At 41.4% G+C, this 60948-nt stretch overlaps 2 protein-coding genes and 2 long non-coding RNA genes across 4 annotated transcripts; 1 reads left to right on the top strand and 3 right to left on the bottom strand.

Annotated features, from left to right (window-relative positions):
- Positions 1-2582: 2582 nt before the first annotated feature.
- On the bottom strand, positions 2583-3626 carry LOC120438150. Its single transcript, XR_005611704.1, has 2 exons — positions 3547-3626; positions 2583-2695 (listed from the first exon to the last, which is right to left on the bottom strand). It is a non-coding gene; the product is annotated as an uncharacterized LOC120438150 (long non-coding RNA).
- Positions 3627-7667: 4041 nt separating this feature from the next.
- Positions 7668-9699, bottom strand: LOC120438945. Its single transcript, XR_005612270.1, has 3 exons — positions 9570-9699; positions 8969-9262; positions 7668-8150 (listed from the first exon to the last, which is right to left on the bottom strand). It is a non-coding gene; the product is annotated as an uncharacterized LOC120438945 (long non-coding RNA).
- A 6194-nt stretch (positions 9700-15893) lies between these two features.
- LOC120434387 lies at positions 15894-19628 on the bottom strand. Its single transcript, XM_039602422.1, has 7 exons — positions 19547-19628; positions 19236-19428; positions 18204-18305; positions 17298-17369; positions 17042-17143; positions 16129-16200; positions 15894-15974 (listed from the first exon to the last, which is right to left on the bottom strand). The coding sequence occupies exons 1-7, from the start codon at positions 19579-19581 to the stop codon at positions 15894-15896; spliced, it is 657 nt and encodes a 218-aa protein (XP_039458356.1). The 5' UTR covers positions 19582-19628.
- A 4438-nt stretch (positions 19629-24066) lies between these two features.
- Positions 24067-30171, top strand: LOC120437674 (programmed cell death 1 ligand 1-like). Its single transcript, XM_039608194.1, has 3 exons — positions 24067-24285; positions 25462-25797; positions 28025-30171. Exons 1-3 carry the CDS (start codon positions 24225-24227, stop codon positions 28189-28191), a joined length of 564 nt encoding a protein of 187 aa, XP_039464128.1. The 5' UTR covers positions 24067-24224; the 3' UTR covers positions 28192-30171.
- Positions 30172-60948: the final 30777 nt, after the last annotated feature.

Genomic DNA, 60948 nt, shown 5'->3' with positions numbered 1-60948 from the left:
CAGTTTACTCTTCGGCCGCTCCGCTTCTGCCGCTCATGGCAAAATTATCCACAGTGACTGCCGCGCTATGAATTGTGGGATATGTTGGGCCACGAAGTCTACATCACCACAGCCTTAAAATTCAGGGAAATGAAGGCCGCATTTCAGGGCCGCATTTCGAGCAGCCTTTGAATTGGGACAGCCTTCGGCACGCCGCTGTGACCTAATCGACCTTAAAATGCAGCCTTTAAGGCTGCAGACCCTGAATTGGCATACAGTCATTGACCTTCAAAGTAAAACAGGAACTAGACTACAGACACAGAGATCCAGACTGGACACTGAACTTAACAGACAGACTCCCGAGCAGATACTATGATACCATGGACAGACAGAGGAAACACAGAAAAGTGGGACCAGGGCAGGCACACAAAAGACATAACCAGAATAAACAAGAACATAGAATATTATAAGGAAACAAACCACTGAGTTGTCAAACTCAGGACCATGACAGTTACAGTCTGGCCTCTTTGACCTCTGGACTGGACTTTTTTTTTGGATGTTAATTAACTGGTATCACAGTCTGTATGAAGCTCCTGTACCATCTTTTGATGCAGCTTGATAATCGAGCTAACTAGCTTTAGCTGATAACTTAACACTTAATCGTGGTCACTATGGTCACCCTCCACCAGTTTCAAATATCCTGAACTCGTCTCCGCTCTGCTCTCTGTTCAAATCACATTCTAGTTCAGAGTGAATCAGTGCAGGACGAGTAACATCATTTCATTTAACAGCAGCTTCAGAGCAGATTTCCACTCTGTGAACGATCCTCCATCCATGTGACAGGAAAAGACTCAAATCTCAGGTTCATCTCTGCTGCAGGGAGGCGGTCTCAGTGAGCACCTCGACAGTCAGGGTTTATTGGACTGAGTGCAGCTGCATGAGTAAAATCAATGAATTTTTACTTCAATAACTGGTTCAACATGTCAAACAGCACTAAAAACAGCTTTTACAGCATCACAAAACAAAAAAAAATTATTAAGAAAGTAGCAGAACCACCAGTTCGCACTCTTTCCCTTGCAGAGAGATTTCTTCATATTGGTGAAATCTTTGATGATATTGTGTACTATAGATAAGCTGTTGAAAGTCTTCACAATTTCTTCACAATATGATGACTTCACAAAACTGTTTCTCCATTTCTCAAATATGTCAGATTTAAGAGGTTAAAGTGTTGTGATTTATAAAGCAGCTGCTCTACTGTAGCACCCAGTTTCACCAGTAGATGGCAGCAGATGTTAAACATGATTCGTGGCCATTTGAATCATCACAGAGGTGTTTAACAGGAGGAGCTCTGTGCTGGTTCAGGAGATGTGATCTAGATGGAAGTCCAGTCAAGTCACACGTTCATAAGTTTGTAGTACATTTTGACTTTGTAATCACCAACAACTAATTAAATTAGCAAATATTTATGTTTGCTGCTACCAGAGAATATTCAGTATTTTTGCTTAAAATTGCAACAATAAAACTAAACAAACAAATAAAAAAACAAAAATAAAACTCTTCAGCATCAAACAGATGCATCCTGTGCTGCAGCCACTGACTGATCTTTCTGCTGTTTTTGGTCTGTGGTTTAATGTTTATTACTGGTTTTCAGTACAGAGTACAGATGTGTATTTGTTAGTCACCACCAAACCACAATCATCTGACACCTCTGTGAAACCCACAGACTCACACCAGAAAAAAAAATGTGAGAACAAAAGTTTATGTGACCTGTAGAGAAACTAAACTGCTGCTGTGGAAACAAGAGCTAAAAAACATGAAGCGATGATGTTACTGAGGACACAGAACAACTGGAACTTTAACTGGATTCTGTAAATTGAAAGTATGTAGAAAATAAGCAGTATTGTGATCTGAGCCCAAGAAAAAACTTGGATTTAGGTCCATAATTGGTTGAATGAGGACACTTTCTTTAAATGTAGCTTCTGTGTAACCATCTCCTGAACCAGCACAGTGGTTTGCACCTTGTTGAAAGCATTTGATTATAGAGTTTGACAATGACACGCCTGCATCCTCTTGCTGTTCTCGACTTTGAATCACGTTGTGTAGTTGTTTTTCTTAAACATGACAATAATTCTGTCATCATGCACTTTCCTGGGCCTTTTAATGTGGCTCAGCTGGTCAGTGGATTCATTCTGTTTAATGATGCATCATATTATTGATTTGGTCACTCCTACAGTTTTGCTCTCTCTGATGGTCTTATTGTCACTTGCACTGACATCTCTTGAGACCTCACACTGAACATAGTAAAAACAGTTAAAAGTTATAAATTATACATTCAACATGGATCGATGGAACAAGGGAGCAGACTTTACCTGGCCATGAAACTCCTATCAGTAAGTTGTTCCATTACTTTTTTGCCTCTGTGAATGCAGGACTATCTATAAAATTGCTGTAATTCCTAACAGGTAACACAGTACTTTACATATATGTCTTTAATTAAGGACTGAAGTCTACACTACAGTCACATCCTGATTGTTCAAGATTGTTCAAGCCCCCACAATCTGGCCATGGATACACATAAGAAGATGGATGGATGGTCAGAGGGACTCTGGTCTGAGGTGCTGGGGGGACCAGTTAGAGACCAGCAGCTGGACATCAGTGGTTGGACTGGTGGACTACTTCAGTGAAGAGTAGACGACGTCTGGCTCTGGTTTAAAGTCTGAACACAAACACACACAGTTCAAACAACAGGAAACATGATTACAAGCTTTGTAGTTTAATCAAGACCTCCAATCTCCACCTCTCTGCGTCACACACAGTCCCAGTTCAGACTTTACTGGGAACCAGCTCAGATACAAATCACAGAGCTTTCTATATGGCTCACACTTTGAATGTTGAAATTGCATTTTTTTCCAGTTTGAAATCACATCAGGTGTAATTCAGAGTTCAGTTTTCCTGAACAAGGTGTTTTATTTTGAAAATCAACTGGATTCATTGTAAATGTTCTCTTCCTGTCCTCCTGCTCTGCTCTGTGCAGTTTGAAGTGACTTTAGTCCACAATAGACGTTAATATAATCCATCCTCTATTTGAAATAAGGTGTTTTAGCTCCTCCCCCTTTAAGACAACTCTCTTCTGATTGGGTGCCCCACATCAACAGACCTTTTGAACAACAGGTGGGTGGAGCTTCTGTGCCAGAGATGAACATATTAGGGATCTGTTTACTGCTCACAGGGGGCACTGTGACACTGAACGGTAATATGAACATCTGCCATTTGAACAGGAGAGGGGGCAGGAAATGAGAGAAAACCTAATGGAAACAAGAATCATTTGTTTCCTTTGTTTGTTTTTAATTTAAATGTAGCCCAAATAAAAAAGCTGTTCTACCAGTGTGGAGCTTATTGTGTGTTTGTTGTTCTCTCATCAGGCAAAACTGGCTTTTTAGTAAGTAAACTGACTTAGTTTGAGCTCTGAGCTTGAGTCATGGTGTGGTTAGCTTAGCTTAGCATGATGGCTGTAAACAGGGTGAGCGCAGCTAGCTTGTCTCAGTCAAAGATAAAGAGCAGCTGTACCTGGGCCTCCTTGTTCTGATGGTTGTTTGTCCATAACAGACGTCTTCAGTTCTCACTGCTGAGTAGACCACAGCTGAATCAGTTTCTGTGCAATAAACACATTAAAATTACTGCAGGTACAACTGCAACAGTACTGTGATGTTATTAGACTACAGTGAAAGAAATATTTGTTGTTTTTTAATGCAGCTTTTGAAGATATTAAGTGTTGCGTTTTTATAAACCACAGTTTTTTTCCATCCTAACACGTCTGCTGTGAAACTCAGAGTGAGCACAAAGAACTGGGTTTAGTTTCAGAGAAAAAGGCAGGTGGACGAGCACAAAGCTGCATCTTCTTCCAGTGCACACTGACACTCTTCACCACAGAGCTCAAAGCAATCATGTTCTCACAGCATGAAGACGATTATTAACCAAACCAGAACACACTGCAGTGAGAAGCTCATCAGCTTCACACTAACATGAGTCTAAATGAAGCTGCTGTGGTTTTACCTGCAGAAACACTTTAAACTGTCCTTTTTTGTGTCTCACGTTAACAAATTCAACCTCTGAACTTGTGTTTGTACTAAAACCAGATATCAGACACGTCTGTGCTGTTTTAGCTCAGTGACAGCTGAGAGTTCACTGGAACAGATGTGGTCCAACAGAAATGAAGACGAGCATCATTTGGACCAAAAAAACCTCTAAATCACATCAGCATGAAAACACAGTGCGGGTAACCGACTCACACAGCATCCTGCAAACACTCAGTACAGAAGAAAAACAAAGTCTGTGTTCAATATTTTCTGTCTGAGAAAACTTTGATCAGCTGTTTTACAAAGAGAATAAAATCGTCTGATTATGACTGAGGAACAAGTTTTCTGTGTTCAGCAGGAGGAACAGAGACAGCAGAGAAGCCAGGAAGTCCTCTTGGTTTAATAAACGTATGAAACTGAGGAGGAAGTGAAAAGATTCATTCCTTTTAAAATGGGAGTTTTTTCTTTTCACTGTCACCAATCACAGAGAGCCATTTGATTGTTGGAAATTACTAAGATTAGTGGCAGGAAACTTGACTAAAGCATGACTGTGATCATTGCTGCTATGACTGGAAAGCATCAGTTAAACAGTTAAAAATCTACCTCTGGTTCGTTTGAATGGATGTTGTTGTTGATTTGATGATGTATCATAACTGTCTGTGGTGTCACTGGTGATGTCATCGTCTCCATCTTTATCTGCTCAGATAAACCAAAGTAAACAAATAATATTATGTAAGAATCTAAAAGGAGCAAATGATGACATGTCCACAGGATCAAAACAAAATATTACAAATTGTAAAAATCCGTTGGGCATCTTTCTTCGCCTTTAGACAATAATTCTGAAGAGCCAAATGGGACAGGCAAAAAAAACCAAACAAACAAACATAAAAAAAACGTAAAAACCTTCAAGTTTCCCGTGAACACATCCTCTCACCAGCAGAACCAGTAACACCAGTAGGACCACAACACAGACTGATCCAACAAAGGGCAACACAGAAAGAACAGGTGTGGATGTAGGTGGAGGTGTGGATGTAGGTGGAGGTGTGGTGGTGTGTTTGTCTAAAATAAAGCAAACACAGTCATTAAGTTGTCGTCACATTGTGAATGTTGAAAGCTGCAGAAACACAGACAGGTGAGTGTGTCACCTGTGACAGTGATCCAGCTGGATGGAGACTCTCCATGACCGCTGATGTCACACTTGTAGAGGCCTTCATCAGACCTGGAAACATGCTGCATGGTCATGTGACCTGTAGGCTGCTTCCTGATGAGGGAGCCATCTTTATAGAAAGCAGCTGGGAGGTTGGAGGGAGTGGTCTTTGTTTTACAGAGCAGAGTGACGTCATCTCCCTCCATCACAGGGAGGACAGGACTCTGCAGGATCACTGATCCACCTCAACACAGAGACAAACTACAGCATTTCATCCATTTACACACAGCTTCATCAACACTAACTCCACACACTCAGCTTACCAGTGACTGTCAGGTTAACCATGTTACTGATGGGACCCTCTCTGGACTCACACCAGTAAACTCCACTGTCCAATGTGAAGATGTAGCTGATGTTACAGGTAGAACCAGCTGGTTTTCCCCACCCATCTCCACACTGAGTCCTCTGTCCTTCAGTTGTGTTTCTCCTCAGAGTCCATCCAGCAGAGCTGTCGTCCTCCTCACAGCTCAGAGACACAAAGTCTCCTTCAAAGAACTGAGAGCTGCTGGGACTCACAGTCAGACGAGCTGTGAGGGTTAAAATGAAAAACTGATGATCCGTTAAACTTTTTCTAAAACTTCTACAAATAATCAAAATGTTGTTTTGTTGATTGCACTATGAAAAGATCAACCCAATCAGGTCATATCAGTGAGTATTTATCAGGTTTAAACTGTGACAGAAGAAGGTTACTGACCTTGGTTTGTTGTGCAGCTCAGCAGTGAGATCAGAACTAAAGAGAAATGACACTCAGGTTGATTTGAGGTCAGTGTTGGGGAGTAACAGAGTACATGTACCAACGTTACGTATTTAAAATACAAAATATGAGTAACTGTATACCGTTACAGTTACCATTTAAATTGGTGGTATTCAGAATACAGTTACTTTGTTGTATTGTATTTTAACTGTATTCCATTACTGTCGGGGTTCCAGGATCGTTGACCCAGTATTTTCAGTTTATGTTCACTGTCTTTTTTCTGTATGTTCCACTTCCTGTTTTATTGTGTTAGCCCTAGTCTGTGTGCATTATGTTCGAGTCATCTTCCCAGCTGGATTAAGTCCAGCTGTTTACTGCCCCTAATCGCTCATTATTCAGCCTGAGTATTTACATCCTTCAGTTTCATCAGTTCATGTCTTGTCATTAATATAATGTCATTGCGTGTGTTCAGTTCTGTCAGCAGCCATCTCCTGTTCTCGTCATTTGTCCCGTACAATAAACACCCTGAATCTTCACCGTGAGGCCTGCGTTTGAGTCCTCTTCTCCACTTCTACACAGCAACCCCTGACAGTTACAGTTACCATATAAATAGGTGGTATTCAGAATACAGTTACTTTGTTGAAATAAATGGATTACACGGCGGTATTTTCCAGTTTCATATGTTAGGCTATACCCTCTCTATTTTATGTAATTTCACACTGGTGGAAACCCAAACAAAACATCCAATAAGAGGCTCTAATGCCTGTGTCTCAATCTCACAGCTCATGTCACCCCTACTTGAGGCCCAGATTGTTACGCCTGGGGCAGCAGTCGTGTTGTGGAGTAAAAGGAGGACCCAAATTGCAGGCAGCCGACTGATGATATGAGTAAGAGTATATTTACAGGAGTGGCAGGGTGGCAAACAGGCAGTGAGGCATGACAATTAACTGAAGGAGACCTAAACTGGGATAAACTAAATCACAAACCTGAAGTCATATGAAACGGAGAATGCGGAGAGACACAGATTAACGCAGAGCTACACAGACGAGCTGACCACAGGCACAGACTCACACCCACTAGATATATATACAGAGATATATATAGAGATATATATATATATATACACACACACACACACACACACACACACACACACACACACATACGGGTCTATGTGGTATGGAGGGACTATACTACGTCAATCGGCCCGGTGGTGGTTTAAGGGGACTACCGTTTCCAGAGGACTTAGAGCCAAGGGAGCGAGGTTAAAGTGTTCGAAAAAATCTGAAAAAAATTTGGGTCACTTCAGACCTCATACACTCCCTATAGAAGTCTAGATACACTGATACACACCAACCAGACTCTATTGTGTTTTCTGGAGACATTGTCCACTTGACAACGATGTGATTTATGAGGTCCAAAAAAAACAATATCGGGTCTTTAAAGGGACAATGATGTCATTATTAAATAGCTCATCATTACCATGAATACACATCTGACAGGACACAGGATTACTGGGACATCATTTTATTAGTGTTCTTGGATCTGAACATTAATTTTAACCATAAATAAAAAAAGAAATCTATGGACAAAAATGCCCACGCTAACCACAGAAATATAAAAATATAGAAAACAGAAAAATTAAAAACATTTAAAATGAATTTTAATAGTTTAAAGGTAAATATTAAGGGGAGAAAATATGCATTTATAATTTTTATTTTAAATATAACCTGTCAAAAAAATATATTAAAATAAGAACCTGTCAAAAAAAACTAAATAAATTAAATTTAAAAATTATGAAATACAAACTACTTCTGTAATTAACAAGAACTTTTTTTTCTTTAAACAGAACATCAGTGAGGCAGCCTGCTGCACAATAAGTCAGTTTTAACAACAGTTCGGCAATCTGACCAAGATGTAAAACCACATCTGGCTAAACAGTTATTTTAGTTCATTTTTTTCTGCCTTTTTGCAGTTAATCCTCTGTTTCTTACAAAATCTCTTATGTTTTGAACTGTTCTTCCTGCCAACACCGGATCTTCTACCAATTTGCAATGACTGCATTCATTTTTGGTGGCCAGTTTCCCTTCGTTTATGTGGTCTTTAAAATGCCTCATCACTGCAGCAACCTCAGCCTTGGACCACATGTTTTTGGGAGCTCTTCGGGAATTGTGGGATTGAGCAGCATTTTTATCTGGAAGATATATAAAGTAGTAGTAGTTAAAACAAACAAACCAAACAAAAAAAAACCCCAAAATCATTTGCTTTTTAAAAGAATGGATGTTACCCTGTCCTAACTTCTGAAATGTGTTGGTACCATCAATATCAAAACGAGCTAAAATTCTCTTTGAAAATTTATCAAATTTCTAAAATGAGACATTTAGTGTTCCACTGTGAATAAAAGACTGAATAAAAAATTGAATAAAAGTCTCTTGATGCATGCTCAATCATCCAGGTAAGTAAATCCCAAAACGTTGATTCTGTTAATCTGGACGTAGCGTTTTCAGTGGGAGAAACATTTTGTCACTCATCCAAGTGACTTTTTGCCACCACTCTGCAGTTTGCCATATGTTGCAAAGTGATGAAACAATAGATGATGAACAATTCAAGAACCTTAAAGCACAAACATCTAAGTGACGAAACATTTCTCCCACTGAAAAAACTACGTTCAGATGAACAGAATCAACCTTGTTACTTAATTGGATAATGAGAATGCATCATGCAAGCACCATAGTATGTCACATGAAGTAGTCTGTAGACAGGCCTCACCCAGTCATTAAATTGTTTGTCAGCTATACAATTACCCTTGAGCTTCTGAGAATAATAGACTATGCATAATGGTTGTGATGTGATGATTCCGTCAAATCCCTAGAATTAAAGCAGGAAGTCTACTTTAACACATATGGATATTGTTTGATTTTAAAATCCATTGTGGTGGTGTAGAGAGACAGAATTGCAATGCAATTACAAAGAACGTGTCCATAAGTTTAGAGAACCAACTGCACCCCTTACCTTCAGAGGGAGCAGCAGTCTCACTTGCTGCAGGCATTATGAGTGGTTCTTCATCTGCTGATTACACAATTTGATTAAGTTTTAATATTTGTAACAAACATTTTATCCACAGAAACCAAGCTAGTGGTAACTTACCATAATCTACAGTGTCTTGGAGCTGCGCTGTGTTTGTGGAATCAGCTACTGCATGTACAGCCTCACTGGTGCCACACGCTGACATTGTGAGTGCTGTGTCATCATCATCTGATTCACTCTCACTGTCCTTTGTTTCAGCATCACTTAATGCAATTTCATCTGAGAAATTGTGGGGAAAAAAACAAAAAAAACAACACAAACCCCCCAAAAACCTCACATTAACAACGAGATATGACAAAATACAGAACAAATACTGGAAATTACACTTTTTCCACAGTACATAGTTTTACTATTTAAGGCCACCACTCTGCAGTTTGCCAAATGTTGCAAAGTGATGAAACAACAGACTTCAAGAACCTTAAATCATGGACATTTAACAGAATGGTCTGTGCTTTTAGGTTTTAATTCTGTTGATAAAGCATAACATTCAACTACTGCCCTAATATTTGCTCCTTTCAATACAAACCTTCAATTTCGATCTCATCCAGTGATTTCCCCTGGATCTGGGAAAGATGTCCTTTTTCCAGTGTTAAAAGCAGTTTGGAAATCTTGGCCAGCTGTGTTGTGGGAACTGGTAATCTGTAGAATTCGCGGTGAACGCGGGATATCATGACCCAGGAAATCTGCAACCTGATCAAGTTCATTGTTTTTCAAATTAAGGACTTGTGAGAGTGTGGCAACATGTTTTCTGAGCTGTGTCGATCTTAGATACTCAGGGTGCTTTGCTCCACACTGGTGTGCATGAACACGCAAGGAGTCCATTCCTCTGTAATGACTCATTGATCGGGGTCTTGCAAAGAGGTAGATATTAGTGGCACAAATACCACAGTCAGGCCTCCTACTAACCAGTAGTGACAGAGCATCCAGCATGCTTGGTGTTAGCAGAACTGGAACATTTCTGTCCCTTTTTCCCATTATTTCTATTCTACAGAAATAGTTACAGAGTCTCTGTTCCATTTCTGAGAGCCCCATGGCAACATCTGTGTGGAGTGCTGTTTTGTCTCTTTCAAGAAAACTTTTGAGGCGCATCTTTGAAACCTCTCCAGAACGTCTTCGATTGAACACAATGATTTGTGAGAGTGTAACTTGTGCAAGTTGGGCATAATTCTGAGCTGTGGCTTCGTTCTCCAAGCTGCAAAAGGCACTTTCTGCAGATTTTTTGAAGGTAGTGATGGAGAATCCGAACATCTTCTGTAAAGGGCAAGGTTGATGGCTTGTTAAACTTTGCCTCACTCAATGTGTTCAAGGCACGGTGAGACACCATCTCAGACCATTTGGAGACATACAACTTCTTGAACGCATCAGTGGACTTGATTAGGGCTTCATCCTCTGTCATGAGGGCACGACAATGGATAATGTCAGACATTTTATGCAGTGTATGTCCCAGTTTCAGTGCAAGGCTTGGAGTTTTGTATGACAGTGTCTCTTCATCAAAACCTGAAACTTTCTTTACTGCTTGCACAACTCTCTGGAAGTTAGCAGGCTTAATAGCTTCTTCCATGTTATGCACTGAGAATTCTGTACGCAGACACAACAACAAACGTCCCGCTTCACGAAGCTTCTGTCGTATATAATCATACTTTGTAGGGTCTTGTCCATGTTTATTGTAGAGGGACTGGGCAAACTGAATAACAGTAAAGTCATTTCGCACAGCTGAGGCAATCTCATCTTGTTTCATAACAGCAAGAACCTTCCACACTCCACTTGACACCTGCGGATAACACTGAGACTCCAGAGTTAAAGCCAGGCCGAGTACTTTGGTTCTTCCAGGTTCTTTATCAGTGTCATCTTTTGGTTTGTTAGGACATCTGCGGACATGTCTCCAAAGATCCTTGCGAACATACATCCCTTGACAATAAAAGCAATGAGCAAACTTTCCTCTACTGCTTTAATCTTGGGTCTTCTTTCACTTTCAGTGGTCCCACTCCACCATGCAAAACTGCAGCATTATGCTTAAAATTTCCCTTATTTCTCAATTTCTCTAACAGGCTTTTACGCTCGTTTGAGTCTCTAGGCAGGGAAAATGCATGCACAACATCAGGAGCTGTTTTGTGCGTTTTCAGGTGGCGGGAAATTTTAGCTTGCGGTTTGCCACAAAAATAGCAGTAATTTCTTTTACTTAAAGTCATTTTTTCTGATTCAGTTTCGCAAAGCTCACTTTTATCTTCTGGCTTGTCCTTTGTTAAGTTGTGGATTAAATTCGTTGAATCTGATTGTTCATGCACTTTGGAGATGTCATCTTGGCATAACAGACTTTTTGATGTGCTTGGCAATAATGAGATGTCTTCATCTGAATCTTCATCATATGACTCTGAATCTGGCACATATTCTTCTTCTGATATGCTGTGGTTGCCATCATCATCGCTTGATATTTGATCCAGAACTGAATGTGGCAATCCATCCTCCCCTGAATATTCAGAAATTTCTTCTTTCTGGAATGTAAGAATAAAAGTTATTTTAATTGATCAATACTTTAGACAGGTAAAAAAATAAACTGAAAAAAAGTCAAGCCAAATATGAATGGGATACACACCTGTGTTGACTGGTGACAATTCTGATTTGCCAATTTTGCAAGGCAGGATTTGTGCCAGACCCCTAAACAAACTGAAACACATTTTGACTTAATTTAGCTTTGCAGTTCTATTTAAGTCAAGTAGTTTTTTGTCAAAGCATTGCAGTAATGTCAAATGCTGAAAAAAAAAAAAAACCAAACTGTTCACACTTAAGGATATTTTAATGACTACACATACACTGCTAACCCCCCCCAAAAGGACATCCCAGATGTGAATGAATGAATTATTCTTATTAAATATTTTGTTCTTTAGGTAGTTGAATGGCATGAAAGTGTGTAGAATGTGTGTGGCCTCCAGATGCCTGTATGACTTCCCTACAATGCCTGGGCATGCTCGGGATGAGGTGGCGGACGGTCTCCTGAAGGATCTCCTCCAAGACCCGGACTAAAGCATCCGCCAACCCCTGGACAGTTTGTGGTGGATGGAGTGAGACATGATGTCCCAGATGTGCTCAATTGGATTCAGGTCTGGGGAACAGGCAGGCCAGTCCATAGCATCAATGCCTTTGTCATGGAGGAACTGCTGACATACTCCAGCCACATGAGGTCCAGTGTCATCTCGCATTAGGTGGACCCCAGGGCCAAACGCACCAGCATGTGGTCTCACAAAGGGTCCGAGGATCTCATCTTGTTACCTAATGACAGTCAGGCTCTCTGGCAGGCACAGAAATGCCACCCCACACCATTACTGACCCACTGCCAATATGATCATGCTGGAGGATGTTGCAGACAGCAGAACGTTCCCCACGGCATCTCCAGACTGTCACATGTGCTCAGTTTGAACCTCCTTTCAGCTGTGAGGAGCATAGGGTGCCAGTGCCGAAGTTGCCAAACTTTGTGTTTTCTGGCAAATGCCAAACGTCCTGCATGGTGTAGGGGCTGCAAGCTCAATCCCCACCTGTGGACGCTGGACCCTCAAGCCATCTGACCATTTGAGCAGACAGATGCACATTTGTGGCCTGTTTGAGGTCATTTTGCAGGGCTCCTCTTGTTCCTCCTTGCACAAAGGTGGAGGTAGCGGTCCTGCTGCTGGGTTGTTGCCCTCCTGGCCTACCTACTCCACATCCAGGTAACACCTCCATGCTCTGGACACTACACTAACAGACACAGCAAACCTTCTTGCCACAGCTCACATTGATGTGCTACACTAGATGAGCTGCACTGCCTGAGCCACTTGTGTGGGTTGTAGACTGTCTCATGCTACCACTAAAATGAAATCACCGCCAGCATTCAAAAGTGACCATAACATCAGCCAGAAAGCATAGATGCTGAGAAGTGGTCTGTGGTCACCACCTGCAGAACCAGTCCTTTATTATGGTGAATTGACTATAATTTCCACTTGTTGTCTACTCTATTTGCAAAACAGCATGTGAAACTGGTTGTCAGTGTTACTTCCTAAGTGAACAGTTTGATTTCACAGAAGTGTGACTGACTTGGAGTTACATCACATTGTTTAAGTGTTCCCTTTATTATTTTGAGCAGTTTATGTTATGGAATGGGGAATTGAGGACAATCCCAAGTATACCATTTTACAAGGTCCTGCACCAAAGAGGTAATACTACATTTCTTTAATTAGACATGACCACCCACTGATTAAAAAGGGAGCAGTGTTCATTTCAGCTAGTCTTAACTTGTTGAACTCTATTAATGCTTTTTACTATATACTGTACCTATTCACTAAATGTCTCACCTTTGCACTTATAGCCAAGCCACTTGAGGGAGGAAACCGGTCCCACACACTGAATGCACTTGTCCAAAGATGATATTGTTGTGCACACCAGACGATGACTGTGACACTGTTAGCAAAATATTGCAACATTTATTTGTTTTGGACAGTTGGAAAGGTGAGGTGTTTTCAATTCAGTTGCAGATATCAACTAATACACTTCATCCCAGTATAAAATTTGAAGGCAATCAACCTCTTCACTTTTTTCTACTGGAACCATTTTACTGGGATTAGGGGAATTGATTCTTTCACTTTGTTGTTATCTAGAAGAGTTAATTGAGTTAAAACACTGCAACTTCTTAAAAATGGCACATGCATTCTTATCTGTGTGGAGTGGGTCAGAGTAAAAAAAACAAAACAAAAACAAAATTAAAAAAACCAATCCTTCCTTATTTGCTTATCCTTGCGGCTGGAACCTATTCCAACTATGATGGGTGTACAATGCCTCTCACCTGAGTTGTATCTGGCAACTACAGCTTCCGCCCAAAGACATGCAGTTAGTGGGGTTAGCTGGACTGGTAATTCTAAATTGCCCATAGGTGTGAGTGTGATAGAGTCTGTCAATGTGATACCCTGCGACAGCCTCTCACTCCAATTAACAACTGATTCCTCTGCAATCATCCATCCTCTTCCACTTATCCTTATCAGGATTGTGGGGTAGCAGGTTTGGGGCCTATACCAGCTACCATAGGGCTGGTAATCTGTCCAGGTTGTAACCTGGACAGATCACCAGTTTAACATGGAAGGAGAAGCATTTGCATTCACACCAAAGGGCAGTTTTGAATCACCAGTTAACCTAACCCCATAAGCTACATCTTTGGACTGTGGGAAGAAGCCAGAGTACACAGCCAGAGAGAACCCATGCACTACAGCAGTAAAAAGTGCCTAAAACAAGTTAAGAAGTTGTATAGTACTATCTATCTTAATGTTCAAGCCTGAGTTTCAAACCATTTCAACATAGAAACAAAGCACATGCAGTCAGTTCTGCGTGCTGTAGGTCAAACTGTCAAAAAATAAGAGAAGACCCCTCCTAAAACCAGAGTGATGTCACCATGAAGCAAACTTTGACGGAGTCCCCCAATAACAGTGTGGTCCTCCTAAGTCACATTTGGGTGGTTAACACACACACACTCAGATGTTATCCAGACTTGCACTTTGAAACAATGAAAAGGACCTACAAGCCACGGTCCATGTAAATCACATTACACCCAGGTGACTGCCAAACACACACACACAGCATCCATAAAGATGGATGATAGATTAAATTATTAGTTCATTAAGTGGTACACTGGATTATTTACCCTTTCAGGCTCTGGATGTTTCAGGTCCAGATCATTGTTTGGAATGCAGTTTGGTTGCGGCTTTAGGCAGCTCACAGTCTTCTGAATCTGGCTGGTCTCAGTCTTCGTGTGTAACAGATAGAGAATGAAGACAAAAGAACCGTAATCTGACAGTTACTCAAGAGGATGAATAAACCATTTCACTATCGGCAAATAGCGTAAGGGAAACATCGTGCATGAGAAACATTCATTAAAATCTGTCCTAGGTCAATGTTACCTCTTCAGAATCTTGCGCTGAAGAAGAATGCATGGCTTCTGAGCCTTGCTGAGGCATTTCTTCATCAAGATCCTGCAACAAAGAAAAGATGGCACAAAGATTAGACCAAGTGCTCTTCTTGCAACAGTACTGGGCAGGCCTGTGCTTCTGTTTTTAATTTGCATGTGTGGGGGGGCCTTTCCACTCAAATGTTTTCTTCTGAAAAAAATACTGGCTACAATAATTAACAACTGATTCCTTTGCAATCATCCATCCTCTTCCACTTATCCTTATCAGGATTGTGGGGTAGCAGGTTTGGGGCCTATACCAGCTACCATAGGGCAGTACAACCTGGACAGATCACCAGTTTAACAAGGAAGGAGAAGCATTTGCATTCACACCAAAGGGCAGTTTTGAATCACCAGTTAACCTAACCCCATAAGCTACATCTTTGGACTGTGGGAAGAAGCCAGAGTACACAGCCAGAGAGAACCCATGCACTACAGCAGTAAAAAGTGCCTAAAACAAGTTAAGAAGTTGTATAGTACTATCTATCTTAATGTTCAAGCCTGAGTTTCAAACCATTTCAACATAGAAACAAAGCACATGCAGTCAGTTCTGCGTGCTGTAGGTCAAACTGTCAAAAAATAAGAGAAGACCCCTCCTAAAACCAGAGTGATGTCACCATGAAGCAAACTTTGACGGAGTCCCCAATAACAGTGTGGTCCTCCTAAGTCACATTTGGGTGGTTAACACACACACACACACAGATGTTATCCAGACTTGCACTTTGAAACAATGAAAAGGACCTACAAGCCACGGTCCATGTAAATCACATTACACCCAGGTGACTGCCAAACACACACACACAGCATCCATAAAGAATGATGATAGATTAAATTATTAGTTCATTAAGTGGTACACTGGATTATTTACCCTTTCAGGCTCTGGATGTTTCAGGTCCAGATCATTGTTTGAATGCAGTTTGGTTGCGGCTTTAGGCAGCTCACAGTCTTCTGAATCTGGCTGGTCTCAGTCTTCGTGTGTAACAGATAGAGAATGAAGACAAAAGAACCGTAATCTGACAGTTACTCAAGAGGATGAATAAACCATTTCACTATCGGCAAATAGCGTAAGGGAAACATCGTGCATGAGAAACATTCATTAAAATCTGTCCTAGGTCAATGTTACCTCTTCAGAATCTTGCGCTGAAGAAGAATGCATGGCTTCTGAGCCTTGCTGAGGCATTTCTTCATCAAGATCCTGCAACAAAGAAAAGATGGCACAAAGATTAGACCAAGTGCTCTTCTTGCAACAGTACTGGGCAGGCCTGTGCTTCTGTTTTTAATTTGCATGTGTGGGGGCCTTTCCACTCAAATGTTTTCTTCTGAAAAAATACTGGCTACAATAATTAACAACTGATTCCTTTGCAATCATCCATCCTCTTCCACTTATCCTTATCAGGATTGTGGGGTAGCAGGTTTGGGGCCTATACCAGCTACCATAGGGCAGTACAACCTGGAGAGATCACCAGTTTAACATGGAAGGAGAAGCATTTGCATTCACACCAAAGGGCAGTTTTGAGTCACCAGTTAACCTAACCCCATAAGCTACATCTTTGGACTGTGGGAAGAAGCCAGAGTACACAGCCAGAGAGAACCCATGCACTACAGCAGTAAAAAGTGCCTAAAACAAGTTAAGAAGTTGTATAGTACTATCTTAATGTTCAAGCCTGAGTTTCAAACCATTTCAACATAGAAACAAAGCACATGCAGTCAGTTCTGCGTGCTGTAGGTCAAACTGTCAAAAAATAAGAGAAGACCCCTCCTAAAACCAGAGTGATGTCACCATGAAGCAAACTTTGACGGAGTCCCCCAATAACAGTGTGGTCCTCCTAAGTCACATTTGGGTGGTTAACACACACACACACACACACAGATGTTATCCAGACTTGCACTTTGAAACAATGAAAAGGACCTACAAGCCACGGTCCATGTAAATCACATTACACCCAGGTGACTGCCAAACACACACACACAGCATCCATAAAGAATGATGATAGATTAAATTATTAGTTCATTAAGTGGTACACTGGATTATTTACCCTTTCAGGCTCTGGATGTTTCAGGTCCAGATCATTGTTTGGAATGCAGTTTGGTTGCGGCTTTAGGCAGCTCACAGTCTTCTGAATCTGGCTGGTCTCAGTCTTCGTGTGTAACAGATAGAGAATGAAGACAAAAGAACCGTAATCTGACAGTTACTCAAGAGGATGAATAAACCATTTCACTATCGGCAAATAGCGTAAGGGAAACATCGTGCATGAGAAACATTCATTAAAATCTGTCCTAGGTCAATGTTACCTCTTCAGAATCTTGCGCTGAAGAAGAATGCATGGCTTCTGAGACTTTCTGAGGCATTTCTTCATCAAGATCCTGCAACAAAGAAAAAATGGCACAAAGATTAGACCAAGTGCTCTTCTTGCAACAGTACTGGGCAGGCCTGTGCTTCTGTTTTTAATTTGCATGTGTGGGGGCCTTTCCACTCAAATGTTTTCTTCTGAAAAAAAATACTGGCTACAATAATTAACAACTGATTCCTTTGCAATCATCCATCCTCTTCCACTTATCCTTATCAGGATTGTGGGGTAGCAGGTTTGGGGCCTATACCAGCTACCATAGGGCAGTACAACCTGGAGAGATCACCAGTTTAACATGGAAGGAGAAGCATTTGCATTCACACCAAAGGGCAGTTTTGAATCACCAGTTAACCTAACCCCATAAGCTACATCTTTGGACTGTGGGAAGAAGCCAGAGTACACAGCCAGAGAGAACCCATGCACTACAGCAGTAAAAAGTGCCTAAAACAAGTTAAGAAGTTGTATAGTACTATCTATCTTAATGTTCAAGCCTGAGTTTCAAACCATTTCAACATAGAAACAAAGCACATGCAGTCAGTTCTGCGTGCTGTAGGTCAAACTGTCAAAAATAAGAGAAGACCCTCCTAAAACCAGAGTGATGTCACCATGAAGCAAACTTTGACGGAGTCCCCAATAACAGTGTGGTCCTCCTAAGTCACATTTGGGTGGTTAACACACACACTCAGATGTTATCCAGACTTGCACTTTGAAACAATGAAAAGGACCTACAAGCCACGGTCCATGTAAATCACATTACACCCAGGTGACTGCCAAACACACACACAGCATCCATAAAGATGGATGATAGATTAAATTATTAGTTCATTTAGTGGTACACTGGATTATTTACCCTTTCAGGCTCTGGATGTTTCAGGTCCAGATCATTGTTTGGAATGCAGTTTGGTTGCGGCTTTAGGCAGCTCACAGTCTTCTGAATCTGGCTGGTCTCAGTCTTCGTGTGTAACAGATAGAGAATGAAAATACAGTGCATTTTTGAAGAGGTTTTTGAAACATTAAACTGTATGAGAATGATAAGTTTCAAGCTAATGTCTTTAAAATATTCACTGTCATGTATAGAGAATTTAAGGCCCTGTGATTAAGAGAAAAATAGTCCGTGTGATTTCTTTAATCTTTTTTAAGCCATTGCTAAAGGAGTAAAACAATCACCTGTAGCAGCAACGAACTATCACTAGGGCCCATTTATCCTTGAGGGACAAAATTTAAACTGAATCTAACTAAAGAGGCTAGAATCACATTAAACATCAATCACTGTTAAAATTTAGTAACCGAAAGCCATTTTTTATTTCTACATACCTGCTGATATTTTTTTAGTGCTTTTGGAGGGCTTTGATGTGGCAGCCATCACAACTGCCTGTTTTCCATTAGTACCTACCCTGGTTTTTCCAGGAGGTTATAGTACCATGTAGTTTTTCAGTAACTACTGCACCAAGGTTCCAAGTGATGCAAAGTGATCAGAAAATTTGACATAGACAGACTGAATGCCACCAGGTGGCTGGTCAATGGTGTCACTCGATAAGTTATGAGTGCACCTCCTTCATGAAAATCCAAGCCATCATTTTTGAAACTCTGAAATGTTTGAAATGGCTACCAAAATTAACAGCGTGATCCCTGAATTGAACACTAAAGTATAGACTGAGCAGCAGGCATTTTGTCACCTTGACATCCATGCTTGCTGTGGCATTTATATCACTGGATGCTCGGCTGCATTACTATAGTGACCCCAGGCACAGTAGGTGATACTCAATTTCAATGGAAAACTAGATGCCCTAAGTCACGTTAAGCCAATTTGAGTAGGTACAAATGTAAAAATGGCTTACGGTATGCAATTTATCAGTTCCAGAAAGTACAATTGTAGAAATACCTTGCATCTCCAGGGCCAATCCGAGTCACCATAATTATAGTCTATTTCTTCGCCTGGACTTATGTCTCTGCTTGCAAATAAGCATAGATGGGGCTTTCGATTGATATTTAATATTTTCATCTTAGCACTTGGACTGATGTGGTTGTCGTTGACAAGTCTGCCTAATGACCCATCTTCTTGAGATGCATCCACACTGTGGGGTTAGGCAAAAAGTATTAGCTTAACTAGTTTTTGTTAGGAAGCTTTCTTTTCATAAATCAAAAGCAAAGTGTAATTTAATCGTAATCAAACTACACTGATATAATACGCACCACCAGAGTTTTCCATCAAACTTGAATTCAAACATGAACACCTTCAGGCTGTCATGATAAACTCTGTGTCTCCGCTCACATTCTTCTTTTTTGTTATGAGTTTACCTCTGTATTCCAAAAGGAAGTCTCCTTTTGGAATGGAACAGTCGTGAAAATGCCCGACCTGAATTGCAGAGGCATACCAAGTAAGTGACAAAAGACAAAGTGACAAACTCCAAATCTAATCCAAACTAAAGACCAACTTACCTTTGAAGGCATTTATGTAGTGGATATCAAGTCCCAGTTTGTCCCTTCCAGCAGAAACATGACAGACTGCATCCTCCCGTGGAGGAATGCGTCTCCTTCGCATGTTCTCCTGTACGTTTTGATTGCCTGTATTACCAAAGCATATAAAGTATTACGATTATCGTCATCATCGTCATCATCATCAGTAGTAGTAGAACTAGCAGTAGTGTAGTTTACAGCATAAACACAGCTGACTTATTCATAGTCCTAATTTATGCCTTCTTTTAAAATGTTAAAGGCCTAGTTCTCAAAATGGCGACATGTGACATTTCTGCAATGGCGACTGCAGAGAGTGATACAAGTACTGAGAAAGCTTAGGCATCAAAACTGTAAGAAGTTTTTTCTTCAGGCATATAAATAAATACACGATTAAATACACTTATACCCCTTGCTTTTATTTTAGGGCTGTCAGCAGAATGGACAGACATTGGACAAACTGCCCGAAATTAGCTGACAGCGACATCAGGGATTTTGACTCAGACTGCGCTGGTTTAATTGTTAATCACGTTAGTCGCGATGTCGGCATTAACACGTTTAAGCCACATTAATGCTTTAACACCGAGTAAATCCTAACACGGGTTAGCCCGCTTTATCGCGTTGACGCGGTTAGTCGTCAGCCCTATTTTATTTACTCAATGACAAACGATGAGGCACTTTTATTTCTTCAAAAACTAGCTAACAGTCCATAAAGCATATATTAAACCAGTTTAATATAAGCCTGTGCACCTATAATTTCATATAGTATTAAAGTCATGGTGCATTTTACATTAAAAAAAGGCTTACCTTTGTGCTTTTAATCAGTCTTCGTCTTGCCGTCGACATGTACTTGTTAAAGGGCACGCGCGCGAAATCGTTTCCGGTAGGTTCCGCCTATATATATAGCCTACCAATCACAATGACTTCCGGCCGTGTGTATTGAAAATGTGTATTAAATAGTAGTACTTACACACATCCACTCTAACTCGAAACGTCGCTGTGCAATAAACTGGAATACACAAAAATCATGTGAGTGGTATAGGTGGACTTTTAAGAAAATCAGAAAATCTTTTAATTATAGTTTAATAAATGAATTTACACTACAGTTTAAGCAAATACAGGTCAAAAGATAAATAATGACCTCATAAGAAGTAGAAAAAATTATTATTTAGACACTTAAAAATGCATTTACAATTCATGTTTTAGGGGGACACATGAATACACAGCAAAAAGTCGAAATGTCCCCGTAGCCCAGGTACAGCGTCAGGTCAAATGTCCATCCATACCACATAGACGCACGCACACACACACACACACACACACACACACACACACACACCATTATTCAACATCAGTAGTGGATTACACTTGATCTTCAGCTTTTGGCCTTAAGATAAAATGTGGTGGTTTTTGTGTAGCTTATCCATTTTAAGCCATTTTAATAATTATGATCATAACTCTATTCCTCATGGTGCAAACACTCCCTGTGTTCAGGTGCTGCTTTCTGAGCCCCTTTGTAGAAAATGTCTTGAAACTTCTCTGTTCACCATCTGGAGCTGGAGGCTGGGAGGAAGAGCTGGTCGTCCAGTTGGGGTCTGTGATTCTCTTCCTCTGCGGGTCTGGAGCGGACTTCTTGTCTCCAGCCCAGAGTAAAGGGGACCATCTCCTGGGTCTGGGGGCATTTTACCCCTCTGGGCGTGCTGGTGCCTGGTAGATTATGTTTGGGGAGTGTGAGTGTGTTTACAGTATTCAGTTCTGTTTGTCTCCATGTTGGGTGAGTGCTGAGTATTTGTATATGTGTGCATGAGGGAGGGAATGTGTGTTTGAGTCTGTGTGTGCCTGTTTGTCTATGTTTATGTGTCAGGTGGGGTCTTAGGAAACTGTGAACTGATCAATTTAATCACTGTTCAAAGTTCATTCAGCAACAGTTTTCATCCATATTCTGCATTCCTCTGGCCTTTTGAGTCTTTGGTTGTTTACTGCTTTTTTCCAAAGGTCGTAATTCATTATCACCACCTGCACAAAGCTCAACATCACAGCAGGAACTGACTTCGGACTTTAGGAATTCAGATTTGTAGGAAAAGTCTGAGCGTGTTTGTTAGAGTGACCCACAGTGGCTGGGTTCAAACAGGAGGCTTGAGGCAGAGTTGAGGTGCAGACCAATCACATGTTTATTCACCAACATTAAAATATCAAAAATAAAATACAAAATAAAACAATGTAGCCCAGTGTGTGTTTTATGTGCCCCTTTTTAACTTTGAGCACCCGCCCCTTCAAACATCTCTGCACGGCTCTGATGGGATTTCCTGTCTGTGTTGTTTATTTCAGAGGATGGGTGGAACCTCAGTGAAGACTGTTCAACAAACAGCTGCAGCTACAGAAAAAGCAGCATGCACAGACTCAGTGTCTGATAATTAGAACCTGTTACCTCTGAGCGCTAATGCCAACCTCCGCCTCTGTGCTATTGAAACATGGTCAAGTCAAAGTCAGTGACTAGAAACATTCTCACAGTTTAGGTCTGAACATCTTTTTAGGGTGAGGTTCTCATGGAAGTCTTTATGCAGAATTCTACCAGGATGGTAAACACAAGTGGAAATCTTATAACACAAATGTCTGTAAGAGATTATTCCAAAGGTTAAATATGCTTCAAGGTAAAATATAAAGCTAGCACGAAAAGTAAGTAAATTTGAGTTTGGTCTATTTTTCATTGAACATTTATTCATACAGGTAGCCCCACTGAAAGTCAGTGTCTCATTTACAAGAGGGACCTGTTTCAGACAAACCTATTAAAATTCAATTATTATTCATTTGTTATAACAATGTGTGGAAGACATGCGTCATACATATGACGCATTACAGGCTGGGTCCATTTTCAACATCTTGTCCAAACATCCTCCACAGAGTAAACTCTCCTCCTCTCCATCCTGTCCTGACTTTTATGGTAATAATCTGAGTGAAACTGCTGAGCTCCTCCTCTCTGTTGAAGCCGTGACAGTGACAGCTGGTTTTCTCTGATTCATGTCTCAGAGTGACAGTCAGAGAGACTTCTAACAGGACTTTTCTCAGGATTATTCTGATCACGTCTGTTTTACATGAAGTGCTTTGATTTACATCTGATTCCAGCTCAGAGCATTGACACATCAGTCTGTTCTTGTTATGATGATCATGATGAGGAGCAGAAACTTTGAGACTTCTGCTGAACTTCTGACATAAGTAAGTGATCTGAGACCTTCTGGTTTATATTCTCCATATTATTCAGTAAATAATAGATTACAGATGTTATGTTAATCTATGCAGCAAAATACAAAGCAGACATTTATGGACACTGGTTCTCCATCAAGAACAAATATTTGCTCTCTGTGGCTCCAACACAACTTAAAGACAATCAAAGATGGAAAAAGTTCTCCAGTACAGCTGTACAGGAGGTCATGACCTTTGACTTTATTCATTAGACCAACAGAAAAACTGTAAAACGAGTGAGACTTCATTTAAAATGTAATTTCATTTCTAGTGGACGTTAACCTTGAAAAGCCTGAAACATTAAATTATTGGTAGAAAATCCAACATATCAAACGTCACTCCAGCGCAACTTTGGTACGAGATGTTGAGTCGGAAGATGTAGAGTCCGTCCCAGCAGATGAACAACAGATCAGAAGAAGAAGAAGCATGAAATCATTGCTAGAAAATCCAACATATGAAACGTCACTCCAGCGCAACTTTGGTACGAGACATTAAATCGAAAAATGTTGAGTTTGAACGAGAAGCTGAACAACAGATCAGCTCTAACCCTCAGGGACTTTCAGCTTTATTTAAACCTTAAATTTAATCTGATGTGTTCAGGTTTAAACTCAGGTTCAGTTATTGCTGTAACTGCGTCACTCTGCTCCACGCTGATGTTTGTCCTGTTCGTCTCTGCAGGTCAGATTTAACTCTGAGATGAAACATGAAGTATTGGCTGCAAAGTAAAAATATTTCCCTGAGAATTATTTTCATATTGATTCAGTTTTTCTGTTTGTGACGATGAAACGAGAATCAAACTGCCGTCAGAAACAAAACGTACTCCTGCTTCAGCGACTGCAACACAAACTGTTCATACATGACGACACATGAGAGCTTCTGATTTTGTTCTGTGGAGATCGTTCAACAACTGAACACTAAAACTTTTCCACTTCACCTCGTTTGTTGTGACGCACTTATTTCTGCGCATCCTCAGTCCAACCTACCAAACGTCACTAACGCCACGTCCTCATGCAACACGGAAGAGTTTGAACGAGCAGCTTTAGCTTTATTTAAACCTTAAATTTAATCTGATGTGTTCAGGTTTAAACTCAGGTTCAGTTATTGAGTGAAAACACCAACAGACTCAGACATTTAGAACAAACTAAGAGTCAGATCAGCAGAAACAGAGAACACGGACATGTCTGCTGTAACTGCGTCGCTCTGCTCCACGCTGATGTTTGTCCTGTTCGTCTCTGCAGGTGAGATTTAACTGTTAGAAACTAAACTGAGTTTATTTCTGAGATAAAGAGTCTCAGTCTGGTTTACATGCTGATAATATTTCTCTAAGAATTAGTTTCTGATTCATTCAGTGTTGCGATCGACACAAAGCTGGGTGGAGTCTGTGTGTGTTGGTGCAGTTTGCAGCACAGAGACAAAGAAGTGTAATGTGTGTGTCAGTGTGATGTGTTGTAGTGTCAGGAGTCAGTATACAGCTACAAAGCTTTTTGTTCAGTGTATACAAACAGCTGTAGCTCCATAAAGGCAGCATGCAGAGACTCACAGTGTCTTATAATGAGAGGCTGCTTTCTCTCACACATTATGTTCACTTATTATCAGCACATGTTGTTGTTTGTGCAACAGAGTTATTGTAGTTTTGTATTTTCTCATTAGTTTTTATTCCATTTGGACTTTTTGTGTTTAGTTCAGTTTAGTTTCCAGATGATTTTCTTCTTTTTCAGGTTTGATTATTTATTGCTTGAAGAGTTTTTAATGGTTTTATTCTTTTTCATTCTTACTGTTTGGAGGTTTGTGTCAGAGGCCAGATTTAGGAGCATCAGTACAGCTGTTACAATAAAAGCAGTGACTCAGTCTGACAGACGTCCAGAGTCTCAATGAACTCGTCCATCAACAACATTTGATCAAACTAACAGATTCTAAAACTAAAAATTTGTTTTATTTGTTCACAAAATGGTTTCAGATGATGTTTTCATCCATCTCAGTCTTTCTCATGAACTTTGTCTCCAAACCTCTCAGCCTGAGCTTCCTCTGATCAACTCGTTCATAATCTCGTCCTTTCTGCTCTCAATGAAAATCTGAACATGTTCAGCTCGGCCTCCTGTCTTTGTGTCAGAGTCTCCAAAGCAAACATCACAGCAGCTCACTGCCATCTTTAAACCTTCCCTTTCACTCTTGCTGCTGTCCTTCTGTCACAAATCAGCCCTGATGAAGATGCTCGGGATCAGGTGAGGAGGAGGAGAAGACTCGCTGTGGTGACGCCTGAAGGGAGCAGCTGACACAAGAAGAGACACAATCAAAGATCATCATCTAATAACAGAAGACAATCTTTTATTGTGTGTTTCTGATTGGCTGCTGTAGAAGTGAACAGTTGCACTTTGACCTTTAACCTCTCTGCTCTGTGTTGTTTCCTCTTTCAGACCAGAAAATCATCACAGCTGAGTCTGGACAGGACGTCACTCTGACATGTCGAGCTCCAAACGACAACATCATAGTTGTAGAGTGGAGCAGAGATGACCTGGGAGATGAACAATGTGTGTTTGTTTACCGGAATGGTCGACCTCTTGATGACCAGCATCCATCTTTTAAGAACCGGGTGGATCTGCAGGACAGACAGATGAAGGATGGAGACGTGTCTTTGATTCTGAAGGATGTGACGATTAATGACACTGGAACATACGAGTGTCGTGTTGTCCAGAGAGAGGGAGACGGTATAAAGCTCATCAACAGCACCCACCTTCATGTTGTTCCTCCAGGTGAGTGAGTAGAGTTGAGTGTGTGTGTGATCAGAGGTGAAGCTGCTTCCTGGTTGTTGATGTTTGTTTCTAAAGATGTTGTTGATGAGACTTTGTAGAAAGCAGCTGGTCTGAGTGATGTGATCAGAGTGCAGTAGATAATGTCTGACCAGGGGCGGATCTAGAAGGGTGGCATGGGGTGGCAAGTGCCACCCTAAAATGATCCCTTGCCACCCCAGTTTTGCATATGACAGTGTTGTTTATTAAAATAAGATAGCATTACAGTCAACAGTGAATATAAATGCTAAAACTGAATATATTGCATAGTGTTCCCCCCCTCCACCATTAACAAATGGTTCAGCCCATTGCAGGACCGGCTTTTTTCTTGTTTTCGTAACAAGCGATGCTTATGATTGTGCCAGAGCACATTTTGAACAACACCATGGGAATTTCGGATTTTGCACATTTGGTTGGATGTTACACTCTGGAAATGGAAGGAAGGTGAGTGTTATTAACCCTCTGTGGTCCACGGACACGCTGCACCTCCAAATCACATGACTATTTTAAGCTGACATAGCAACAAGCTGCAGCCACGCTGAGTCTCTATTTCAGCCCAGATTGAAAGTTCGGACTTCAAAGTTTTTAAATTTTAATTACAGGCCAGTAAATCCAGAGTTATGATAATATATATAAGCCACGCTTTTTACTAAATACTGTCGTCACTTTTTTTGTGTGTGTTTTAAGCGTTTTCTAAGGACAGCGCGAAAACAGTAAATAAAGAAAAAAAGCCACCTCTTTCCTATCGGTGGAAAAATGTACCATGTCGACCAATTAAAAAAAAAAAAGTCAACACTTGGGATTTGGTTGTTTAGAAGGGGAGGGAAAGTTTTGGGAGTGACGGTAACGGCAGCGAGACAGAGAGAGAGAGAGAGAGAGAGAGGGAGAGGGAGAGAGAGAGAGAGAGTGAGTTTTTAGATGTGGGAGATTTGTGACGTTTAGTGTGGAGTGTTTACTTAGTGTATTGTGTTGTCTTGTGTAGTTGTTCTGTTGTGTAGTCGTTGTTTTGTCTTGTGTGTCAGTGAGGGCACTAATGAATGTCACTAAGGCACATTTGCAACGTAAACACTGTCACTAAGTAGAAAACCAGCGGAGTGATACACCTGCTGTTGTCAGGCCTGCAGGTTTATCCCTGTGCTGTTCTCCTCTGTCTTTTGGTGGACAAACTTTTTTTTTACTGGCACACGTCATTTGTGGGGCATCTTATTACAACACCTGATTGTTCTCTCATTTTAGTTTTAGTAATATTTTTAAATGGTTGTACAAAATGAAAAAAAAAACCAGCAGGTGTATTGGCTGCATTTTTAGATAAATAGTTGTATATGTTTACAAAAGTACAATTTATATTTGCATTTCGAGTTATAAAAATTTACTCAACATGTCTGTGGTTTTTTTTACAGTAAAAAATACTACTAGGATTTTAAGTTCTTTATGTGATTTCAGATCAGTAATACTAATGCAGTATGTCAGTGACAAAAAACAACTAAATTCAGTTGAGCTGAAAAGAATGACACCAAACAAGGCAAGGGGAAAAAAATAAAATGAAACAATTTGAGGGTGAAATACAAACGTAAACTCAAAAGTACTGTATTTCTGGTCTGTATTTCAGACCTCAGTGGGTTAATCCAACAAATCATGAAAAATTAGGTTTAAATTTTTGTTCATGACAGTGCAGATTTCTGACATTTTGTGTAATTTAAGCTGTAACAATGTGATTGTTTTCTAACAAAAAACAGTGAAACTTAAGTTAGACTTGTGCTTGTAAATGAACCGCCCCATGTTGTGTAGCTTTCTGGATTTTATACTTATTGGGCTACATATTTATTTATTATACAGGCTATACAGTACATAACATCAAAACTCACATGTTTTATGTAACTAAATTGTGTAATTATGTGGGCTACAGACAATAATTAAGTTATAGACTATATTTATATGAAAAACGTGTATACTTACTGCATTTGAATCATTTTAACCATATGTAACCCCCTGCATATGTGTTTGGGGAAAAAAAAGGCTTTGATTTTGCCACCCCATTTGATTTCTTTGCCACCCTCATGCCACCCTAAGAAAATTTCTCTAGATCCGCCCCTGTGTCTGACAGCAGTTTGAAGAGGAAATGGATTCTGTTCTGTTCTTCACTCATCAGCTACCTGACAGCTGACACCTCACACCTGTTTCTCACCTGCAGGTCACACAGGAGGACAAGAGAAGGATGAAGACAAAGAGAAGGAGGATGGATCTGTTGGACTGATTGCTGGTCTGTCAGTTCCTGCTGTGCTTGTTGTTGTTGCTGTTGTTGGTTTTTTTATCTACAAAAGTAGACAACAACAGAGTGAGGAAACAAATCAGGTTTAAATGTCTCAGAGGTTTTTCCAGCGTTGAGTCTGCTGCTGCTGTTCAGAGTTCTGGGTGTTGTCAGTGTTTAAAATCCTGCAGAAACAGATGAACTGAGCACAGACAGCAGGCCCACAGTACTGTAGGTTTATTTCATTTTTATCTTTAATGGCTGCTTCTGTTTTTGCTGACAGCTCATCTCAGTGGACGAGTTTCATCTTTAAAAACAGTCTTTACATTTCAGCTCTGTAGTTCACTGGAACATCCAGAGGGCTGTGACTACAAATCAGCTTCAACACAGTCAGGCTTTCTTTGTGTTAGCTGGCTCAACTAAACCTGAAACTGCAGTCAGAGACAGCAGGTATCACCATGGTGATTATCAGCTTCCTCTGTTACCCTGGCTCTCTGCTTCAGGCTCTGAGCACGCTCAGATGAAAAGGAGCGTTTCTTGAATCATGTGACTTTTCTTCTACGCAAAATGATCCCTGTGAGCGCCACCCAGTCCAATCAGAGACGTTACTCATTGATAACTTCACTAATGTCTCCACTAAATGAATACAGGTACATTGTGACAGTGTGATGTGCAGTTTAGCTTCATTCGGTGGTTTCAGTAAGTTACAGTTTAACAAGCTGCACATATAAAACATTTCCTCCAGCAGAGAATCTGCATCACAGTGAAAACGCGGCTCTAACAGCTGACTTAAAAACAAAACTCTGAACATGACCTGCTCCCGTCCAGGTGATGTTTCACCATCAGTTACCATGGTGATTTAGCCTCTTTCTGACACAGAAAGCTCTGACTTTGAGTGTGACACAGCTCACTGAGACATTACTCTGGTTTTGTTGTGCTCTGAGGTTCAGTTTTTCAGAGTTAGAAAATCTCAAAGTAAAACACTTTAAAGAATGAAACTCTACAGCTGCTGTCAGCAAAAACTTAACTTGTAACTTTTCAAACACTTGAACATTTTTCACTTTGATGGTTTTGTTTCCACTGACTGTAGTTACATCATTTTGAGCTCAGATTACACATTTATGAAATATTTTCACACCTGAATGTTTCAATCAAGATCTGATTTCAGTTTTTTCTTTGTCTTTGTGAGCTGTGTGGTTTGTTTACCCTCAGTATCCATGAACAGTGTTACAGACCTGGAATCAGTGTTTTTGTTTATAAGATCAAATATGACCTCATTATGTGAGTGTGAGCTTTGGACCACAAAACCTCAATAACACTAATCCTCAATCAGCTGTTTCACTAAAATTACATCCAAGTATAAACTGATCCCATCGTTCATGCATCACTTTGTAGCTGATAGATGGTTATGCACATCCCTGGTTGCCTAGGTAACCCTCTAATGTATTTACTGCCGGTACATTTGTCTCTCAGCAGTACGATTTACTCTTTACTGTCTGAGTTTCGTTGACCTTTCATGACCTCTGACCCCTGCTGGTCTCTTCCTGTGTGAACACTTTTCACTGGAACTGAAAATCTGAGTTTCTGTGAAGTTCTGTAGATTACAGATAATCACAGTCTGACTCAGGATCCAGTGATCAGGGACAACTGAACGGCCTCTAACTGCAAAGTATTAGTAGTTTATTTTATTGTTTGCTAAAATAGTTGCACATGTATCAGTATTATATTCCTTTATTCATTTGTTTTGTGTGTCTGACCTTGTAAATATGTGTGTGCTCTGATTGGTTGGTTCCTGGTCAAACTTCACTGGTGCTCCCACAGCAACAACACAACTTGAAGACTCAGAGTTCACACACAGTGTCTGTAAGCTTCTCTTTGACGTTTAATGTCTGTTTGTTTTATTTGAGTTTATTTAGAATGTGACTGTAAGCAGACTTAACACTGATTTTTTTTTTTTTTTGAATCGCAAACTAACCAAAACCTGTGTCTCTAATTACAGACAATAACATGTGTTTGCAAAGACTTGCTGAAATGTGCCTGTATGTTTGAGATGTGAACTTATATATGTAGAATAAATTTGGAGTAACAAGAAGTGAGTGTAGCTCTCTGTTCTTGAATCAGGCTCCAGAGAAAGGATCTCCTTTATGTTTTATAAAAATGGAGCAGAGGGGAGTGCATGCATGTGTAGATAATCATGCTAACAGCTAACACACTGTTAATCCTTACAGAAAGTCAAATATACATCAAATATTTGAATAATTTAGTTATTAACCCTAGAACACTATCGCTATAAATAGTAAGACAATCACTAGTGCCGGGTGATTTTTACCCGATATAATATAACCAATATAAAGTAATCAAATATATCAAAATATGACAACATGTGACAAATTAGAGTGGTCTTCTTTTACTTTCAACTGTGCCATGTCTAACAAAATGAAAAAAAAACCCTCCTAAAACAAAATAATGACTCTGGAAAGCTGGTCTTTGGTCCACCCATTCCTGGGAAATTTGAGACTTCCCTGGTGAAGGCACAGGCATAATTATGGATTATTCTAATAATGATATTTTTTTTAAAAAAAAACACACGCTGTATTTTAAAGATCATATGTTAAAAAACAGATTATATTAGATTTATATTTTAAATAAGACAAAATGCTGATTTTACAACAGTTTAAAAATGTAATAAGTTTTCTCCCTGCACAGGGTGGATAGTGAAATAAATGGAATCATCATGAATACATTATTTCATATTTATAACTTTTTTCCCTCATTGCTTTATTATTGTAGTAATAAATAATAAGGTAAGGATTCTGGATCAGCACCATGATGCCCATATTATATACAGTATTCTGAAGAAGGTCTAAAATGTCACTGTGTGTGCATGTGTGTGTTTTATGCATAGGGATTATTACTTATGATACAACATTGTCCAGACATGGCTGGTAAGGACATGAGGAGGAAACAGTAGGAGCTGTGTGAGGCTACTAAAGGCCGTGGATCCCTCAGCAGCTGGATTACAAAGAGTGCTGTCCATCTGAGAACAAGGCACAACTTGTTATTGCAATAAACTATTATTTAATTATCCACACTTAACAACTCTTACACTTAATCTATAAAAAAATGATGACAGAAAAATGTTATAGAAGCAAAACATTCCTGGAAAACGTCTCCAACAACTGCTACATGTGTTAAAGTGGAGAGTGATAGATGGGATGAGGAGATGAAGGAGGAAGAGAAGCAAAGAGTGATTCACAGGCAGAGTTTATTTCTCACAGTTTTTTGTCTCCTTATGGTTCCAAGCGCTGTCACCTATCTTTGCATTTTGTTATTATTTCATAAAACTTGTTTAATCAGCTCCCATCTCTCCTGTGGACTTTTTAATGTCTACAGTCTCAGATCAGCACAGCCCTGCCCTCCAGCACTATCAGCAGCAGGAGCAGCAGAAACCCCTCAACACCAACATTGTACCCATCAGGTAAAACATCGGCTACGTTTGCTTTGCCTTGTCGCCCATATTAGATTCTTGATGAATGTGTGTTGTTGTTATTCAACCTGGTTCAATGTGCAATTTTTTTTTCATCTGATAAATGTGAAAGGTGTGTGACTGTTTTCAAAGTTATACATTTAAATAGTTTTATCACTTGTATTTTTAAATTTAGTCCCCGCCCCTGTCTTTGAACCAATAGAAAGCTGGTGCTCAGAGGAAGAGGGCGGGCTTTACTTGGTGTCAGTGAGAGAAATGAAAAAAAGCTGAAATGAGTGAGAAGGACGATGAAGGAAACATCTGTGCTGTGTCTGCTCTGTAAGTAGAATCTCTGTGTTTGTTTGAATTCTTGTACTTTGACTGTCTGCTCTCCTGATAACTGATGATGGAGGAGAAGACATGAAAAACAAATCAGGCTGAATTCAAGTTCAAAACACCACGAGGACCAACTGCAGGTCTGAACTGACTCTTTATCTTTGCTCAGGAGTCGAGGAAACACAGCAGGCAGTGAAAAGCTCAAATCATTCACTCATTATATCAACACAGCTGCACAGTGGACACATGACTGTACTGTGGTATTTAAATGTAGTCTATATTTTGTACATGATCACAGTGTAGTTAGTGCACATTAAGTGCTGCTTTTAGGATAAAACCTGTTTGGAGACTTACTCTCACTCTTCTACCAGATGTTTTCTTTCCAACTGAAAATGAGAATCTCAGTTTTCTACATGACAAATGTGTAAAATTATAGAAGTTCAGATTCAACTCACTGCCCACAATGTTCTGTACTGATACAAGACTTTTTTGTCTTTATTTATGACATTTTTTTGTTTTTCTCTAGTAGGCAGTGAAGAGCGGGAACATTTCTTTGATTTAATTATTAATCTGTTACTTCTTTATATTTTAAACATGTTGCTGGTGTTAAATAGAAAATCAGCAGATTCATCAGAGAGAGACGAGTTTGTGTGTTTGTCAGCTCTTTGTGTGGAGTTGTTCTTTATGTTCACCTCAAACAGTGTTGGGAAAGTTACTTTTAAAATGTATTCCACTACAGATTACAGATTAAAGATTACTTGCCCCAAAATGTATTTGTAACATAGTCTGAATACTTTGGATTACTATATGTATCATCATGTTTTTTACAACTACATGAATGTACTATTGCTGTGGGATTTATTACTATTACTGAAGGTTATTCGCCATACCAATACCAACTAGATTTTTAAATCTTAATATAAAATGAGTAACAGCAGGTGGACATTAGGTAAGGCTGCACTTTTTGTAGTGATCTCATATAGAAAACTATTCCACGCGTATATAAAACAAGTCCGAAACGTAGTAAAGGGACCTCTGGCTAATACGTCGGGTTCGTGTCGGGCTCGTAACAGAAAACTAGCTTTACTTTTTTGTCTGGGTGAACTTTGCTTTTCCGGAGGAAAACACGAACACAGTGTACAGTCGAGTCTTAATAGCTTACTTACAAATGGGCTCGTCAGGCACTCTTCTTGGCTGCAGTGGTTATTATTATATTTACATGCTTCCAGCTCCCGTTTCTGCTGAATGACAACTCACACTTTTCCTTTTTCTCCCTCCCTCGCTCACAGACACATAACGGTTATGGCAGTCCATTCTCCCTGCAGCACGGACTACAATGCCCATGAGGCTACATTCTTTAGGGCCATGTCTGTAACACTCTGCAGATTGCTGTCATATTAAATAATTTTTTAAATAATAATTAAAAAAAAAAATTCTTCACGTCATGATGTGTGTCATGGTCCTGGGTCGGTGACCCAGCGCTTTGAGTTTGTTATTATCATCTTTCCAGTTATTCTGATTCTGTACTTGTTCTTGGGGTCTGAGTTGTGTGTTTCTGTCATACCTACCTGTGTCTGTCCTCGGTGCTCTGTTCATGTCCCTGTGTTGTGTTATAAATCAGCCTGTGGGTTCCCTGTTTTACTTTGAAGGTTCGTGTTCTAGATTTCCTGTTTTATTCTGAAGGTCTGTGTCTGTTGTCATCGTGTTCAGCTTGTCTCCTCAGGTCGTCTTGTGTATTAGAATCAGCTGTGCTCCCACCTGTATGTCATTACCTGGTCTCCTTGTTTGTGTGTGTATATATAGTGGGTGTCAGTCGGTGCCTGTGGTCGGCTCGTCTGTGTATCTCTGCGTTAATCTGTGTCTCTCCGCATTCTCCGTTTCATATGACTTCAGGTTTGTGATTTAGTGTATCCCAGTTTAGGTCTCCTTCAGTTAATTGTCATGCCTCACTGCCTGTTTGCCACCCTGCCACTCCTGTAAATAAACTCTCACTCATATCATCAGTCGGCTGCCTGCAATTTGGGTCCTCCTTTCACTCCACAACACGACTGCTGCCCCAGCCGTGACAGTACAAGCCGACCAAACATGGACCCAGCAGCATCCGCGCCCTCCCAGGAGTTTCGGGAGGAATTAATCGACTCTGTTTCACGGTTGATTAACCTATGGCTCGAACATGAGGGAGGGGAACTTAACCGCGCTGTAGAAGCCAGGCTACAGCAGTTAATCTCTACTCACCCCTGGCTACTGGACTCTCTTCATCCGCTCGCACAGGACTTCATTCTGAACGAGCTTCACCTTCACCCTTCAACCGCTACCGCTTCCCAACCCAGCCCGGCGGCGAATGTTTTGCTCTGCCCGCCCGGAATCTCGGGCCCGCCCGCCGGATGTGAAATTACCCGGCCGGTCGGTGCTATCCCCAAGAAGGAAGCGACGTTCACGCCACCGACGCCCATCGCCACAGCCGGACCCCGGGGCTTCGGAGTTGCCGGCTGTGGTGAGTAAAAGAGACAATAATCACGAGTTGTCCAATTTAAGGACTGTTAATTCTGGGGCCGTTTTCTGTGCTGCCAGTGAGGAGGATGGTGTTTTGCCTGGCTCGCCTGCAACTGTTGTTAATAAGAGTGTGTTGCCCGAAGCTCAGTTAGCCGCCCGGCCCGAAGCTCAGTTAGCCGCCCGGCCCGAAGCTCAGTTAGCCGCCCGGCCCGAAGCTCAGTCGTCACCTCCATCACATTCAGCCTCACAGCCCATAGCTCACTTACAGTCACAGCCAGAATTATTACAAACTTTGTTACAATCCATAGCCCAGTCAATAGCTCAGTTGGTCAAAGAATCATCAGCTCAGTCTCCAACTTCGCCACCATTATTGTTCCAACCTTTACTTCAGTCACCCTCAGTTCAGCCACCTATTCAGTCGTCATCTTGACCTACTCCTCCTGTACAACAAGCTAAGTCGATCCAACCCGAAAAGAACTGTTTTTCATCTGTTCAGTCTAAGCAGAGAGACAAACAACACAATATTGTTATCAGTCCTCAAAAGCTGGCCATTTCAGGAACTGTGATGCACTTCAGGGCCTCCCCAGAGGCTGAGTTTCAGCCCTCAGCGCACTCTGGACCCCTGAAGGCTAAGAACCCAGCTGAGGACTGCACCCAGCTGTCGCTGCCTGAGCAGGGCCAGTGCTCCGCGCAGCTGCAGTCAGCCATGTGTGTGCCAGGGGCCTCTGTGCCCGCTGGTTCAGTGACTGTTTCCGCTGGAGGGTCCGAGGGACCGCTCCGGCCTCCTGTCTCCGCTGGAGGGTCCGAGGGACCGCTCCGGCCTCAAGTGTCGTCAGCTGGGGGTTCGGGAGAACCCAGCCAGCCTCAAGTCACGTCTGCTGGAGGGCCCGAGTCGCCCGTCCGGCCTCAAGTCACGTCTGCTGGAGGGCCCGAGTCGCCCGTCCGGCCTCAAGTCACGTCAGCTGGAGGGCCCGAGTCGCCCGTCCGGCCTCAAGTCACGTCAGCTGGAGGGCCCGAGTCGCCCGTCCGGCCTCAAGTCACGTCTGCTGGAGGGCCCGAGTCGCCCGTCCGGCCTCAAGTCACGTCAGCTGGAGGGCCCGAGTCGCCCGTCCGGCCTCAAGTCACGTCTGCTGGAGGGCCCGAGTCGCCCATCCAGCCTCAAGACTCGTCAGCTGGAAGTTCAGGAGAACCTAGCCAGTTTCCGGCCTCGTCAGCTGGAGGGCCCGAGGAGCCCGTCCAGCCAGCCGCAGCTTCATCCACAGCTGCAGCCTCCTCGTCCTCGCCGCCAGCTGCAGCCTCCTCGTCCTCGCCGCCAGCTGCAGCCTCCTCGTCCTCGCCGCCAGCTGCAGCCTCCGGGGCCTCGTCCTCGCCTGGTCCAGCTCCGGCTTCAGCTTCGGCGTCGCCTGCAGTGGCCTTCTCTTCAGCGTCATCGGCTTCGTTTGACCCAGCCTCCGCCTCAGCTTCAGCCTCGTCTGGTCCAGCCTCCGCCTCAGCTTCAGCCTCGTCTGGTGCAGCGGGGGCCACGCCACCTGCAGCCGCAGCTTCATCCACGCCTGCAGCTGCAGCGCTGCCGTCGGGTTCCGCAGCCGTCTCGCTGCCGTCGGGTTCCGCAGCAGCTCCGCCTTCGCCTGGTCCAGCTTCTGTTCCGCCTCGCCTCTGCCGGCCGCTTTCCAGGCCTCTACGTTGGCATCATGGTCGTCGAGGACGGCCTCCAGATAGAACTCGCCGCCACCGCTGGCTTCGCGGCCAGCCTCCGGACCTGCTCAGCAGCCGCCGTTGCCGTGTGCACGGTCGGCCGCCTGAACTGTATGCCCGTCGCCACCGTTGCCGTGTGCACGGTCGGCCGCCTGAACTGTTTCCACGTCGCCATCACTGCCTTCCACATGGTCGGCCTCCGGAGATGAACTGCTCTAGACTCCTGAGTTGCCAGCCTCTGGGCTGGCCTCCTGAGCTGTGTTTTGGGACCCTGTTCTTGAACTCCACTGTGTGTGTTTGTGTTTTGGACGGTTCCTGTAACTCGCTGGAGCTTCTTTTGTTTGGTGTTTACTTTGAAGGTTCGTGTTCTAGATTTCCAGTTTTATTCTGAAGGTCTGTTTCTGTTGTCATCGTGTTCAGCTTGTCTCCTCAGGTCGTCTTGTGTATTAGAATCAGCTGTGCTCCCACCTGTATGTCATTACCTGGTCTCCTTGTTTGTGTGTGTGTGTGTGTGTGTGTGTGTGTGTGTGTGTGTGTGTTCTTGTGCATAGTTAGAAGCAGGAGCAGTCATTTTGGAGATGGAAAGCCTTACAGCACACAGGAGGCTGTGGAAATGACCGAGTGCACTGTGACTGTGAAGATGGCTCCTCGTCCTCCTCTGAGGAAGGATCAGATGTGGAAACACACCAGCTGGAGTCCAACTCTGACTCATCTGAAGGTGCGAGAGGAGATGATTGAAGCAGTGACAGGATGGACTTCTACATCTCCATATTTAGGTCTCTCACACAGACTGCAACACTCTGCTATGTCCCAGCAGTCTCAGGTTCCTGTGTGACAAACCTGCACTGGGAACGTTTAGAGAGGAGCAGAGGAACTGCAGGCTTATGTAGGGATGCTCATGTTGTGCGGTGTTTACAGGTCAAAGAATGAATCAGTTAAAACCTGCAGGGTGACGCTGCAAACCCCTCCCATCATCAACTGTAAGGGCAGTGTGACGTTTGCATGGACAGAACAAGAAGAGCTGCAGCACCATGTGTGAAGCTGACATGTAAAGACCACATTTGTAGCCTCAGCTGGAGTCTCTCTTCTTTAAAGGGTTAAAATCCAGAATCTATCATTAATACTGGATATTTATATTTCAGGCTGAAGTGGTTTTAAAAGACTGAGTCATTTAAAGGAAAAAGAATATTACTAAATAATTTAAGTATTTTTACAGCCATTTGTGGGGAGGTGGCATTTTTTTTTTTGTTAGTATGAGTTTTTGTAAAAAACAAAAAAAAAAATCTGACACTGTAGAAATAATAACAGCATTTAAGGTAAAAGACGATTTTCAGAATTTCATTCACATTTTTCCTTCAAGCAGCAGATTTTCCTTTGTGATTAAATCTCTTACATTTGTGTTTGTCATACAGGTGAAAATCCTACATGAAGGTTTCCGGGTGAAACTAACTCTAAGAAGATGTTCAGACCTAAACTGTGTCAGGATGTTCTTAGTCAACACTGAGCTTAGATTGTTGTGAAGTATCCACGGGTGTTTCCTCTTAACAAACAGAGAGCCCTGGGGTCCGTTCTTCGTACCTCGCTTACTACATCCAAGATCAAATGACACATCCAAGATCAAATCATCGCGCTAACCTTGAGCTCGCTAATCCGGTTCTCCGAACACACCTGTTGTTGACGATTAGTACAGCTGGATGAAGTAATCTGAGATCACTGGGTGGCTTAAAAGGGGCTACGCATCGATAGTAGAAACATTGATCGGCAACCCTTTGATTGGTCGGCGAAGATGTCGAAGGAGCGCGCTCAGTATTTTTCGGCAGCAGACCAAGAACTCTTGATTGAGGGATTTCAGGAGTTTCAGAGTTTAATTAAAACGCAAGGGAACACTGCAAAGGCTGCAAAAGCAAGGAGAGAGGGCTGGCAGAAAGTTGCTGACAAATTAAACTCGTAAGTAATTTATTATATTATATTACATTATATCATATCATATTATCTTATTTTATATCATATTATATTATATTACATTATATCCTCTTTCACATTAGAGCCACAACAGGACCCACTAGAACATGGGAACAAGTAAAAGTGAAATATAAGAATATTCTACAGAATGGTAATATTTATCACTTATATTGCTTTTAGTCTATGACAAGAGACCCTGGAATAATCTGTTTGTTTGTTTATAATAGCAACCAAGAAAAGGGCAGAGCAAATAAAGACAGGTGGTGGTCCCGCACCCCCTCGTCACACCCCTTTTTGTACTGTGACATTTATTGACATTGTGGGTTTTTTTGTGTGTAGTTTTACATAACACTCCATCGATATCTCTCTATGAGCACACCGTCGCACTGAGCTAAAGGATCCCGTCTATCCCGCAATATCCGCTGAATTCTGAAAACTCTCCTTATCAATCTTGCACCTTCCTTGCTCGCGCAGACAAACGGACAGGACATGGCTGCGACAGACTTCCCAAATCCACCTTCGCTTTTATAGCCGTGGTCTCTCATCTTGATTACACGGTAATTTCCTATTACTACTCTAAAATATGAATTACATCTGAAATAATCAAATACATGAAATAGAATGATTAATAGTACATTTCCTTTTTTTGAAAATGACCTGTATGTATCTGTATGAAATCAATAAAAGAATCAAATACTGCATTATCTTTAGTTACACTGATAATATTTATTTATGGAAAAACAGTGGAGAAATATCGCTGTTGCTTTCGTATAAATGAAGCGGACATACCTGAGTGGCTGCGATCTAATCCTGTTTACATAAAGTAAACCTGCTCCCAAGCAGGTTTACGCTTACGGATCTGTTGCTATGACAGCAAGTCCCGGATGAGCTTCGGAGAACCGAACGATCCAAGATCACGCGAAATCGTCAACATTCAAATCCGGCTAACTTACTTAGCGAGGTACAAAGAACGGACCCCAGGTTTGAGTTTGGGGGAGTTTGAGACAGCACTGCCACCAGGAGGTCAAACTGAAGCACTGAATGTGATAATTCTCACCCAGCAAGCTGCTCATAGTTTGCTGACTCGAGGTAGTTCCTGTTTTACTTTGAAAGTGTATTTTCCTCACAGCTGTGTCCCAAAACGTCGGCTGCATCCTTCGGAGGACCCGGCCTTCGCGGTCTACGTGGGCCGGGTCCTTCGAAGACCGAGAAGGCCGGAAGTGCGAGGCTGTGAAATGGGACGGTCTAGCCTTCAGATCTGCGTCACCGCTGTGTCGGTGGAGTTTAATAAACTCGGTCGTCTGCTCCTTGCGATCTAAAATATAACAGGACACTGGCGTAAATTCTCGACCGTCTCACACTTCTGTTTAATCAGTTTTCTTTTTGACGTTTATTCAGCTGTGTGAAAATCCCGGAGGAACCCACCCGATGGACTAATAAAGTTTTATTTAATCTAATAACTTTGATCTCAGCCAACCCGATTTACTCACGAACAAATAAAACACCGAAATAAGGCAAACAATTAAATTTTTAAGTTATCCGAGTGACTTATATATCATGTTTAACCTGAGTAGCGAAAGAGCGGGGGGTCTGAAAACGATGACGCTGAGTCCGCTGCTCTCGCCTGCTCGAGCGACCATTGAATCCCCCGGTTTGCTATCGAGCGGGTGGGTAACAGACGTCTCCGAAAACGTCGGCGCACTTTTGCAAATATGCGATGTCTTGATAAACCAAGCAGATATTTGAAATTTACACCGCCACTTTCTCGCCTGAAAATATGTTAAAAGTTTATTTTGTGACCCAGAAAGATTAATAAGACTAATTTTAAAACTTAGTAGCGGCCGCCATTGTTGGCAGCTGAAATTTGGCTGGACCGCGCTATGAATTCTGGGATATGGTGGGCCACGAAGGACACACCCAACCCATCCTTCAAATTCGGGGAAATGAAGGACGCATTTGTCGGCTGGATTTGAAGGAGTCAACGAATTGGGACAGCCTTCGTCGCCGGGCTGTGACGTAATCGGCCTTCAAATGCGGCCTCCGGAGGATGCAGCCGACGTTTTGGGACACAGCTCACGTGTCTTTGGCCATTTTACTTCTTGTATTTCTACATATTCAATTTCTTGGCTGTGGCTGAGAAGTCAGTTTCCTCGAGCAGGTTTTTATAAATCTTATAAATGATACACAGCAGTAGCTCTCAGGCTGCTGTTACAAGTATCAGGCACAGCAGCCGTGCAGTTATTTATCTTGAAACAACTGTAACGTCCACGTTTCAATTTTATTCTCTAAACAGAATTTAACAACTTCTTTTCTGTTTAATCATGAATAATATATTTCTTCGTTATACACTAATACTCTTTCGTATGCTGGAGCCACCTCTGCACACCATATTTTATTTTGAAGGATTGAGACAGGAAGGGCTCATGCTGTTATTGGTCTCATTGGCTGTGTCCGAATTCAGGGGAAGGATGCTTAAAATGCCATATTTGGAGGCAATGACGTCACAGCGACGCGACGAGGACTGTCCGAATTCAAAGAGTACTCAAAATGTGGCGACAAATGCGTCCTACTTTGCCCTGAATTCTAAGGATGGTCCGATGTATCCTTCATGTCCTACTATATCCCAGGAGTCATTCCGGGTCATAGAGGAGATTTGTTTCTGATAACGATGGTGGTCGAAGCAGGAGAGGAAAACACTTTCATATGTAAGTATATGAAAATCTGGTTGTACAAAAGTTAAATTATTATAGCGGTCGTTTTGTTAAGCTTTGGGCATCTGCATAGACATGTTTCTTTTCTTTAAAATAACCGTAAACCAGCTTGTATCGCGGGTCCCGCGATTATTCATGTATTGCCGCTTACATACAGCTAATTTTGATTTTTTCGAATTGGTGATATGTTGTGAGGAACAAAGACCAAATGGCTTAATTTATTAAAACGAGGAGAAAACGATCACCTCTTCACTGGGGTGAAGAATTGGGCCGCTACGGCGTGGATGTACAAGAATAAATCAATTTACACATCATATTCATATGAGTACGGTCCTATTGACCCTCATGCTGTACAGCAGCGGTCCCCCAACCTTTTTTGAGCCACAGACCGGTTTATGTCAGACACGGAGCCTTTAAGGTATCGCGGATAAATACAACCACATAAAATGATCCGACCAAGACAAAAACTGTGGTATTTTGTAAATATAATAATAAACCTGAATGTACTGTGTAATTGTGTAACTTTATTAGCAGTGTCCTCCTGAAAATGCGCCAATATTGACAGTAACATCCTCCTCTCTGCCGCTTAATGCTCTCTGGTCGCTATGGTAACGTGTAAATATTTCTTTCGAAATAAGACACACAACTACAACAAGGGAAAGACTCAGGGAAACCGAGTTAACGATAAAAACCCTGAAAACCATAAATTTCACACCGGAGCCTTAACTCTGTGGCCCGGTACCAAACGACTCACGGACCGCTGCTGTACAGAACCTGTGATATCCAGACGGTGTTCCTCTGGTGTTCTGCTGTGAAAACCTTTGGGCTTAGGGATTAACATAGTTGCCATGGTGTCCTTTCTTCTCTTATTTGTTGTGTGTGATCAGGACAATTCTGGATAAGATGGACCTGCAGGGGAAAGTCACCCCCTTGCAGGCCAGAAGACATGAGATAACTTTAAAGAATACAAAGTACGTATGTGTGTTATCAAGAAGATAATTCTCAAGAACACATTTTAATAAATGTGCAATTACTAAGAGTTGTTGTGGTGTTTTTATTTGCCTGCTGTCATTTTTGATTTCCTCTGCCTTTAGGATTACAAGTATCCAGGCTCAGGAGAGGGGGTCAGTGGGAAGCCCACTGCTGCTACTTGGCCCTGGTTTGCCCTCATGGATGAGGTGATAGGACAGATGCCTTCCATTAAGCCTCCTGTCCTAATTTCCTCTCTCCCTGAGGACACTCCAGGGCCAAGCGCAGCAGTGGGTGACCAAAACGACAGCGATGACGAAGCGGCTCAGCCACCTACGACAGGGAGAAAGAGGAAAAGAGACAGGGATGATGAGCTGCTAGACCTCATCACAGAGGACATGAGGCAGCAAAGAGAGGCTGAGGAGAGGAGAGCAGGGAGAGGACGGACAGACTGTTTTCACTTCTAGAAAGATTAGTTCCCAAATGAGTTATGTATTGAGAAATTTATTTATTTGAATATATTTGTTACATTGTTATATGTGTTGCATTAGTTTAAAGGTTTTATGTTATTAATAAATTGATTCAAACAAACAGTAATTGTCACTGAACTCAATTTGATGTACAGGCATTTGTAACACGTATGAACACAACGCTAACTTTGAACAATATTACTTGGATATTTATTTGATAGCAATAAAGTAAATAACAATAACAATTAAACAAGAGTATTTCAAATACACAGTATGTAAAGATGGAAAAACAATATTTTCAGTTGTTCACACAGGATTAACCTGAGTGACCTGTTCCTGGACCGTTTCTTTAACAACTGTAATAGATTACAGGAAGTCTCTGGCAGTGTTGCTGAAGCTGCCCGAGCAAGATCAGACGTGGATGGATGGGCTGCTGCAACTGAGACCTGCGGTTTGTCTTTTCTGGTCGGCGAGTGGAGAATCACACAGGGTGGTCTGCAAAGAGAGCTTCAGGATGCTTCCTCCCACTGTCCACTGCATCCTCCATCCACAGGGTTTGCAGGGCTCACTCATGGCTGCCACACCACTAAGATGTTTTCAGAAATATGCAAGCAGGAGATGGTGGATGCTATATTATTAGTATAATACTTGTAACTCTGTAGCAGACAACAGTTTGATAAAGTGCTATGTATAAAAACAAACAAACAAAAGATTAGATTCTATACGTTTCAAAGATATTTAGTTTATATATTTTATATGATACAGTACATGTGTGAGAATGACCGATGTTGTGGCAAAAAATGATCGTCTGCCAAAAACTGATTTCCGGTTTTTGCCCTAAACTGATTGCTCATATTTAACCTGCCATGAATAACTTGTTGGTCTATAATACGTGAAACATGTCAAATGTGTCCCTCATTAGTGATATCAAGTCACTCTTAGCCACCAGCAACATTCCAGTAACAAGGTAGAAGCTGCAATCAGTTTTTGGCAGTGACCTTTATATATCCTTTATTCATCCAGTTAAAAAAAATCTTATTGACATTAGAAATTTATTTTTTAAGAGTAATCTGGTCAAGAGGACAGCAGACAGCGCAACAAATATATCAATTGTACCTACATTATAACCAGAGTTATAAAGATACTTGAACAACAGGTAATTATTGTATATATAAAACCCCTTAGTAAACCATGTTCACCGAAGTCTATTTACCAACATACATGAAGATATTTCACATATTACACTCGGAAACATTGGAAATCAGTTTTGGCAGGCGAACACTTTTTTGGCACAACGCCAGCAATATTTCAATTATCCGTGTAATTAGCTAAGTAATTCCTAAATGCGTGTAGATTAAAGGAAATTATTTTACCTGGATATGATTGTCTCTGATGAGCCTAAGGTACAAAACGTGCGGGCGACGACGATAAGGTTTTTCTAGCTCCTCCAGAAATAAAATTGTTCAAACAACGGAGCAACATTTCTGGGTCCATTTTAAAGTTTTCGCGCTGTGGCGCTAGCGATCGGGAAAAACACGCAACTAAGGGCGGAGTTGAAGGCTAGGAGGCTGTCCACAGCCCATCTGTTATGTTGGATACTCATTGTTTGTTCAATAAAGTTTCTATGGAGAAAAAAGGGGGCTGTCCACAGCCGCTCACTTCCTGACTACCTGTCCGTCTAAGGACACTACCTTGTGACGTAGGTAGGTAGTGTCCTTATGAGCATCCTTCCCCTGAATTCGGACACAGCCCTTGTTCCTGTAAAGGTCTCAGTAAAGTTTTATTGAATCTACAGGTGAGCCAGATTAAAAGAAGAGCATTTAATCCCTCCAATTTAAAAGTCTATTTCAGGTTATTAAAACAAAGGGCATTTATTGTGAAAGGCTAGAGGAGGAAGTGATGTTGCAGCAGCTTCGCTGCAGAGTTAAAGGAGAGGACGAAGGAGACTGAAGACAGTGTTAGGAATAAAAGAAATATTTTTAATGTGTATCTGCTCATTATCCTGTTTTATGTACTTTAATAATGAAGGCTTGTAGAGCAAGGCCACCTTTGACTCACAAATAAGAGCTCAGCCAGACTGAAAAACAGGAAGTTTTAGTGCACAAGGCATATTAATAGATATAGACACAAAAAAGAGGAACTCTCCATATAAACAATGTTCAAGCCTGTGTGACATGTAAAGTACTGAAATAACACCATATAAGTCACAGCTGATGATTCTAATGTTAGAGACTGGCGTCTGAGCTGTGCAGGTCTCTCTCTCTTCCGGAAGATGATTAAATAAAGAAATATAACTGTTTTAACACACTACGAGTCGGTTTTCTCTGTTTTGTCATGGGGAAAAGGAATCGGGTCTAATAACAGTTAAGAGATAATGACACTCCTCTGTCTGTCTGTGAGGAGTAACAGAGAAGCGGGAGCAGCTTCATTTCTCCATGCTGAGCTCCAGGTAGGAACTCCTGCTCCTCCGTGTGTCACCTTCATTCACTGTCTGACAGCTCGGACACACGTAGGAGGATAAACGAGGGTCGAAGAAGCTGGAAAAGACACACAGTTCATGTAACAGTGTTTAAATAATGATAATAGATAATTATATTTTAATAACTGTTGTAAATGTATTTTAATGCTCTTATAATAAAGCAGTTAATGAACGCTGTATAACTGCTTATATTTAACTTCCTTCTATGCAGCAGTGGTTTTCTCTTTATTTAACAAACTTGCATGAACTTCAGTTACAGCACACCTGAAAGTGTGCAGCAGGGCTCCTGGTTGTGCTTCACTAACTTTTCTCTAACTGACTGCAGACGTCTGTGTTCATGACGAGCAGCTTTAAATGCTGACAGACTTCTTTCTGTTAGCATACACTCACACACTGCTGAACTGTGTTATTTCATTCATTTGTTAAAGAGACAAATTTGGTCCTTTTGCAAAAAAATGACTGTAATAAATGAAGAAAACCCAGAATCTTTACTCTGATACCCAGAAGCACAAGTTTCAGCTTCCGAGGACCTGGCGTTCGCGGTCTACGTGGGGCGGGTCCTTCGAAGACCGAGGCTGTGAAATGGGACGGTCTAGCCTTCAGATTTGCGTCACCGCTGTCTCATTGTAGTTTAATAAACTCAGCTGTCTGCTCCTTGCTATCTAAAATATAACTGGACACTGTCGTAAATTCTCGACCGTCTCACACTTCTGTTTAATCAGTTTTCTGTTTGATGTTTATTCAGCTGTGTGAAAACCAAGGAGGAACCCACCCGAGGGATTAATTACATTTTATTTAATCTAATCTAATCATGTTAATCTCAGTCAAATCGACTGAATCCAGAACAAATAAAACACTGAAAAAAACAACAACATTTTTAAGTTATCTAAGTGATTTATATATCATGTTTAACCTGAGTAGCAAAGGACTGCAGGGATCTGAAACCGATGAAGCCGAGAGTCCGCTGTTCTCGCCTGTTCTAGTGAACCTTGAACCCCCGGCTAGCTATTGAGCTGATGGGTAACAGACATCTCCGAAAACGTCGGAGCGCTTTTGCAAATATGTGATGTCTTGATAAAGTGAGCAGATATTTGAAGTTTACACAGCTACATTCTCGCTTAAAAATATGTTAAAAGTTTATTCCAAGCCCACTGACACTAGCCCCCCCTGCAGGCACCTGAATTTAATTTTATCCTCTAACCTTTTCCCATTCAGACTGTAGTTACTGCTTTGTACTCACATCTCAGGACCTACAGTGACCTTCACTGGAAAAGTGAATCATCACCAAGTCACAGCCTGATGGTAAATGGTAAACTGATGGTAAACCAGTTCCAGTCTATGTCCTGTTGATATTAACCGTTCCATCCATGAATGATGACAACCTCAATCAGGATTCTTTTCTTAAGTATTTTTATTCATCTTTACGCATGAAAAAAAGATTTTTGAACCTTATTTTTTAAACACGTATCACTCCATACCCTGATACCCACTGGTCAGCCAGTGGGTATCAGGGTATGGAGTGATCCATCGGTGCCCAGTGTAGTGGTTAATGTGCAAGTTTAACATCAACGCTGAAACAAATAGAAGAAAGCAGCCTTTGAATAGCTGTCACTGCAGTGACCACTAAAGGCTTAAAGGACTGTTCTTTGCTCTCGCAGACTGGACGTCCTCTGTGTGACTGAGACCTGTCTGACTTTTTAATTCAGTTATTTTTCTGAACTTCTGTGTGATTAATGTGGATTTAAATCTAGTAATGATGTGATCCAGGAGTTTTCTGAGGTTTTAGATGAATGTGTCCCTAAATATGACAACATTTCTGTAAATGAGATGAACAGTTTAAAGCAGATCCTTTCTCTGTTATTTAAGTCCACGCTGTTAACACCAGCTGAGATTTGGAACTGAAATTAGATGAATAAACAGAATGAATTTATGAACTAAGAAAGCTTTTCTTTCTCATTGAATGACAAAACTGTGATCAACAGTTTGACTTTAAAGATAGAAAAAATGCTCCAGTTTAATTTGTGTCCATCCAAGCAAAGATCTACAAGTTAAATTCTTTCAAATGTTCCCTGAATTTCAATCCTGTGGTTCTGTGGAACAGCGAGGAGTTCATATGTTCAACCTTAGAGAGGAGAGCACAGCGAGCAGACAGGGGAGTTAGGGTGAACCACACGCACGTCATATCTGATCACAGGTGGGCTCGAACCAGAAACCTCAAGTTTATAAAGATATAAACAGTGCAGAGCTCTGCTGTGCTGTAAGCCAGGGAGAGCTGATGTCTGCTAACTGAAGTGTGGAGAACACAGATCCATTAGAGAGCAGTGTAAATGATCCATGCAGAGAACAACATGAAGAACATTTAACAGGCTGTGAACAAGAAGGTGAAGCAGAGCTGATGATGTCAGGATAAAAGTGAATGTTTGAGAGACGTGAGAGAGGCTGAACACACACACACACACACACACACACACACACACACACACACACACTACAATAGGTCTTTGCAAACACATTTGATTATGTGTGATTACAGAGACACACGGAAACATTTCACTTACAGTTTTGGTCATTTTGTGATTTAATAAACATCACTGTGTGGATTCTGCTTAAGCAACCATTAAAGATAAAAATGAAATAAACCTACAGTACTGTGGGCCTGCTGTCTGTGCTCAGTTCATCTGTTTCTGCAGGATTTTAAACACCGACAACACCCAGAACTCTGAACAGCAGCAGCAGACTCAACGCTGGAAAAACCTCTGAGACATTTAAACCTGCTGCAGGTCAACAGGAGGCTGGTTTGTTTCCATACGCTGTCTTTGTCTACATCTGTTGATACAAAAACCAACAAGAAGCACAAAAACTGAGAGACTTGCTATCAGTCCATGCCTCCCTCTGCTGACCCCATCCTGCTTCTTCCCTCCATCCTCTGTGTCTCCTCCTGTCTGACCTGCAGGTGAGAAACAGGTGTGAGGTGTCAGCTGTCAGGTAGGTGATGAGTGAAGAACAGAACAGAATCCATTTCCTCTTCAAACTGCTGTCAGACATTATCTACTGCACTCTGATCACATCACTCAGACCAGCTGCTTTCTACAAAGTCTCATCAACAACATCGTTACTCTACTCACTTACCTGGAGGATCAACATGAAGGTGGATGATGCTGATGAGCTTCAAATGGTCTGTTCCTATCTGGACGACACCACACTCGTATGTTCCAGCATCATTAATCGTCACATTTTTCTGAATCAGAGACACGTCTCCATCCTTCATCTGTCTGTCCTGCAGATCCACCCGGTTCTTAAAAGATGGATGCTGGTGGTCTAGAACAAAGTGACCATCCTGATAAAAAAGCACATATTCTGACCCCAGGTCAGCTCTGCTCCACTCTACAACGATGATGTTGTTGTTTGGAGCTCGACATGTCAGAGTGACGTCCTGTCCAGACTCAGCTGTGATGATTTTCTGTTCTGAAAGAGGAAACAACACAGAGCAGAGAGGTTAAAGGTCAAAGTACAACTGTTTATTTCTACAGCAGCCAATCAGAGAGCACTGAGCTGGAGAAGAGGGAGAAAATTAGACATTAAATAGGAGAGACTAAACTACATTTATTTATTATGTAACTACTCAATCATTTGCTTCATTCATCCATGTACTTTTTTCTATGTCAGTGATTTCTATCTAACACACATTCACACCCTGATGGATGCACCAGAGCAACTTGATGTTAGTATTTTGCCCAAGAAAATTTACCACGCAGGCTGAAGAAAACGGGGATTAAACCAACAACAAGTAGGTGACCTGCTCTGCCACCTGAGGTACAGCCACCCCCTTCTTTAAGTATTTATGTCTTCAGCTCTAGACACACTGACAGTAATATTTGATCAGTGTGACCAGTGACAGCAGGTTATGGTTCACTGAGTTCACTTCTTAAAGTTGCAAACAGATTGGACAAACAGTCCAGTTTAATTTGATGCTTTTTAAAAAAAATAAAAAAAAATAAAATATACTGTTTGATGGGCAGCACAGTGGTTAGACACTGTTGCATCATGGGAGGAAAAAGGTCCTGAGTGTGAATGCACCAGCTGTGCAGAGTTTGGATGTTCTCCCCATGTTTGCGTTGGATTTTCTCTGGGTACTCCCCCTTCCTCCCACTGAGCCTCGCCTCTGTCAGTGCGCCCCAGGGCGGCTGTGGCTACAACGTAGCTTGCCGTCACCAGTGTGTGAATGTGTGGATGTAGTGTAAAGCACTTTGGGGTCCTTAGGGACTAGTAAAAGCGCCATACAAAATACATTTACCACAAAACAAATTTCCCACATGTGGGACTAATAAAGGTCATCTTATCTTATCTTATTTAATGTATAATAAGTATACAGTATGTACTTTCTTACAGGTCAAGATGATGTTTTATCTTGTCTGACAGGAATCTGATTCCACATAAAAGATTTCACCTTAAAGCAGTGCTGCTAACTGATTAGCATTATCACACTGACCAACAAACTGAATCAATTTGAAAATATTTATTTGAGAATTATTATTATTAAGTTAAACAGAGTCAAACTCAGTTTAGTTTCTAACAGTTAAATCTGACCTGCAGAGACGAACAGGACAAACATCAGGGTGGAGCAGAGTGACGCAGTTACAACAGACATGTCCGTGTTCTCTGTTTCTGCTGACTCTTAGTTTGTTCTAAATGTCTGAGTCTGTTGGTGTTTTCACTCAATAACTGAACCTGAGTTTAAACCTGAACACATCAGATTAAATTTAAGGTTTAAATAAAGTTAAAGCTGCTCGTTCAAACTCTTCCGTGTCTTTGAGGACGTCGCATCAGAGTGACGTTTGGTAGGTTGGACTGAGGATGCGCAGAAATAAGTGCGTCACAACAAACGAAGTGAAGTGGAAAAGTTTTAGTGTTCAGTTGTTGAACGATCTCCACAGAACATTTAAGGTTTAAATAAAGATCAAAATTTGCTTTTCTGCCACTTGTTGATCTCAAAATGTCTGACTTGTTAGGAAGTTGTGAGTTAGGAAACTCAATAACTGAACCTGAGTCTAAACCTGAATACAAGTTTAAATTTAAGGTTTAAATTAAAATCAAAATTTTCCTGATGGCTGTTCAATCGATCTCAAAATGTCTGACTGTCAACTTAAGGAAGTTAAGCCACGTAACGTCGTGACGCGTTACATCGTGACGCGTTACGTTGGACTGTATGCAGATCATAAAGTCCATCGTTAAAAAAGAGGTGAAAAAATTATTTACAAAATATAAAATATATAAAATCTAAAGCAGGTCTGAGAGTTTAACAGGTTCAGTTGTTAAATGATCTCCACATCATCCATCATCAGGCACACACTAAAGACCATCTGTTAATCCAGAACATTAACATTAACAATCTGTTGATCTACTGAGGCTCACAACTTCATCAACCTGTCAGATTACCTAACAGACCTTCTGACATTCACATTGTTTAACATGACAGATGTGTTAAAGTACAAGGAACTGAACATGTAGATGTGTAGAGACAACCGTCCACTCTGTCTGTCAGTGAATTGAAATGACCTCCTGTGTGGCCGTTCTGGAGAACTTTGTCCACCTTTGATTGTGTTTAAGTTGTGTTGGAGCCACAGAGAGCAAATCTTTGTTCTTTATGGAGAACCAGTGAGGCTGTTTGGACTTTCCTATGAAACTTCAGTGCAGGAGTCTCTCAGTACATCTGTTTACAGTGAGGGAAAAAGAAGCAGCAGAAACAGAGAAAACATGGAAAAGACGAGCATCAGCAAATAGTCTGCAGGGAGAGAGAGCATGCAGCAGCTGCAGCACTTCCTGGAAATCACATGACTTTATAGTCTTCAGTTATTGATATGGTTGTTTGTTCTTTTGTGATTTTGAGGATTTTTTGTTTCCTGTTGTTTTATTTTGGTCTGTTCTTCCTCATATCTCATGTCTAGTTTTACTTCCTCTGTCTCGTCCTCTGTGATTGGCTCAGCTGTGCTCCCACATGTTGTCTCAGTCTTCTCTTACTCTTTGTTGTTGTCCCTCACAGCTGTGTCCCATGAAGGTTATAGTTTAAGATGGTGATGAGTAGATGACCCCCATGGAGTGTGTGGCATATTCACTTTACTCTATCAACACTGTGTTGGTGTGAGACAGAAGTACACCATCTGTTAGATTCATTAATCATTGCAGACAACCTGGATAAAGCGTGTGAGACTGAACTAAAGTCATTCATTCTGACAGCTCTGTACTGTGTGCGGGTTTGAAATCAGCCATGATGGTTTGTGTAACGTCTGCTTGTACGTCAGCTGATCACAGTCTGGAAACAGCTGGAGCTCACATAACCAATCACTCTGACTGATTTCTTTATTCCATGTTGTACCTCCTTTTTACTCTTTCTTCCTCTGAAAGTGTCTGATTATCAGTAATAATCTATAATTTACTGAATAATATGGAGATCATAAAGCAGAAGCTGTGGGATGACTTACTGTAGTCAGGAGTTCAGGAGAATCCTCAGAGTTTCTGCTCCTCATCATGATGGAAACATGAAAACATGTTGATGCTCTTTGAGCTGGAATCAGTCCAAAGCAGCCGTGAGTGTGAACCAGCAGACATCATTATAATAACTCTGACATGAATCCTGATAGAAATCCTGCTCACTGACCTCTCTGACTGCAACTCTGTCACTGACACATCTGCCAACATCTGTTCCTGTAACAGTTTAGAGGAGGAGTTCAGCACTTTGTCTCAGATTATTATCAGGACAGTCAGAACAGATGAAGCGTTTTTGTAAATGTGGCTGAAAGCAATGTGAAGTCATGCAAATACCAAACCTGAAACTCAAAGACTTTGAAGATTGTTTGCAGATGTCTATGAGGTCTGTGTGAATCACATTTTCAGCCGTTATTGAAGGTTTTGCTTCAAGTCAGTTCTGTGAATTCAAACATGGTGCAGGTGGTGATTTGGAAAAAAAAAAACTGTGAACAACCAAAGATGAGAGGAGCTCATGTCTGCTAACTGAAGTGTGGAGAAAACAGATCCTTTAGAGAGAAGTGTAAATGATCCATGCAGAGAACAACATGAAGAATATTTAACAAGCTGTGAACAAGAAGGTGAAGCAGAGCTGATGATGTGAGGATAAAAGTGAATGTTTGAAACACGTCAGGAGCTGTTTTATTCCCACATTTATTCCTCATATTCAACTTTACATGTCTCACACACACACACACACACTTTCATAGAGCCCATTACAGTTAGGGATCAGCAGCTGGACATCAGTGGTTGGACTGGTGGACTACTTCAGTCAAGAGTAGATGATGTCTGGTTCTGGTTTATTTAAGTCTGAACACAAACAGTTCAAACAACAGTAAACAGGTTTCTTCAAAGCTTTTCTTTTCTTCTGTTCTCTTGTTCTTTCTTTTTTATTAACAGCTTGTAAATCATCGATGACTGAAATCAGATGCTCTGAATGAAGTGACCTGTTTCTACTTAGATTTGTTAAACTGAAGATGTTGCATCACTGGATTTTCTACACATTACTACTAACCCTTACTATTTTAGTTTGACTCCAAAAAAAGAAGGAGAGGCTGTAAAAGTCTTTTTTTTCAGAAATGAAAAAAATAATTTTCCTAATTATTTATAAAGCACACAATGGTTTCTGGATACCAGCCAGCAATTTAAGGAAAACAGACTGCAACTCTGCTTCCTGGTCCCAACTCTGAATAGTCATTTTTTTTTTTTTTTGGGGGGGGGGGGTGTTATTAAATTTGTCCATATTTGTAGAAATGAGAGCTGCTCCATCCAAAGTGGGATGGATGCAAGAGACCAAAACAAGACCAGGTTTCCTCCAGAAGGTTTGCCAATTATCTATGAAGCCCACATCGTTTCTGGGACACCACTCAGACAGCCAGCAATTTAAGGAGAACATGCAGCTAAACATGTCACTCCTGGTCTGATTGGGGAGGGGACCAGAGAAAACTAGAGTCCGACATTGTTTTGGCAAAGTTACACACCGATTCAATATTGATTTTAGTGACCTCCGATTGGCGTAACCGGGTGTCATTACTGCCGACGTGAATTATGATTTTACTGTATTTAAGTTTACCCTTAGCCAGCAGTTTTAAATTTCCCTCAGTGTCACCTGCTCTGGCCCCTGGAAGGCAATTAGTTGTTGGTGTCTGTAGCTTCACATGTCTCAGAACAAACTCGCCAGTTATCAGAGTTAGATCACTGTCACCGTTTTAGGACTATGCGTCCTCCTCACCATCACCCAGCCATCCTGTTTTCCTGGTTGCTAGGGAAACTCTGGGGACAGGTAATGGGGCCTACCCTACCTTCGGCTGCACTGGCTATAGCAGTCTGGCTAGCTACAGGTAATTCAAGGCTGCAAAGCTGAGTCTTCAGTTTAGTGATCCTGGCCTCCAGAGCTCCAAATAGTCTATATTTATCACAAGTATCATTATTGCTAAAGGGAGCCATTTGGCCAAACCTTCTCCCAAAGCAAGAGCAGGAGAGGAAATCGACAACAGAAAACTGCCCCCCTGGCCTATGAAGCCCCCTTGAATTTAAAGGGCTGTGAAGCCAGATACCACGGGTGATCAGAGAGTGAATCAGCCTCCAAAGAGGTAACATCGGATTGCCAGGCCATCTTTCTCCACTCTAGCTCATCACTGGTCATCTGCCAAGCAGCAAGAAGAAGATTCCAGTCCTTCCTGGAGGGCAGCAACTGCAGTCTGAAGGTCCTGAGGTGGTTCTGTGCAGTGGGAGCAGCTACAACAGGAGCCTGCTTCAGCTGTTGGACGAGGAAGGAGCCTGACACAGATTTTGGACTGTTGAATCTCATCTACAAGGGACTGTGGGAATCTGCTGCAGTAAAGACTCAGAGACATTGCAGTATGTCACAAGAGGACGAGGGGGAGGTCCTTCAGGGGCCGGAGTTATCCCCACTGAAGACAGTCAAGCTGCCTCTTTGTTTGACAGTGCAGGTAACCTGTTGGTGCAGCTGCAAACACAGATTAACAAACCGAGTAGGAAACATGACGCTGTTATGTCTAGGATTGCTAAGATGGGTAATGTTCCAACCTATCTATCTGTTGTGTACATTCCAAGAGAAAAGGTGATTGTACCTTTTAGTGGGGAACCAGCAAAAGATGCTTACACTGTTGATGAATTCATAGAAGAGGTGGAAAAAGCAATAAGAACTAGGGGTCTGCGTGGAGAGGATAAAACTGACTTTATCCTCTCACAGCTGAAACACGTGGTCGGCCACCAAAAGATATTCACTATTGTCACCACCCTGAACTGTTTTGTCACTGCAGCTGGAATCTCAGTTGGCCCTCTGTTGATTTTGAACTTTGTCCCGTTGGTTGTCTTGGGAGATTAGTTATGGGTTCTGGTTTTATCTCAGGCTGGTACACATGGGTATGTGTAAATATGCTCTGCTGTCGTGTGTGGTGTTTTGTTTGTTTCCTCTCCCCTCCCATCTCTATCTCCATGTTGTGTTTGTGTTGTTTGGTTTGGGTTCCAAGTAATAATAATAATAATAACAACAATAATAATAATAATAATAATAATCATAAATTTAATTATAAAGCACACTAAAAAAACCAAGGGTATACAAAGGTGCTTGACAAAAAATAAAATAGGAAAAAGGAGATTGGAGGGAAAAGAGAGAGGACCTGGCACGTATCAATTATAAAACCTTGACAATCATAATACATAAAAGTAGTTAACAAAGCACAACGGATAAAAATCTATCAACCCACACCAAATGTTAACTAGGTGGAAAAGCAAAATTAAATAAATAAGTCTTCAGCCATGATTTAAACAGTGGCATAGAGTCAGACGGCCAGAAAGCAACAGGACGACTGTTCCATAAGACTGGGCAGCTACAGCAAACGCACGGTCGCCGTGAGGCCTTCAGCCGAGACAGAGGTTGCTCCAGAAGAAGTTGGGTTCCTCCAGAAGAGTTCTCTGACAGGAGTGTGAAACCCAAGAAGCTCATTGAGGTAGCTCGGTGCCAAATTATTGATAATTTTGTATGTGAAAAGTAGTATTTTAAATTGAATACGGTTTTTAACTGGCAGGCAGTGCAAGCCATTCTGGACAGTCTGCAATCTAATGAGAAGGGAGGAGGAAAGGCCAATGTAAGGAGAGTTGCAGTAGTCCAACCTGGAAGTGACAAATGCGTGAATAAGTTTTTCCAGGTCATTATGCAGAATATAGCGCTTAGCCTTAGAAATGAGGCGCAGCTGATTAAAACTAGACCTCACAACAGCAGACACTTGCTTGTCAAATTTAAGCGAGCTATCCAGTAATATGCCCAAATTACTGGCATAATCAGAAGGGGAGCTAGCAAAAGGCATCAGAGCAGCACACAATTGGTCGCGGGGGATTTTACTATCGAACACCACGATCTCTGTTTTTTTTTACGTTCAGGACAAGAGAATTACTCTTGAACCAATCTTTGACCTCACGCATGCATTCACGAAAATAGTGAAAAGACATAGCAAGATCGTCAGTAATCTCAAAATAAATCTGTATATCATCAGCATAGCAATGAAAGGCAATAATATACTTTTAAAAAATTGCTCCAAGAGGGAGCAGATATGGTGAGAAGAGAATAGGGCCTGATAAGGATCCTTGAGGAACACTACAGCGTACAGGTACCGAAGAAGATGAGAAGTTGCCCAATTTAACTGAGAATGACCTGTCAGTGAGATAAGATTTAAACCAGCTATGGGCAGTGCCTCTTATACCCACAGTATGCTCAAGTCTTAGTAGAAGAATGTTATGATCCACCATATCAAAAGCAGAGGAAAGGTCCAATAAAACCAGGACCACAGAGCGTCCAGAGTCAGTGCTTACAAGAAGGTCATTGAGAACTCTAAGCAAGGCCGTTTCAGTGCTATGCCGTGGCTTAAAGGCAGACTGAAATTTCTCTGCAATGTTGTTTGTGTCTAAATACGCCTGAAGCTGAGAAAGAACTAGTCGCTCCAGGATCTTGGACAGAAAAGGAAGCTTAGAGATCGGTCTATAGTTCAAAAGATCATAACAATAAAGATTCTTTTTTATTTCAGAATAGGCTGGACTACAGCATGCTTAAAGGCCAGTGGGACAGATCCAGAGAGTAGAGAAAAATTCATTAAGAATAGAATGCTCGGTCCAATTACATCAAAGCAGCCCTTAACAATGCGTGATGGGAGAATATCAAACACAGCATTGGTGTTTTTCAGTTGATCAACCAGCTGCTTCAGAGTCGAAAGTAACACGGGCTCAAATTGATGAAAAGTTGAATTATACTCAGAGGAAAAGACGGGATAAGAGTCAGACAAAGAGGAAAGCTTAAGGGATGAAACCTTATCTAAAAAAAAGAATTCGAAAACGCTCACAAAGAGCTTGTGAACACAGTAAAGGCATATCAGGACAGGGATTAACAACAGAATTAAAAATTTTAAATAGCATACGGAGGTTGTGACCATTAGCCAAAATGACTTTGGAAAGAAAAGATGCCTCAGCCATTCTAGCAGCTGTTTGAAACTGTGAGCAGCTAGTCCGTAACATGTCATAAGAAACCTGAAGTTTATCTCTTTTCCACCTTTGCTCATCACGGCGACAAACATGTTGTAAAGCACGTGTAGTATCATTTAGCCAGCAATGAGAGTAGGTTCTAGGGCGCTTCATTTTGATGGGAGCAACAGAATCAAGAATAGAAAAACAAAAAGATAACAAAATATCAGCATAACCATCAGATGAGCGAACTGAGCAGCATTCAGGAATCATAAATGCCAAATCTAAAAAAGACACAGCAAACTTTGACACAGCTTCAGAGCACAGAGTACACGTAGCGGACGAGAAAGAGCTCCAGACTGCGGTCCAGCGGCAGATAAACCAATATCAAAGGAAATTGGATAATGATCTGAAATCCCAGCGTCATTTATATCCTTAATACAGATATCCAGGCCATACGTGAAGACCAAGTCTAAAATATGGCCTTTAACGTGGGTTGGTTCATTTACCCACTGACGGAGGTTAAAAGACTCCATTAAATCAAGAAAGTATTTAGCAAGCAGATCATCCTTACAACAGATGCGTATGTTTAAATCACCAAGAATAAGAACAGAATCATATTTAAAAAGAACGGAACCCAAGAAGTCGGCAAAGTCCGAGATAAAAGACTTATTATATTTGGGCGGCCGATAGACCAACACACACAAAGTGGTCGTGGAAGCAGTCATCTCCAATAACTGACCTTCAAAACTAGCGAAGTTAGGTGAGGAAAGTTGACGAACATTATATACGTTTTTAAAAACCGAGGCTAAACCACCTCCCCTACCAGAGACCCTCTGTGAACTTAAAAAGGCACAGTCCAAAGGAAGAAGTTCAGAGAAAGGGATGAGCTCACCCGGGCAAATCCAGGTTTCCGTAAGGAATAAAACATCAAGGCTGCTAGTAGAGAAGAAGTCATTTAAAACAAAGGTCTTGTTTATCAGCGACCTGACAGTAAGCAGCTGCCATCCGTGACCAGGGTACTAGGTCACCTCTAGAAGCACGACGTAGAGTGCTTAGATTGCCTCGACAAACTCCCCGCCGGCGCGACGTTATCCAAATCCGAGCAGGAAAGCGTGTCGCATAGCGAGCAGAGGCTTGATGATCAACCGGGTAAATCCAGCGATAAGTAAGCAGCTTAGCCACAGAGCAATCCAGGGATGAGGGAAAGAATTATGGAGTGTCCAGATTAACATTTACATGGTCCGTAATTCTGGCTCTGAAAAAGGCCCTGAGACGGATGCGATTGCCACTCCTTCTTCCCCGCTTCCTGTAGCGTTTCTTGTTGAGATTAGGGAGCGTTAGGTAGGAGAAGCCACAGGACGAATCCAGTTGTGGTAAATTAGCGCTGCCCACACTCCAGCAGGGGTCAGCCCAAAATGAATGGAAAGAATGAATATTTAAAAGTGTTTGCCTGTCATATGTAATCAGTCCACAACCAATAGATAAACATACGACTAGAAAGATAATGATAAAAAACACAGTGCCAAGGTCCATAAGGGAAGATAAGGTGAAAAGGGAGGGTAAAAAACGTCGAGACAGACACAGCCGAGGACGGCAAGCCAAGCACACCGGCGCCATCTTGGAATGTTCTCACGCTGGAGTCAGCCACACCTGTCACTCTTCAGCCCCCACAAGCTGCAGCCAATTACCATCATCAGGTGCATTCCTGTTTAACAGTGTGGCTGAACTCCAGTCGGTGTTGGATTGAATTAAACTCGTCAGTACGACCGTAGATTGCTATTTGAAACCCTTGCATTGAAAGGGTTGCCTAGTCATCACATTCTGTTTTTTGTCTTCGCTAAGAATCAGGAGCAGAGTGTGTTTCATGGGAGCAAAGTTTTGAAGTTTGCTGTTTCATGATTCACAGACACGATTATTGTGGGGGATTCTGTAGAGATCACCTTTGGGGATCCACAGTGCCGGGATTTGTAAACGATTGTCTACTAACATTCGCTGTAAATAAATTCACTGTTTTTTCTTGGAAGAGTCCTGTGTTTGGATCTGCTCTTTACCTGAAACCTGACAACTCCACACACGTGAAACCGCAGACCATTACAACTTTGGATGAACAATTCTAGTTTTTTGGGTTTTGCAAGTTTATTTTATGTTTTTTTTTCTGCTGCAGCTCAATAAAGCTGCCTTTGAGTTTATCCTGTCTGTTTTGAGAGTCCTGCATTTGGGTCCTACTTCCCGCGCGCCACAGAACAGACTGGGGAGAACATAGAGACAGAGAAGACATGTGCTGTGTCCAAATTCAGGGGAAGGATCCTTCAAATGCTACATTTTTGGGCAATTACGTCACAGCGACATGACGAAAGCTGTCCAAATTCAAAGGGTCCTTCAAATGTGGTGACAAATGCATCCTTCATTTCCCCAAATTTGAAAGATGGGTCCAGTGTATCCTTGGTGTCCCATCATATCCCAGGATTCATTGCAGGCCACACAGGAGATTTTTTTTTTTCTGATAATGATGGCGGTCAAAGCGGGAGAGGAAAATTTCTGTCAAATGTAAGTATATCCAAATCTGGTCATACACAAGTTAAATGTTTATACCGGTTGTGTTGTCAGGCTTTGGGCAGCTGCATAGACATAGATTTCTTTAAATTAAAATAATTGTAAATTTGCTTGTATGGTGGATTCTGCAGTTTTCTTCATGTATTGCTGCTTACATACAGCCAATTTTAATTCTAATGAACCTTTTTGTGATATGTTTTAAGGACCAAAGAGCAAATGGCTCAATTTATTAAAATAAGAGGAGAACATGATCACCACTTGACTTTTCTTCTGAATATTGTTTTAAACCTTTTATTTAGAGAAGGAAACACGAGGAGCTGAATTCCGTCAGGTTTGTTATTTCAGGTTGTTTTATTGTCACTGTTCACAAAGAAATCTGAAAAAATTAAATTATTCTGTTGAGGATTTTAGAGTGTTTTCAAGTAAAGACTCTGTGGTTACAGCAGAACACCAGCTTTCTTCTATTTGACAAAGAGAAACATCTTCAGGACTGAAAATTTACTTGGAGTTAAATCATCTGCAGACCTTTATCTATTTTTACAGCATTACCTATGGTGAGGCAAAAGGTGGTAGGAAGGTAAAGCATATATGCCACACTGATGCTATCAGACTTTACGTAACCAGTCCAAAGGATGTACAACAGCCCAGATGAGCAAACAGTCACTGCTCAGTGTGACCAGGATCGTCTGAGCTCCGTCCTAAACCTGAACAGCTGTTCACCAGAATCCTGCCACTTTCAGAGAAAGTGAACTTACAAAACACTAAAATGTTACTTTGTGTCTCTGAGGGTTTCTGTCACATGTGAGTGTGTTCTCACAGCAGATCATTGAGTCGGCCTCAGATCTTCTTGAATCTGTAAAAACTGGAATCACAGGCTGTAGAATCACAGAGCAGCTGACTGGTGTCCTCTAAAAGTTTCACCTACAACATTCAGTCAAAGAGGAAAAACTCTGATCTGAGACATTGATGTCACATGTTTTACTCTCTCCACACTCAAAGACCTTCAGAGTGTCTGATTTAAACATCTTCAGGCTCTGACCTCAGAGGAGGGACCAGAAGGAAACTGTCAGATCATCAGTGTGATCATTATTGTTTAAACTTCATTAAGCAAACCTGAATAAACATGTGTGTGTCTATAAAAGCCTGAAAATGTTGGTGTTTTAGAACTCGACATGCAAAGTGAGGTCAAGAAAACAATGATTAACAACTGAATCGAATATCCATGATTATGTATTATCGAAAACTGAGATGAAAATCAGACATTATTGATCTTCTGGAGAAAATTCACAAAAATATTCAAATAGTTTCTTCTTCTCCAACAATGGTTTTTGTTTTATTTTTCTTTTCTTCAAAACAAAAAAAAGTGTGTGTGTAACAATGGTTTACTGTGTAAGATGTACTGTGTGTAAAGATCCAAAAGGTGGCAGCAGAGGAGCTTCTGTTTGTCCAAGTACACCTTATGGTTTTTGTCTGACGTTTGACATTTAAGATTACAGGAGGAAAAAAGAAAATATTTAAGTTTATAGGAAATGAATCTGTTTAGAGTCATGCAATGTGAACAGGATGGACTCTGGACATGTTGTTGGTCCAGAAAGACAGAAGTGTCGTTCAAGTTGATTACGGCTTCTGGGAAAACATTGGTATACAGTGATGCTGGTCTGGTGTGAGGGGTGGAAGCTGGTTGCTTTCCTTAGATTGTATAGCACCAGGAACAGGACTCTAAGATGCTGCTGCCTCCATTTTCTTTCAGGCCTGAAATGCAGACTTACAGAAAGTGTCCTTAAAGGGCTCAAAACATCTGTCATTACTTTCTATGTGACAGCAGGACAGCACTGAACCCTCAGGGCTCACTCACTGGACCGTGTTCACAATCTGATCGCAGTTTTCAGTTCCAGGTGAGAAACAGAGATTTTATCTTAGCCAGTTAAAAATAAATAAATAAAAACGCCATTACAGTCATCAAACATCCATCATACAAACACACAAGTCAGTTGTGATCATTTAAATGATTTGCCTAATGCAGGGATGCTGTGAAGTGATCCTGAATGAGGCTAAAGCTTTTATCCAGTGTGTATTTGTTATAATCAGTCATGTCCAAAACCAAGACTTATTAAATATGTTTCTGCCACGAATCCAGATTATTCCTCATTAATTTATTATAACCTCTTAGTAAAAAATGGGTGCAAATATTTTGGCATCAAATATTTAAAGGCTGGCTGCTCTCCAGTTTT

This window comes from Oreochromis aureus, linkage group 3, assembly GCF_013358895.1.
Source record: "Oreochromis aureus strain Israel breed Guangdong linkage group 3, ZZ_aureus, whole genome shotgun sequence".
NCBI lineage: Eukaryota > Metazoa > Chordata > Actinopteri > Cichliformes > Cichlidae > Oreochromis > Oreochromis aureus.
Note: the sequence above shows the minus strand (reverse complement) of the source record. Positions and strands in the feature narration are given on the sequence as shown.

Bases quoted from the DNA above. Each gene is read 5' to 3' on its own strand.
- LOC120434387 (XM_039602422.1), bottom strand. From the start codon at position 19,581: ATGTTTGAATTCAAGTTTGATGGAAAACTCTGGTG. The intron at 19,429-19,546 runs GTGCGTATTATA...CTAACCCCACAG, and splicing joins TTTGATGGAAAACTCTGGTG to TGTGGATGCATCTCAAGAAG. The intron at 17,370-18,203 runs GTAAATAATCCA...TCTTTGTTGCAG, and splicing joins AACATCCAGAGCCTGAAAGG to GATCTTGATGAAGAAATGCC.
- LOC120437674 (XM_039608194.1), top strand. From the start codon at position 24,225: ATGTCTGCTGTAACTGCGTCGCTCTGCTCCACGCTGATGTTTGTCCTG. The intron at 24,286-25,461 runs GTGAGATTTAAC...TTCCTCTTTCAG, and splicing joins TGTCCTGTTCGTCTCTGCAG to ACCAGAAAATCATCACAGCT. The intron at 25,798-28,024 runs GTGAGTGAGTAG...TCTCACCTGCAG, and splicing joins CCTTCATGTTGTTCCTCCAG to GTCACACAGGAGGACAAGAG.